This window comes from Nothobranchius furzeri, chromosome 19 (assembly GCF_043380555.1).
Source record: "Nothobranchius furzeri strain GRZ-AD chromosome 19, NfurGRZ-RIMD1, whole genome shotgun sequence".
Classification (NCBI taxonomy): domain Eukaryota; kingdom Metazoa; phylum Chordata; class Actinopteri; order Cyprinodontiformes; family Nothobranchiidae; genus Nothobranchius; species Nothobranchius furzeri.
The window spans coordinates 207,670-277,978 of record NC_091759.1 but is presented as its reverse complement, the minus strand read 5'-3'; the positions used below and the strand labels follow the sequence as shown (position 1 = coordinate 277,978).

Below are 70,309 nucleotides of genomic sequence, written 5' to 3'. Positions count from 1 at the left end.
GGATGTTCAAGCGAACTTTGTGCCAAAAGAGATGAAAGTTGTCCGTTTTATTTCTTTTAAATTAAATTGCTTCATCCCTCGGTTCCACTTTTAGACCACCGAGTATTAAAATGACGAGAACACCAAGTTCAACGTCCAAAGTTCTCTGCCGATAAATGAAGTTATGATTTCCCCTGAGCATCAGCTGGTCCAGCAATAACAATTTCCTTTCATTTCTTTCTAAAGTGTGAAGGTCAGAGATTTAATTGTCAGATCTGTGAGTGATTTGTCGAATCACCCTCCAGTGAGATAAGGAGCTCTCCTCCAGGCGAGCCTCACAGCAGCGACCTTGCTAATAAATCCCACAAGTTCACAAGAGTGACGTTTTTTATTACGAAGAGAAGTTGGCAAGTTTTTTTTTTTTTTAATACTCACCGAAAAAACTGCATTTTGGAGCCCAAATGGTATCGGGGTGAGTCTTGCTAAGGCCACGATTTTGAGTCCACTTCCTCCTTCCACCACTCGTATAACGGCACTGAGCTGGTCACTGTTCCCTACTTTGCTCAGCACCCAGTCACTCAGCAACCTTTTGCACACCAGGTGTGCTACAAACGTACCTATTAAAACTCCCACCATAACCAGTCCCATGCCCAGCACAAAGCCATAGAGATATCCAGCTGCCACGTTGAGAACAATATATCCCCATCCACATGGAAACGACACAATAATCAAACCAACTATGAAAAGCATGGCTCCAACCAGGCTGTCGAGGCTCTCCACCCAGAGCAGGAGGTCCTTGAGGTACTGTCGCACAAGGGCGACCGAGGAGAAGCACACAGCTGTCAGAATGCATGCCAGCAGAGCACTCTTGAAGCAGAAGGTGGTGATACAACAGGGGTGTCTGAACTCTCCGCTGCTGGTGAAGGTCACCCCTCCAGAGTCAGTCATCACCTCAGGGTCCACATCGGACTTCCCCACACCGGCCCCTCTCTCATCAAAGGCGCTGCAGACCAGGATGTCTATTTTGTCACAGTCATCTATAGCTGTCCTCTGCAGCCAGCGGTTCAGATGAATCTGCGTCTTGCCCACTGCATGCTTGACAAGCTTGGTGAACAGCTGCACGGTCGTGACCCCAGACGCTGACATGTTGACCCTCAAATAAGCTCCGGGGACCAGAAGTACGGCTCAGATGACCTGGAGACTGCTGTGATGGTAGATCCTTCCGGACAGATGTCACATCCAGCCCGAAAGGTGCTGATCAGTTCAGGTTCAATGCAGGAAAAGTTTATATTTTCATATGTAGATTTCAGCAGCAGTAGTCAATAAATGTGCTGTTCCGACAGCAAAAGAGACACAAAGATGAACTAAATCGCTTCTTGGCCATTTCATGGGTTATCCAGCGAGGTGGTGTTTATCTTGGGTAAACTAGTTGGGTGATGTACCAGTCCAGTGACTCGGGAGAGCAAGTTTCGCTGTCGTTGTCCCGAACACTCGCCATATTCACAGTTTTCACACTGAGTAAACAGACAGGAAAATCTGCCCGGAGCGGAAAAAGACGAACTGAAGGGACATCAAACGAAGACAATCGTGTTCCCATCTAGCCCAAAACAGTAGCAAAAATCAATGCGAGGCTAACTTCACTGCCGCCGTTTAGCTATTCAGACGTCTCGAGGATAAATACCAGCGCTGGAGCTCTGACACTAAAACCGCACTCATTTGGCCCCCGGCTCGGCTTCTCTCGAATCCCACGAACACGAGCCGTAAAACGGGTGCTTCAACGCAGTTTGTCCCTTCGGTAGTCGCTTGTTTGTCTCTTCGCCGTCCCTCCTTTAGTGCTTGGCGCTGCTGTTGTCGCTTTCATTCGTACCAACTACTGTTTGTGTCCCAGAATGCCAAGTAACCTCAACACACGAGCAGCCCTTTGACGTTTTAAACCAATCAGAGAGCTAAGTTTGTTATCGCGAGAGTTTGCGAGATTTCACTCCAAGTGCTTATTTTTATTTATCACCTTCGATGAGCTCACAGATACTTACAGTAGTACACGTTATTTGTCCTGTACAAACTCTGGTGCGCTACGTTCACCTCAGAAGTCGGAATCAGTAGTAGATTAGTGGCCTCTTACTTTAGCAGCGAAAGCAAATTGGAGTTTTAAATCGCTACCTGCTATCAGAGCTAGCTGTCAATGCTAATGCTAGCGTGTACGAAAACAGGAACAGGTGTAAAATGGGGTTTTATTTGTTTTTATTTCTGTCGTTAGCCACACTGGTTCTACAGCTCTCAATGCTTTTGTAAGATTTCCTACCAAGAAATAAAGTGCAGCGTTCATCGCTGTTGTATAAGGTCATCAAATAGCAGTATTCTTTAGCCACCTCCAGGGGCGCTGTTTTGCCTTGTTTCTAGCACGTGTGTTTTTCTGCACAGTACTCACTGTTGGTCTTCTGGATGGTTTATTCATATATTTATTGACTTAATTAAACAAATATAGATGTATTTGATCAATTTATTGTAGATTTGAATTAAGGAAATTAGATGTATTCACGTGTGGTATTAAACAAGGAGAGCACATATAGTCTATTGGTGTGGACTATTTAGATATTTTTAGATCAGAATTTTTATTTGATCAGGTCTGTAAGTGAAAAATGTATCCTCCAGCAGTCTAAGCCTATAGCAGCATAACTACAGAGATAACGCTGGATAACCCAGCCTTTTTAGATGGAGGCATGTTGGAGGCAGGGCAAGGGAGAGACATCTTTACCAACTGTACACTCCACCTCCCTCTACTCCCCCACTTGTCTAGATCTAGGCTAACATCAGATTTTAACCATAGGCCCTATCAAATAAAAAATTTTTAAGCCTAGTCTTAAAAGTAGACAAGGTGTCTGCCTCACGGACTAAGGCTGGGAGCTGGTTCCACAGGAGAGGAGCCTGATAACTAAACTAAACCTGCAGTCTGAGAGTGAAGTGCTCGGTTAGGAACATATGGAACAATCAGATCACTGATGTATGATGGAGCTTGATTATTAAGAGCTTTATATGTGAGAAGAAGGATCTTAAAATCTATTCTGAATTTAACAGGTAGCCATTGTAGGGAAGCTAAGACAGGAGAGATATGATCTCTCTTTTTAATTATCATCAGAACTCTAGCTGCAGCATTTTGGACAAGCTGAAGACTTTTAACTACATTCTGTGGACTTCCTGAGAGTAATGTATTACAGTAATCCAGTCTTGATGTAATAAATGCATGAACTAGTTTTTCAGCATCACTCCTGGAAAGGATGCTTCTAATCTTAGCAATATTCCGAAGGTGGAAAAAGGAAATTCTACAAACCTGTGTAACCTGGGATTTGAATGACATGTCCTGGTCAAAGATAACACTAAGGTTCCTTACTTTGTTCTCGGAGATTAATGTAATGCCATTCAGGTCAGGTGATTGGCTCAGCAATTTCCTTTTCTGGATTTCTGGTCCAAAGATGAGAACTTCCGTCTTGTCTTGATTTAAATGCAAAAAGTTTAGAGTCATTCAATTTTTTATGTCCTCAAGACAAGCCTGTAATCTACCTAACCGATTTGGTTTATCAGGGTTAATGGATAAATATAACTGAGTATCGTCAGCATAACAGTGAAAGTTTATCCCATGCTGTCTAATGATTTTACCAATTGGGAGCATATATATAGTAAAAAGAATTGGTCCAAGCACTGAACCCTGTGGTACTCAACAAGTAACCCTGGAGTATGAAGAAGATTTTTCATGTACATTTACAAAATGAAATCTGTCAGACAGGTAGGATTTAAACCAGCCTAGCGCTGTTCCTTTGATCCCTACAACTTGTTCAAGCCTTTCTACAAGAACATTGTGATCAACTGTGTCAAAGGCAGCACTGAGATCTAACAAGACTAGAACAGACACAAGATTCTTATCTGAGGCCATGAGAATATCATTTGTAACTCTCACTAATGCAGTTTCAGTGCTGTGATACTCTCTAAAACCAGACTGAAATTACTCAAACAGAGCATTAGAGTTTAAATGCTCACATACTTGGATGGCCACTATTTTCTCCAGGACTTTGGATAAAAATGGAAGGTTAGATATTGGTCTGTAATTCATTTCTGTTTATTTTATTTTACAACGAGACATTTTTATATTAACCCTATCAGACGATGACGTTGGCCTCCCAGTTACTCCACCCACCTTTCTAAGTGGTACAAATGAACGGCAACTGGGAAAATATACAAAATTAACCATGACTCCTTTTCTTTTTAAACCCGGAAATTAAACAACAGCACCCCCTGCTGGAATTAAAGCAACACAAGTTAAAACATTTGCAGCTACAAATAAAAATTCTAGATATAATGTTGATTTTCTTCAGAATGATTGTTGGTCATTTAATTTAACTACCTTTAATTCACACTCATAATCTGGCTGGGGATTATGCCAATATGAAGTTTCATTTATTAGATTAAAGATCTGGGGGACCAGTTTTGTGAACGGCTCAAGATTATGGTTGTTGTTATTGCTATTAAAGCAAACTGACATCCTTGGTCTACACAAACATATTCATGTTACCTGGGTGTTTTTCTCTGTGTGTGTGTAAGCATGCATCTCTGCAATATAGCTCATTATTTAATTCTTGTAAAAGATCGGCGCCAGATCCCTGCTGTCAGGACATGCTTGAAATGCCTACCTATTTAAAAATCGGTCATATTTTAATTATAACATCAACCCCTTTTAAATGAAAGAATCATGACACCCATCCAACATGGAAGGTCAATGATCTCAGTGAAGAAGCTCCTCCATCAGCCTGGATGCTGAATCTGCAGAAGAAACAACTCCATCAGACACAGAAAAAGACGTCTTCAATTTGCTAAATATTTAGATCCCTTTAGGGACTTTATAAATAATGAGGTATTTGTTATTGTCAGACCATAAACTTGTAAACATTCTTTTTTTAAATTAATCTCATTTTTTTCATTCTGTAAAACGATCAAGAGGTGTTAGAAACCCACATGGCAGCATAGATGAGTTTTGCTTTATATGTCCCCTTTAGTAATCAGAATCCTGGTTTTAATTATGATGTTCATGTTGAATGATTGCACCATCGATTTGTAGAAATGCACCAAGCGTTATGTTGTTAGCAAAAGCTGTGGCCATTTTCATCCGCTCATCTGGAGTCGGGTCGCGGGGGCAGTAGCCGACCCGAGAGGCCCAGACTTCCCTCTCTCCAGCCACTTGAGCCAGCTCCTCCGGGGGAATCCCAAGGCGTTCCCTGGCCAGGTGAGAGACATAGTCCCTCCACCGTGTCCTGGGTCTACCTTTAGGTCTCCTCCCGGTTGGACGTGCCCGGAAAACCTCACCAGGGAGGCGTCCAGGAGGCATCCTGACCAGATGCCCGAGCCACCTCATGTCATGTTCTGTGTCCCTTTGGTCCCCGGCCCCATCCGGGTTTCCCTCATTTTCCCCCCAGTCACTTCACTTGATTTTAGTTTTCTATATGTTCAGATTATCTAGTTCAGCGGTTCCCAACCTTTTTCCCAAGGGACCCCGTTTTTTACCAGTAAAATTTTTGACGACCCCCTCCCATTCTCTCTTCCAGTACAAACAGTATTAAGAAATGATAAAATTGTTCAAGCACATTTTAATATGCTTTGATTCAATAGATAACAGTAATAGTAGGCTCCAGTACAGAACAAAGTCATGAACAAAACCAAACAGCTTAATGTGCTTGACAGTTTGTATTACTTTTCTGAACACATTGTTTCTTGTAAACACTGATAAATCAATCATTCCTTTCAATAAACGTTTGACACATAAAAAATACACTGAGCAAAATGTACTTAAATGTGTATATTACTGTTTGTACTAGATTATTTACTGTAAACGCTGTGATTAATCAACCAGTCCTATCTTTAATGAACTTTTGACACTTGAAAATAAAACAGTGAGCTGAGCAAAATGTTCTTAAAAGTGTGTTACTTTTTCTGTACTAATTATTTCCTGTCTTAATATCAGTAAACTTTTCACTCATGAAAAAAATGTGAGCAAAATGTAGGCTGTAAACAAGTAATAAATAAAGTTTTAACCCCTTAAAGTGGAGAGGTCCTGGTGACCCACTGAGAGTCTTTGGCGCCCCCTTGTGGGGGTCGGGACCCCCAGGTTAGGAACCACTGATCTAGTTGGTATCTCCTTTAGTGTGTTGTTTCCTTCCCCATGTAGGTCATTAGTGTTGTGTGGTGGGGTGAGTACTCCTCATCTCTATAACATCTTTGAGCTCTTCATTTCAGGAGAGGGAGCCACTACACAGCGCTGGATGATTAACTACTCATGGTAGTATTTTGGCCACTCGTTCTAGGTTGCTTGGTTTCTAAGTAGATAATTGGCTTGGAGAATTTCTTGGATTGTTCTTGGACTCTTGTGTTGGATTTTTGGACTCAAGTTTTGTATCCTCTCTCCAGGATTACTGGACAATCTTCCCTGACGCTCTGGGTTTGTTGGATATTATCCTCCATCCAAGAAGCAGAACCTTACTGGATTACTCACCTGGAAAGAACCATACCTTCCTGGACTTCACGGTTCGCCTCTCTTCTTATTCCTCTGCCACCCTGCCTGGCTCCCTCTCCTGGACTCACCCCGTCACTCCACCTGCCCTCCTCGACCTCCTCCACCTGCGGAACTTGGACTCTCTCTGGCTCCAACTACTCTGGGTTTATTCCAGGGACACCTTTTGTTAGATTCCTTAAACAAATCATTGTTTTGAACTTTTCCCCCCGTCTTGTGATGATTCTTCATGTCGTGGGTTAAACACATTCCCAGGAACATGACAATTAGTTTACTTATCTTTAGATCTCCTGTGTCTTCTACAGTGTTTAGGTTTATTTTAGTTTAGTAGCTTTTGTTTTACTGGTTTTAGATCTTGTTTTCTCCCCTGCCTGTTTCTGCTCCTCCGCTCAGTTTATTAGTCTCACCTGTGCCCGGTTCCCTTAATCACCCAGCTCCTGTGTAAATAACCCTGTCTTGTCTCTCGGTGTGTTGATGGTCCATTATCAGCGTTGTTCTAGTTGCCTCGTGTGCTTTTGAGTGTTTTTGTCACTCCTCCAAAATAAAGGATTCTTTCTTTTGCAACCGCTCCCGCCTGTGTAGTTCTGGGTTGTTGCATTTTGGGTCTAAGCCTCCAACCCTCAACGTGACACCAACTGGCTCCTCTCGATGTGGAGGAGCAGCGAATCTACTCCGAGCCCCTCCCGAATGGCCGAGCTTCTCACCCTACCTCTAAGGGAGAGCTCAGTCACTCTGCGGAGAAAAGTAATTTCGACCGCTTGTATCTGCAATCTCGTTCTTTCGGTCTCTACCCAAAGCTCGTGACCATAGGTGAGGGTAGGAACTTAAATTGGCCGATAAATCGAGAGCTTCGCCTTCTGACTCAGATCTCTCTTCACCACGACAGACCGGTACCACGCCCGCATCACTGCAGATGTTGTTATTATTATTAGACATCTGTCAATGCAGACATCTGTCAGTGTACCCCAGGGTAGCTGTGGCTACATCGTAGCTCATCACCATCAGTGTGTGAAGGTGTGTGTGAATGGATAAAACACTGTAGTTTAAAGTGCTTTGGAGTCCTTACTCTGAGAGGTGCTATACTAGTGCGGGTCATTTATCATTATTATTAATAATAATACGTTTTCAGGGAATATCAAGAGCTATTCTGGTTTCTAGCTGTGCAGAAAAGATGTAGCATAGAAATCTAGACGGAATGATTTTGCTTTGATGACTTGTAAAGCTGGAAAAGACATCCAGATAAAAAAAACATGTATTTTAAGGAGCATTTCAGACGCTTTTTCAGAACTTTTTTCCCCCTAACCCATAAAACAACATTAGACAGTTTATCTGCTGTTCGTCCTGACATTTCATCTTTAAAATCTCCACAGTTAATGTTATCCTGTAAGCACAGTTATGAGGGTTGGATGTAAAAGAACAAGAACATTTAGTCTGTAAAGTATAATTTATGTAAAAAAACTGGTTTATTTGAGGATAATTTCTTATTAATAATAATAATAATAATAAAAACCAAAGGTATTGGGAATGCCACTCATGTTTGTAGTGATGATGCTAGCAGGAGCGTTCCTCTCAGCCAATCAGCATTCAGAGTGTGAGTGCGGCGTGAACTCCCTCCTCTCTGGATGACGCAAGCATCCCTCTGCGTGTGTGTGTGTGTGTTGACGCCGGCCAGCTGCTACTGGAGAACAGCGCTGATGATGGGAACACAAACACGGACGGTGTGAGGATCCGGTGATGCTGCTGAGGCCGTGAGGCGAGCCGAACCGCGTCGAGCTTCACCTACTCTCCCGCCCTGGATGATTACCTATCCCGATGGGGTGTGGAGGGAGTCGGGCGGACGCAATCATCGTGCCGAGGTACCATGAAAGCTGGACCAGAGAAACCGAGTCGACATGGCTCACGAACACGGACGTGGAGACCCCTGTCTCGGTTTCTAACAGTAGGTTTATATCTGATTTCAGTTGTAGGCCAGATTACACTAAAAATGCTCCAGGGAGCTAAATCCCAACAATGCTCCAGCTGACACAGCAGATTCTCATCCTTTCTCTTTATTTAGATAATGTATTTTTTATTTTTATTTCCTGAACCTCCAAGGTAAAGCCACGGAGGCCGGTCTGAGGGAGAAGAGGATGGTGACTACAGGGACCCAGTGTGGGAAGCAGGCCCTTGCCACCAATGGCTCCAACCACCAGAGGAGACTTAGACGCTCCTTAAGTGAAGTATGATGGCCTTTGTTGATTTATTTTTTAAATATTCTGCCTAGAATTTTTGACCAGTTTCTCCCGTCACTTGTTGTGTAGAGTTAGGCCCACTGTTGTTTATTTTTAAAGAAATGTAACTATGAGAAGTAGAGTTATAAAATAAAAGTCTGAGAACAGCACTGATAGGGAGATCCAGGGCCGGCCCAAGCCTTTTTGGGGCCCTAAACAGCTCTTCTATTGGGGCCCCCCAATACCAACAAGTTAACACCGAATGACTCACCATTCCTAGGCTACACTATAGCCCTTTGTAGAAGACGCACCATGCCTGCAAATGAGCATAATACTGCTGCCACGGTGTGTCTTATGAATGCGCTGTGGCGGCATGACTTTGCAAAAATTTTGCGGCATTCGTGCTGCCACGCTTGGTAGTAACATTGCTGCAACGCCACACTTGTAAATGCATATTGCTTTAGCGCAACAGAAGGAGGTGCCGTTATCACGTGGGGGGTTACTGCTGAGCTCCGACCGCCAACTATATTGAAAATGAAAGTAAACAAGTTACGTACGTTTTGCTATAGTAAACATAATCAGATGAGATCATAAACTGGAGCGATGCTCCATTAGACCTGGAGGTCAGATAACCAAAGACTGCACTGGGAATGTGGAGGACAGACACCTTTAGGGGCGGCTTGTTAAAAAAAAACGTAACGAGTGCTGCTTTGATTGCATGTCTACGGTAAACGAAAGTCCGTGGCAGTGCAGAGACTGCCCCATACTCCCTTTTATACATTCATTGCGTATTTTTGTGAAAAGGACATGACTGCATCACATTACTGCCATGGTCTGACCACTTATAAACAACCTAAAGGTCCCTGATGCCGGCTCGGCGTCGCTGCAAATTGGCAGCATTGTTTGTCTTGCGTATCTTGGGCTAATTCTGAGGAGAGAAGGAGAAGAAAAAACAAAACTAATGAAAAGGAAATGTTTTTTTAAGTTGAAAGTTAGCAGTTTCAGGAATTTGCCAAGGACATTTCTGCCATATGTACCCAACTGTAACCAAGGAATCCATTTATGTTTTTACTGGGCAAACTTCACAAAAGCAAGTTATTTTTTTATTAAATACAATATGCAACAATTTAGCATCGGCCACAGCAGAACTCAAAGATCTTCCTTCAATCCTTCACAATAAAAGTCTTCAGTCCGGTTCACATCGTGCGTTTTTCGGTAGTCGTAAAGGGTATCTTCATGTCATTGTGTGAGCTCTAGAGAGGTGGCGCACTGTACAGCCCAAGATTTCAGTGAGTCAAAATGCACAACATCCCATTAGTAGGACACGCCAGGAAGTGATGTAGATTGCAGACTGGGGTCGTTGATTCGTCATTGCTTGGAGACTGTCAGAGGCCCTGTCCACACGGGGATCTGCCAAAACGTAGATATTTTTCTACGTTTTGGTCTGTCATCCACACGAAAACGGAGTTTTTTCACACGAAAACGGATCTTTTTCAAAACTCCGGCCACAGTGAAGATCTGCGTTTTCTCCATTTTGGGTGTCTGCGTGTGGACAGACAAAACTGGAGTTTTAAGGTCCGCAACGTCACTTTCCGCAACAAAAAATGCTGACATCACGTGTGCGACCTGTGTGTACACTAGCCGACAGCATGGATGCCCTCAGAGCTGCGCTCGCTTTATCAATTGTCCAAGCGCTTTCTGCTTGTTTGTTTTTGCAAGCGGAATTACTGCTCCTTGCGGAAGACCACAGACGAAGGACGAGGTTAAGAACGGGGGAGGTACTGCCGCCTACAGGTCTGGCATGTCCTTAACAACGTATTTATCCGGGTACGTGTGGACAGTTTTTTTTAAACGAGGTGGTGTGGATGCAAGTTTTTGGAGGGACGGATATTCGTTTAAAAAAAAAACCCCGGCTACGTGTGGACTAGGCCAGAGACTAGAGTTGGTTGTGGGAGTGGCGTGCTCAATATGCTGTCGGTAGGCCAGTCACACTGGATGGTCACAAGACTTGTAAATCATGCTCATGTTCATTTTGTCACAACTCTAGAAATATTTGTCTAGGAAGCCCCCAAAAAATATATATATGTGTGTGTATTTTGTATTAATTTCTGGTAAAACTCAATATATTTTATAACTTTTACGTATGTCTAGGACTCTTATTGTGAAGGAATGAAGGAAGTTATTTGCTTTCTGCTGTGGAAGAGGCCAAAAAGCTTAGTAATAATTGCAGTAAGAACCGTCCCTTACGTAGATAATTGGGTAGCAGGAGCTCAACAGGTTGAGTGGGTTGTCCAGTAATCGGAAGGCTGCAGGTTCAATCCCAGCTCTGGACAGAAAATGCTAATGTTGTGTCCTTGGGCAAGACACTTAATCCACCTTGCCTGCTGATGGTGGTCAGAGGGACCGGTGGCTCCTGTGCTCGGCAGTCTTGCCTCTGTCAGTGCGCCTTAGGGCAGCTGTAGCTATTGTAGCTCATCACCATCAGTGTGTGAATGGATGAATGATACACTGTAGTGTAAAGTGCTTTGGAGTCCCCTGACTCTGAAAGGCGCTACACAAGTGCGGGTCATTTATCATCAATAAAAACTGAACAAATATGACAAAGGTAGCTTTTTTGGGATATTATTGAAATAGCCCATTTTTGATTTCTAGATTTAAATGTTTATTTTTTTATTTTATTAAGATTCAACCTAAGTGTGAACACTTGCTTCCCTATAAACCACAGATAACCTCATTTATTCAACATAAAAAGCAAAAATATGAACTTTTACTTGAATGTTAATGAAGCACCAAATTTGATCTTATTTTTGTGTTCATGTTGATATTTATGATATGAAATATATTCACAGCAGAGTACTCGTGACTCCAAAAGGAGGGCATCGAAGGAGGCCAGCTCTCTGTCGAAAGACAGCCAGTCTATCAGCATCAACGCCAGCGCAGATGCTGAACCAGAAAGCGCGTGCGACGAGAGATGAAAGCAGAGCTGAAACGCTGTGAGGAGGGCAGACGACCAGGACTGCAAACACTTCAGCAGAAAAACAGGACGCTAATTTGCAGTATTGCAGACGCCGTTTGCTTGTGACTTTGCAAGAACCCAGCTGTCAGCCGCAGTGGTCGAGCACCCGCTTACATTTCTGTCCAAAGACCTCTGGATGCTGCATTGCTGTTGCATGCGTGAGGAGGAGAGTACAGCTCACACTCGCCGCCATATGCTTCATGCTAAAATAGCGTCGGTCAGGGAATGTGTCGCTGTGTTAAGACGACTTTTAAAAATCATTTAAGGAGAGGAGATCACCCCATAAATGCACACGATAATCACGGTCTGCACATCGGTTGTGTTGTGTGTTGGGGCTTCCTGATGTATTTGCTTTAGTTCTTTGTGCAGTTATACTCTCTTTTTGGTGCTCGTATAAAACCCACTAAGTATGCTGCTTAACTTCAGTCATTGCGGTGAGTATTTTTGATTTAAAAAGCCTAAAGTGCTGTTTAGAAGCTGAGATTTGGATGTCTGAAGCTTAAAGGCTAAAGACTGTCTGCTCCAGCATTTGCAAGTTAAAAACAAACAAACTATACCTGCATGTGCCTACGATTCCTCTTGATTTGAAAACTTTTGATCTATTTTATTACTTTTTTTTTGTCTATAATGTGTTCTACGGTTTTTCCTTTTGCCGTTTTTTGTGTGTGTCATTTTAAGTTTTTATCCAGAATGTAATGTAATATTCTGGAGGCTGACGGTGACTTGCATGTAAAATTTCGTGTCACAGTGACTTGGCCTACGTATTTTTTATTTTTTTTGCCCCATCGTGAACCAAACAAGCCATTTGAAATCAAGTCAAACAAATGAATCACTTCTCAGGAGGTATCAGAGGGATCATCCAACCTATGATCAGCAGATGGCGGTGCTGACCTGCTGCCGGAGGACAAAGACTTCAGAACAAAATGGACAATCTGCTTTTTATATATTCAGTCTGATTTATTTAATGCTGTGTGGTTGCATTTTGGGTTTTTAAGGACCCTTGAAGCATTGAAATGGGTGTGAATCGTGATGGAAAACAACATTTCAAGTTCAATTCAAAGGATCTTCTGTATTTTCTTCCCTTAAATAAAGTTGCCGCTGGCATTTGAGTTGTGAGGCAGAAAACGCCTCTACACGTGTGGTTATTTCTCATCATGATTACAAAGACTTGAAATAGCAGAAAAATGTTGGTGACATAGTTCTCTCATTCTCAAGCGTCCTTGCTTGAATTTTTGTAATATTTACATTTTAATTACAATTACATGCATTTTTTTTGCAAAAAAAATTAAAAAAGGAGAATAATACATCTCAAGAACAGTCAAAACCAGTGCCATTGAAACCAGCAACCCATTTCAGAAAAAAATAAGATTTTTTTGTAAATATTAGATTTTTCCTTTAGCCATTTATACAGTTTTATCCAGGGAAGGATTTAGAAATGCATTGACCTCAGAATGTTTTAGGTGCAGAATGAATCCAGATAATATGGCATGGGGTCCGGATCCCTGGCCATAATCAAATGGGCTAGAATAAACTATTTTGCAAATAAAGTTAAGTGAAGTGATGGGTTAAATGAAATAAATCTGTTATTTTACTCTTCCTTACTTCATATTATTTCCAATAAATATTACCATGTGTTTTAAATATTTTAGATGGAATTTTAAGTGTTTATTACATATGATTTAATTTTGAAAAGCTTTTTATTAACGACCATTTAAATCAACCAATAAATGGTTATTTGCATAACTCTCACACACGCACACACACACACACATTATATATGTGTGTGTGTGTGTGTGTGTGTGTGTGTGTGTGTGTGTGTGTGTTATGCAAGTAATCATTAATTGGTTGATTTAAACCAATAAATTTCTCTATTGTGCTTCAAAGCACAATAAAAATGAACCACAATAAAAATATATAATATAAATAATATTATATATATATATATATATAATGTATATGTATATATATACATATATGTATATGTATATGTATATATATATATATATATATATATATATATATATATATATATATATATATATATATATATATATACAATAAAATGTACGAAAATAAAAATTAATAAAACAAATAGGCACAATATGTCAAAGTTTTTATATGAATACATATAAACTTTGACAGATTGTGCCTATCTGTTTTATTTTTAAATCGTACATTTTATTACATATATATATTTTATTTTATTAATTCATATTCTTTATATTACATATTTATATTGTGGTTTACTTCTGTTGTGCTTTGAAGCACCTTGTGATTTTTTACTTGAAAGACGCTGCACGAAAACTTTTATTTTGTTTTGTAGTGGTGTTGCTCACCGGAAGCTGTTTACGTATTTCCGCTTTGTTCGTCGCGTGAAACCGGCGGACACAAAGGCCACGCGCAGTGATTTATCAGCAGGCTACCTTTCTTGATCCGTTGGTCCTCTCTCCTCCGCTAAACCGAACAGGGCCTCATTGAATGACCGAGACTCCAGCTGTCAGAGCTCGACTATGTAAGCCGGTTACTCCGAAACCTTCACCGACATTTGTAGTTTTTGTTTCCCTTCTTCGTGTTTGGACATTAGGATGGTATAAAAATGGCTAAGCGACCCGGGAATGACGACGGAATGCTGCCGTCGCCGACCATGATCCGGAATTTCTCCACGGATTTGGACGCCGGAGACGCGGACTGCGGCGAGGGAGCTGCCGAGGACGTATCCCTGGAGGAAATTTTAAATCTGTACAGCCAGCCGATTAACGAGGAGCAGGCGTGGGCAGTGTGTTATCAGTGTTGTCGGACTTTGGCGCAAAAACGACGGAAGAGAGGCTTCAAGTCTGCCGGTGCCTCCGCGGCGGAGTATCCGAGGAGGATTGAGGGACCCGAGGATGTGGTGATCAACAGAGACGGGACTGTGAAACTGCACTTTGAAGACACGACAGGTAACTACACCCAAACCAGCTGAGACCCGACAAGCATGTTTCAGTGTGGGTCGAGTAACTGCGCAGCTAAACCACCAGGACTGGATCCCAGCTGGCTGTTAATAATGCCCCTCCTAGGCTAAACCATAGACTGTACATACGGGCTAAACGAGTGGAGCATCTCTACCAAGGCCATATTGTGGCTGCCTCCTTCCAGCATGGTGGGGATTTGTTTACAGGCGCCTGATGCGGTTGTTACTAACACATCAGGTCCCTCTCTTGGGCATCTCCGAGAAGCCCACGGACCCTTTAATGAATGAATGACAGTCGGTGGTCATGTTTACATAACGAATAAGATCCGTACTGCTGGAGAATGGATGATTAAATTTAGCCTAATAAACACCGAGTCACGTGATCAGATCAAAACGCAGAACACCTTGAGTTCAGCATCAAGAGGGAGAAGCTGGCTCCCAGCCAAGGACAGATTAGTCATAAAACCAACAGGGTCCTTTTTTTTTGGGAAGTAAATCTAGAAATTGGTGATGGAAAAGGTTGTTTTTCGCTTTCTTGTTGCAACTTTGGCTACATAGGAACTTTATGGACCATTGCAAACAGCACACATATAAAAATAAAAGAAAAGTTACTTTTGGTGGGTATTTTAGGACCTCTTTGGGTCTCTGGGAAAGATTGTCAGACATCACATTTAATCTAAAAACCCATCAGACTTCTGATTAAACTGAGTCAGCAACAGAGATCTCAGGAAAAACATGCCAGACACAGGACAAGCCCTGTCGAACAAAACAGATTCAAGTCAGATCAAATGGACTCAGGAAAACTGTCCTCAGACTCCGAACATCCTCAGAACTCAGGAAAAATACCGTCAGACAAAACCGCCTTTAGACGAATCGGACTTGGGGAAAAACACGAAAAGACAAAGCACCGTCTGACTAAACAGACTCAGAAGCATTCTGCAGGTGACGCTGTAGTCAGGTGTTTTTAAAAACTATTTAAATTGTTGCATTTGTTACAAACATAGCACAAAGGTCTGTGGAAAACTGTTGCACACCTAAAAAGAGTAAAAGAGTAGCGCCATAATCAAGTCACAGGCAAACTGGTGTCCAAATATGTCATCAACATGCGACAGTGTCGGCATGTAAGATTAGACTCCTAACATTAGTTACCGTTATGTCGGACTGGGCGATATGGCCTAGAATCAATATATTCTGCACGATATTAGAAAAACCTGCGATATTCGATAACAGTGCTTAATATTGCGATATCGATATTACTCACGATAAATGAACAAATACTAAAGTATGCAGTGTTGATGTCGTCTGGCGTGTGACGTCTGCTCTGGGTTCAAAGCAAACAAAAACTAATGCATGAATTCCATTACAACATAACATTTTTATTGCAAAAATATGCAGCTGCACCTGCTACTGTATCAGCAGCAAAACAACAAACTGCATGCATGCAGTTTCTCAGTGACTTTAAAACATCACTTCCACCATAAAACTTTTTCTGACACTCCAAATACAGAAAACATCCCTTACCAGGGTTTTTTGAATAAATAAAATCAGAAAATAAGTTTAAATGTTAAATAATAGTCGGACGGTGGAAGGAATACTTTGAGGAGCTCCTCAATCCCACCAATGCGCATTCCGAGGAGGAACCAGAGCTGGGAGGCCTGGGGATGGACTGTCCGATCTCGGGGGCAGAAGTTGCTGAGGTAGTCAAACAACTACACAGCGGCGGAGCCCCGGGGGCGGATGAGGTTCGTCCTGGGTATCTCAAGGCTATGGATGTTGTAGGGCTGTCATGGTTGACACGTCTCTACAACATTGCGTGGTCATCGGGGGCAGTTCCTAGGGAGTGGCAGACCGGGGTGGTGGTCCCCATCTTTAAGAAGGGTGACCTGAGGGTGTGTTCCAACTATAGGGGGATCACACTCCTCAGCCTCCCTGGAAAGGTCTACTCCAAGGTACTGGAGAGGAGGGTCCGATCGATAGTTGAATCTCAGATAGAGGAGGAGCAATGTGGTTTTCGTCCTGGCCGTGGAACTGTGGACCAGCTCTATACCCTTGCAAGGGTGATGGAGGGGGCATGGGAGTTTGCCCAACCAATCCACATGTGCTTTGTGGATTTGGAGAAGGCTTATGACCGTGTCCCCAGGGGCACCCTGTGGGGGACGCTCCAGGAGTATGGGGTGGGTGGCTTTCTGTTAAGGGCCATTCAGTCCCTTTACCAGAGGAGCGTGAGTTTGGTCCACATAGCCGGTAGTAAGTCGGACCTGTTCCCAGTGAGGGTTGGACTCCGCCAGGGCTGCCCTTTGTCACCGGTTCTGTTCATCACATTTATGGACAGAATTTCTAGACGCAGCCGTGGTGTGGAGTGTGTCGAGTTTGGTGGCAGGAGAATCTCGTCTCTGCTTTTTGCGGATGATGTGGTCCTCCTAGCTTCATCCAGCTCTGACCTTCAGCTCTTGCTGGGTAGGTTCGCGGCCGAATGTGAAGCGGCTGGGATGAGGATCAGCACCTCCAAATCTGAGACCATGGTTCTCGACCGGAAAAGGGTGGCTTGCCACCTCCGGGTGGGGGGAGAGGTCCTACCTCAAGTGGAGGAGTTTAAGTATCTCGGGGTCTTGTTCACGAGTGAGGGTAGGAGGGATCGGGAGATCGACAGGCGGATTGGTTCGGCGTCTGCAGTGATGCGGACGCTGAGCCGATCTGTCGTGGGGAAGAGGGAGCTGAGCCAGAAAGCCAGGCTCTCGATTTACCGGTCGATCTACGTCCCAATCCTCACCTATGGTCATGAGCTTTGGGTAATGACCGAAAGAACGAGATCGCGGATACAAGCGGCCGAAATGAGTTTCCTCCGTAGGGTGGCCGGGCTCAGCCTTAGAGATAGGGTGAGGAGCTCGGACATTCGGGAGGGACTCGGAGTAGAACCGCTGCTCCTCCGGATCGAAAGGAGCCAGTTGAGGTGGTTTGGGCATCTGGTCAGGATGCCTCCTGGACGCCTCCCTGGGGAGGTGTTTCGGGCATGTCCTGCCGGCAGAAGGCCCCCGGGTCGACCCAGGACACGTTGGAGAAGTTACATCTCCAATCTGGTCCAGGAACGCCTTGGGGTCCTGCCGGAGGAGCTGGTGGACAAGGCCGGGGAGAGGACGGCCTGGAGCTCCCTAGTTGGGATGCTGCCCCCGCGACCCGGACCCGGATAAGCGGAGGAAGACGAGACGAATAATAGTTAACATCATTTAAATGCAACAGCAAATTATCTCATTGCTACTGAACATTTTCTCCACTTATGTGGTTATGATATAAGGCTGTTGCTGTAATTGGGAGGTGATCTGTGCTGGGCCAAACTAGGAGAAAATTAAGATTTTCTGAGGGAAAGAGAAAAACAATTGTCTACCTTTCAGAAGAGGAGCTGGCAAAAAACTACATGGAAAATATGTGAAAACGTTTGTTTTTAACCCCAAATTGAACAAGTTTACCTGGATCTTAAAAAGCAGCTCAGATGATGAAACTGCAACTATGATTCTGATAACAAGCTAACTAATTGAACTAGCTCCTCTAAGATAACCGGCTAGCAGAGCTTCTGACTGACAGTATATGTGCAGCAGCAAATCAACTATCCTGATTAACAAGGTTATAAAAGCTCATAAATGAAAAATCACTTTGATGTGTGGGGGAACTTTTCCAGGCCCTCTTTAGCAGGGTGGGACTGGGAGGAGAGTGCTGTAGCCTTTTAGCTGGAGGCTAACCGGAGCCACCATCCGGTGGAACACTAGCGACATGGAGTGAGGTGGGTTGGTTCACCGGCACGTGTCGGAGTCAGCCCGGTTATTATCAGCTGATTAACGACACCGAGCGGACTCACGTTCATGTTTGAAAGCAGCGCTGATTCCAGAAACATCAGCACAAAGTGCGTTCGTTGCTCTGAGCCAGCATGATGAACAAGGGAACGGCGCCGCTAACTCAGTTCGGGTGTTGCTTTCCATCCCAAGGGTCTACGTGGGGGCGGGCGTATTACGTGAACGGACCCATCTGATTGGCCGCATATCCGAAGGGCTACATTTGATTGGTCAAATAATACTTCCACGTAAAAAACAGAGCTGGTTTACAAAAAGGTGATGTATGACACGGATGGAAATGTTTGAACCAAACATTTATCGCCGTTTTTGACGTGCTTTGCGATGGGCCTATCACACGTCCTGTTATCGCGATGTCGATAATTTTTCGATATATTGTGCAGCCCTACAATATATTGAGGATTTCTCCTCGATAATGATAAACGGACGGTAACTACAGGTATGTGTAGAAACAAAAGTTGTCCACTAAATGGGGCTGTCACATGTATTACATTGAGTCAGTTTTACATGACTCAAGGTGGCACAGCTTCTTAAAGGGACATGAATGTTGCCGACCTACACACACCTTTCATTTTTGTATTATCAGATTAATTGACATGGGGAAATTTCACGATAAGTCAAATTTCGATAACAATACATTTTCGATTTATTGCCCAGCCCTACCGTTATGTAAAGTAGACAGCCTAACTATGACTTCATATCGCACATTATAGCAAAAGTACAAGACGTAATTAAACTTCCTGTGGTGTTGTCATAAACCTGAATCTTGCGTTCTGCCACTTTGATGACATATTTTGACCTAAGTTTGTCCGTGACGGGAAAACGGCGCCACCTAAGGAATGCTTCTTTTTGAATCTGTTTTGTCCGACAGCGTTTCGTCTGGTGACGTTTTGTCTGATGCCGTTTCGTCTCGTGGCGTTTCGTCTTGTGGCGTTTCGTCTGGTGGTGTTTCGTCCCATGGAGTTTTGTCTGGTGACGTTTTGTCTGATGCCGTTTCATCTCGTGGCGTTTCGTCTCGTGGCGTTTCGTCTCGTGGCGTTTTGTCTGGTGGCGTTTTGTCTGGTGGCGTTTTGCCTGGTGGCGTTTCGTCTTGTGGCGTTTCGTCTTGTGGCGTTTTGTCTGGTGGCGTTTTGTCTGATGGCGTTTTGTCTTGTGGCGCTTTTCCTGAAACCCTTTTTCAGATGTAGTTAAGTCAGCAGTCTGATGTGTTTTTAAACGAAACCAGTTGCTTTTTGTCTTTGTGGACCCAAGGATCTCCTAAGATGGACACCGTACACAAGCCAAAGATCAGCTTTTCAAATGTACAGACCCAAAACCCTTAAAGTTCCATTTTATGTACCTTTTTTCAACACTCCCTTCTCAGAGCAGCAGCAGGTGTGTTAGCAAGGGCGCACACTGCATCAAAGGCCTTGTGGCATTTAACTGCATTCCAGTTATACGCAAGAGATAATGTTGGGTGTGCAAGGAGAAAGGAGGCATGTCTTTCAGCAGAGCTTGAGGCACAGAGGTGTTGTCCCATCTCATCGTTTTTAGATCACGGTTGGTGTGTGTGACTCTTGCAGAATAAACAGATTCAGTGAGTGCTGCCCAGCAGCTTTTTTGCACCTTCAAAAATAGAACAGAAGGTGACGACTGAATGCACAGACTGTAAAAATCAAAGTGCAAATAAGTTTGGAGATTAAGTGGAGAGTATTTTGGGTGAGCGGCTGACGGGGTATGTTGGAACAGCTTGGGCCCTGTCCCGATTCTTATTAGACTCGGTGATGAGAAAGATGTGAGGCCTATTAAGCCGCCAGTAGTACAGCAGCTGCTGTAAGAGGTTTCTAATTCACCAGAAAACCATCGCTTATGCAACCTTTCTGTGGCCTACACACAAGTCAGTGACTAGATGGTGAGATCTGGCAAGTCCTCTGAAAAACAAATCCTGAGCTTAAACATCACAACTGATATTATTTGGTATTAAAGCCACAGACTGCAGCTGTGATCAACTACCAAGCTGCGAAAGGAATGAAGGAAGCGTTTATTTTGGTGACGCACATTTGGTTGAGAGCCAGTGAGTCAGACTTTGCTAATTTAATCTGAGAAAATCACTAGCTGTGTGGCTATTTGTCTCAGACTCAGCAGCTGTACTCGCATGCCCAAAAAATATTATTGATGTTAAACAAAGTTCTGCTGTAAATGGCATGCAGTCAGTGATTTTTAACCCAAAATGGTCTATTTAGAGTAACCAATGGTCAAATTATGCAAACTTTATTATTTTGTTAACAATACAAAAAGCTAATTGAAATAATCAGAGCAGTAATCATGAATAAATAAGTGAGTTTCTTTATTTATTGACTCTTTAATTAGAGTTATGTTCATCTTAAACACCTTCAGGGGATGTGTAGCCTGGGCTGCCTCTCAGTCTGGGTTTATTTTACTAGTGGTGTGTTTTTGGAGGCCTGAAGCAGTTCAGACTCCGTACTGACGCTGCAGAGAAAACGGGATCGTATGTCAACTTGCTGGATTTACATGCAGTATTCCTGCTTTTGGGCACTTCCTGTGTGGCACTGCTCCATTTTCATTCCCGACACATTCATTAAATAACAGTGTGGCCAGTAGTTCACATGAATAATCCAAAGGGCGTGTCTGGATAACAGTTTGTTCCAGGTAATAAAATGATCTTTCACATTGCCTGAGTGTAACGCTTCGCCTTTGCTTTTTCATTACAGATAAATATAAATCCTCCTGCACGTCTCTAGAGGTGAGTTCCCATTGGCCTCCTCAATCATTCAGGTTGGCACAGTGTGCAGGCTCCTGTTGATTTAATGCTTACAACACATTTTAATGCTAATTGAGAGCAGAAACGGACGACTTTGCACCTTTTCTTGTTGCTTTACCTCAAACATGATCACCACAACCACGTGAGAGCTACACGAGGCTTGTGTCTGTCTGATCAAGAAAGGTATGCTTTGTAATGGGAGATGCCTCCCAGGGGTTTTTATGTGTACATAGACTCATTACACACAGTTCTCTGTCAACAGAAGCTTCGAGACAACCCTTCCTGTTCGTCTTGTTGGTCATGTGACCCCTTGCATGTTCAGCATCTTTTTTTTTTTTTTACATTAAAATTCCGTCAATCAGCTGACAGTCAATGTGGATGACATCTCCCAGCTAACACTACTTTCCATGACTACGTTTAGGCTGTTTCTTAGCTGGCTGAAGCCAGTTGCCCCTTACGTTGTTGGTTTGGTTTTTGCTGTGTTGCACGAGCAGGGTGTGTTTGTTTTTGTTGGTTCTTTCTTGGAAATGACATCTTGCACAAGGACTATTTTAATCCAGCTAACTGTCTGACAAAGTTAATCTTGTGGTTGAAACTTGCGGTGACACCTGCCTGCAGAAAATAATTAGTTTTTATTTGCATTTAGCCAGCAACATGTGTAATAATCTTCAATGTAACACAGTTGGACATGATTGTTTAGGTCAATGTTGCTGCTGATCAGGTCATTTACTACCTTTTAATATGTTGAAGCACCTCTTACTATCAGAGCAAAGTCGCTGCTTGTTTTTATTTATTGATGCCGTGATTTCTAGATAAGTAATCAAAATCTTGGAGGAGCCCACTGGTGTGTAAAATGTGGATTTGAAACTAGGGATGTCCCGATACTTTTTCACTTCCGATACGATACCGACATTGCAGCCTTCAGTGTTGACCAATACTGATATCAATCTGATACAATATCAGCACAAATCATACATGCTTTTACCTGTTTCGTAGTGTGGAATGTGTGAAAAGCTTGATCAAGTGATATTACTCAATCAGAGAACATGAGCCAATAACAGTAAATATGAATAAAATGAAAAAAAAAATTGTAACCATTGGTTGCAAAACTGTCAACCCAAACGGACCGCTTATATCGGAGATTTTTGATGTCGTCCGATTAAAAACCTCAGTCAATAACACGTTTCGGACTGTAATCAACCACTGGACCATCAGGTTGTTGGACTAAAGCCGGGCGGACACTGTGCGACTTTTTCACTCGTAGCACTCAGCTTCAGCTCAAACTGTACGACTTCCTCGCAGAGCAGATCTCACGAGTCATGCGCTCACACTGCACGACCCAGTTCTCGGATGCGACCTGACTGCTCACACTGTACGTCTGGTAGCAACACGTCAGACCTAAAACAATATGCTTAAAATATCAGTTTTTACTCAACACGTCAGACTTTTTTGTCTTGTCTTGCCTGTTGTCCTTCGGGAGTGCTGCAGGAGGACACACAGGGATTTATGGGGGTTGACTGAGGAAAACGAAATAAAGAAAGTAAATCGGTGTTTTGTGATCAGTTTAATTTGACATGAACACGACAAACACGCTTTCTTGACAATCCTTGTCACTGTGTGTAAAAAAAAAAACGTTTAGAAATAAAAACAAACGTGTGTTATTAGGGAAATAGAGTGTGAGCGGTGTTGATGCATGATTGTGCATGCGCCATGAGCGGTTCTGGTACTTTTTGGGTTGCAGCCGCTCTCTGTGCCGCTTCAACCCTCACGAGGAACGAGCAAAATATCAAACACTCCAGAAGTCCGTGCGAGCTCACGATTGTTGATCGGTAGCAGGTCACGTGGTGTTAATCGCCTCTCGTAACCCCCTGTACACTACACGACGCTCAGCGCAAAACTCGCCCCGATCTTGTGGATTCTCGCACGAGTGGAAAATCGGCTCAAAAAAGTGAAAAAGTCGCACAGTGCACGCCCGGCTTAACCGAGCCGCTGCATTTCCCTGGGTCTAGGGATGACCCGATACAACTTTTTTCACTTCCGATACGATACCGATATTGCTGCCTTCTTTGACCAATACCGTTATCAGTCCGATCAAATCAAATCAACTTTATTTATATAGCACTTTTCATACAAAAAATGCAACTCAAAGTGCTTTACAGATTAAAATGGCCCCATAGATCCCATACTCCCATCCCAGCCCCCCTCCCCAAGTATAAAACAATTAAAAATTATAGTTCCCCTCCCGCACCCAACTTCCAAAGTGGACATACAATCACCCGCACACTTGTCCATGCACACGCACACACACACGCACGCACGCACGCACACACACACACACTCGTGAACACCAGAGGAAACAATAGGCTGAGTTCAGATGGGTCAGGTAATGAACGACACATCATCAGCGGAGCCATCTGCCCTGGCAGCAACAGATCCATGGCAGCAGCCAAGACACCGGCCCATGACGCCCAGTGGCGTAGGGCAGAAACCCCCACCAGTGCCCGGGCAGTACCCGAGGAGCGCCCCGGCCGCCGCCGCCCCTGACCACCGGCCCCAAGGCAGAGGGCTCCGCAGAGGAAACACTGGAGGATTTAAGATATATAACATATAAAATAATAAAAGCTAATAATGATAAAAAGTAACTGATAAAAAGTGATTATAAAGATAGTAAAAGAAAACATAAGCATGTAAAAACACTAAGATGTAGGTAAAATGATAAAAATAATAAAAGAGATAAATATGTATTTATAGATAAATAGTGATCAGTTAAAAGCTAAGCTAAAAAGGTGGGTCTTGAGCCTATTCTTAAAAGCCTGGACGTTCCCTTCGGACCTGAGGTCCTCCGGCAGCCCGTTCCAAAGACGAGGGCCGTAATACTTGAAGGACGCCTCGCCGTGGGTGTGAGTCTTCACTTTAGGGATAACTAGGAGACGGCTGCCAGAGGAGCGCAGAGACCGCAAGGGTTTATACAGTAAAAGCAGTTCTGAAAGATAAGAAGGCCCAAGACCATTAAGACACTTAAAAACCATTAAAAGAACCTTAAAATCAATCCTGAAACATACGGGGAGCCAGTGCAGTGATTTTAAAACCGGAGTGATGTGCTCCCGCCTCCTGGTCTTCATCAGGACACGTGCTGCTGAGTTTTGTAAAAGTTGTAAACCTGAGATGATATCAGCACAAATCATACATACTTTTACTCATTTCATAGTGTGGAATGTACAAAAGGCTGATCAAGTGATATCACTTAAACAGAAAACTAAAGACAGTATATAAAACTGACCAATTTTTTTTTTTTTTTTTTTTACCTTTGGTTGCATAAATGTGAACAGCTAAGGTTAGGGACATAAGGGAAAAAACACAATATTGTTCACTGATTATCTGCTACAAGTTGAGTATCTAAAGTTTCAATTTCACACAATGAGAAAATCCTCATGCAATGTTTTGTGATCCTGCTCCAAATGCACGATGAGGTTGGACATATTCCCAGTTCTGTTCCACCATGGAAAACCTGGGCATGACAAGTGTTGCACTGAGCCAAACTGTCTTTTTCGGACTTTAACGAAAAATACAGCCACATGGTCAACATTGTTCCTTGCTACTTTGCTAGCACACACTGTTCTGATCACGTGGACTTTGCGTGCTGGATCTGGGCGCTGATGGAAAGAATTGCTGGAATGGAACTAAAAGCGGAACGTACGGCTAATATCAGAGATTTTTGATGCAGTGCGATATAATCTGATGCAGTGGTTTTGGGCTGATACCCGTTATCAATATCGGAACGGGACATCCCTACCTGGGTCCCCCTTTCAATACACGCTCACATATTTAGCAACGGAACACCACTGGTGTGAGAGGTTCTCAGCTCAATAATATCAGAGAAGGAGAAACAGCCGGCTGCTACCACTTCAACTTTAGGAAAAAATACCAGAGTCCCAAAAAGAAATACGCCATTTGAAGTCACAGACAACAAACAATGTTTGGACCTAGAAAACTGTGACAGGTGTTTTAGCGCTATCTCGTTTCCTCCGGCATCGCGGGTTTCCGGTTCTGGCAGAAGCATCTCAGGGAGGGTACCCGAGGAGAGGGGTGAGTGCTCTGTGACCCTGTTTGCGTTCAAAATCTAGCCTGTTAGCAGATTCATCATAACAGCTTTAAATGTGAGTAAGTCTGACTGACCTTGAGCTCATTGCCTGGCAGCTGTAGCATCCACAAAATAATTCATAAGGAATTTAAGGAGAATAAAAATGCACGCATTTAATTTTTTACAGGCTTACACTACCCTGGCAAGTCACGCTAACATGTACGTAAACGTATATTCTGGCCATGATCCATAGACAGATCTGAGTCATAGAGGCAGAATCTATGGTTGTCTTTCCAACTGTCTCCAAATGCAGTGGGACAGCACTAGAACCAATCAGAGGAGCAAACATTGTGATGGTTTGATCGCTATGGAAATCGGTCAACAAGGCAGTCTGCCATACGCCATCGAGAAGTAGAAGAAGTAGTTGTATCTGTTCGTGTCTCAAAGAAAATCCCAAGTCTAAATCGTCCAAAGTTGATGCCAAAGCCGTTTGAAACAAATGCCAAGTCGCTGCCATCGTTGCAGTTTTGCGTCGTTGTAAATGTCTCTCTACAAACGGAGTGCTGTGATTGGCTGGGCTTAAAACCGTTGGGGCAATGGTAGAACTTCTGAGGGTACAATGAAGCGTGGCTACACCAGATTTTTCTACGATTGGCCTAGATTTCTATTCTAGGCTTACACAGCTTAGTTTGCTAACTCCAAACCACTCAGTGGGAAACAGCCAGGAGCGTTATTATTACAAGTGAAAATCTGGGACGAAGTCGCAGGCCAAACTTAATATTTTTTGAAAAAGTGACGGCAAATTTGCACATTTTCATCGACATGTATGCAATTTTGAAACTTTTAATTTGGAAACAAACTTATTTTTGCATTAAGACTGAATGTGGAATAACCAAATTACACACGAGCAAGTCAGTTTGAAATTAAACTCATCAGCGGTATTCATTACTTGTGGTATAATCAGCATTTTTAAAATCAATTCAGGATTTATGTTTTCTTGTTTATTCATTTTTCTTATTTTTTATTCTCCTTTTTTTCTCCTGTAATATGTGTCATCGCTGCTGTGACGTCTAGCTTTCCCCACTGAGGAACAATAAAGGGATTTTCTATTCTATTCATCTATCTGCAGCCTTTCCACTTCCTGTTTACTGTAGGTTAAATCTTTTCTCACGTGCCAACAACAAAATAAAAATATCATTTTATCTTAAATGAAAATGCAACATCTCACCTGTTAACTTTCATGTTTTGTAGCAGAAAACGAGCATAAAACCAACATATTTAAAGCTCAGTTTGCTCCACTGGTTTACTGTGATGCTCACCTGTTCCAGCCAGATACCTGCATCATGGGGTTGATCTGAGCTGAGGAGGAGACTCCTGTTGTTTTGTTCATCTTCATCATAATAATGACAACATTAGATGACAACAGCTGCTCACATAGGGGAGCAGCTGGACCACATTGTTGTGTGTCAGGGAGGAAAAATAAAAACTACAGCAGCCACAGAGTCATGCTGATTTGAGCGTGTCGCTGCTCGCTGGAGTTAAATCAGCTCTGCCTGGAAGTTGGCTGAAAAACTTTCTCTTTCAGTCGTGAACACATTACTGAGCGGTTAAAATCTCCGTTTCTGGGATTCAACACCGGCAAATAGCTGAGTAAACTCGGCGCTGAGTGAGAGAGGTGTTTAGTTTGTCCGAGACAGTGGAGCTGCAGACACCGGTATCGGTACAGGATCGGCTCGGGGTCCTTCGACTGCCGATGACGTCAAAGTAGTTGATTGGCTGAACATGAAGCTTACGGAAGTGACGTTATCACGTTATGATTTTGATTGGTCAGAACAAATTTGCGGTCGTAGTCTTAGCGGTTGTAGTCCTGTAGTCCAAAAATCAACACTTTTTGGAGAAAATATGTTTGAATTTCCAAAGTAAATGTAAAATATAAGCAAATGATAAACGGTGACCCTCAAAAGCTCTTGATGTTGATGAAATGGGGCAAAATAAAATATAAGAACTTTATTGAAAGACACCAAGCAATAATTTGAGTCAAAAAATATATTTAGATAACAACTAAGGAAATAAACAGACGAACTCCACATTAATACAAACAGATGTGGCTTCACATATAAGAACTGTTGTATTTTTTGTCAGTCTGATGTTGGTTTTATGCAGTTTCACATTCTTTACAAAACAAAGATAATATGGCGTTTTATTAACAAATTACAATTATAAAGAAAACATTCAGGTGTTAACAAACAAGAATTTATTAACAAAACTGCTGATGCCTTTCCAAAACGTGTGTGTGTGAAAGCCGAGTAGATTTGCAGTCATGTGACGTCATCAGCAGTCGAAGGACCCCGAGCCGATCCTGTGCCGACACCGGCAGCAGACGCTGGAAAAAACACAAAGGAGGGGGCGCTTCGGCTCCGTGCAAACGCAGCAAAGCATCATGGGAGTTGTAGTTGTAGCTGTAAAATCGGCCAGCGGGTCAGTTTTGGTATATTTTTGATATTTATCTCGTGGGCCACATAGAAGTGCTCCGCGGGCCTTGTGTCTGACACACTTGATCTAACCTATTACACACCTCTACCCAAGGTATTACCTTCTTTAACGACATATAGCTGTGCTGTCGCCGTTGGACACCCCGTGACCCTCATGTTCCAGCCTTGTTTGTTAGTCAGCTCCTGCTGAAAGTGACTCAGCTTTCCAGTCAGCTCGTGTGTGAACCGATTCACTGGCTTGTTCAGGACTCCTCTGCTGTTTACTGAAGCTAAAGCTGGTCACAAGGCCTCTATGTTGGCGTAATAACAGTAATAACCGTATGCTTAACCGTGCAACTTCACAGGACAAGCTAACTCTAACCAAGACGACTCAGTCGAGGCCTTGTGAAGTTAGAGTTTATAAGGACATAAAATTCACTTTTTCTTTCAGAAGCGTAATGCATTGAAGATATTTTACTGCTTGTTGGGTCGGGGTTGAGTGACGTGTCTGGCTCCCTCTACCAGCTGTGACCTCCGTCACTCTTTTCAGCTCTGAGGTGTCACGGCACATTTTAAGAAGAAGAATCCGATTTTTATCTAGCTTTTCTGTCATGATTGTAAGAAATGTAATGTTTATTTTAAAATTTGGTTGGTGCATTTGAAGTTTAAGTAGTTCTGTGCAACCGTCCTCTTTATTTTAGTGTTCCTGAACAATGAATGTTTCATCCTGACTAGGGATGTAAGAAAATATCGATATGGCAATATATCGTGATATTTTTCCAGCAATATTTTATCGATTTTCAAAAGCCGTGTATCTAATTCTTGAAAGAATTTACATGCAAACGTGTGTATTTTCTTTTCGTTTTGTGCAATTCCATCGCTACCCGCTAGTTGGCAGCAGTGTGCAACGGGTTTTGTTTCCACCATTGAAACGTGAATCCCTCCATCATGGTTCAGATACCTCGTGTTAAACACGTTACGTATCAATTTGGACTGTTTATTGAACATTCTTACAATAAATTCTGTAAAAAAAAATTGCTTGTAACGTCTGACTGAATGTATCGCAATATATCGTGATCGTATCGCCAGAATTTCAAAAATACACATCCCTGATCCTGACTGACTTTATTTGCACTGAAGAAGTCCATCTGCATCTCCTTTTCTGGCCCAGTCAGGCCCGAGGCAGTGTCTGAGGGTAAATTAATCGTAAATGTAGTTCTAGATGTTTTGAATCAGCTGCTGGAGAGTCATGTGGGAAGACTCAGAAACAAGACGTCTTGTAATTCTTTTCTGCCGGTGACTTGTTCATTCTTTTGGGAGAATGTTCTTTGCACATGTATTAACTTCTGTGTAAAGCACCGCTGATGGGTTGTGATGACAACATAAAAGGTCCACGTGTTTTCACGCCTCAGCAGTTTTCTGTTTGACGTCACAAATGTCTGAAAGCTCCGGACTCCTGAAAGAGCAGCGTCGTGTTCCCTCCCCGTTAGGACTATCGCTGCGATGCTGCAGTTCAGAGGAGGCCGAGCGTCCGCTCCTGCAGTGGAAGCCCTCCAAGCTGCAGTTATGTAAGCGTCTGTGTCGGGACGGCTTTGCTCTGCCACTGCAGCAAATGCTCCAAGGCTGCTCAGCTGGCAGTTTAGTGAACTCGGACGAACCTGTTCTAGAAAGGATGTAGAAAAAGAGCTGCACCTTTCTTCTTCTGCCCCACTGTACAGACTCAACTGTGTGAGCTGGGCTTCGTTGTCACGCCTTTTAAAATGCCAGAGTAAAGCAGAGCTAGCATGTAGAACATGCATTCAGAATCCCATTCCACCAACCTCCAATCAGTCAACCCCCTGCAGCGAGGCCCAACGAGGCATCACGCTGAAACTGGGTGCAAACGCAGCGGAAACTAGGGATGCACCGATGGATCGGCATTTGATCGTAATCGGCCGATAGCGCCCCTATCGGTTTTGATCGGAATTTTCAAAATAGATCAAAGCAGACCGATCAGGTAGGGTTGTCACGGTAACCAGTGTAGCGGTAAAACCTGGTAAAAAAAAGAGTTGACAATAATAATAACCGTCTTGTTTTTAAAAAAACTATATTATCTCGGTGGATTACCGTGGCTGCGGTGTAGGCGCGGTGACCCTTACCAGCCACCGTATCATCTGCTGAAGTTGCCGGCGGCACATGCGCGCTTTGTTGTTTACAACCAAAACCTTCTTGAAGCTAAAGCTGAAATAATGGCCAAAGGAGGAGACGGCAGCGCTCAGGACATTTATTATCCCTCAAAGAAGACCAAGTGGGAAGTACGGGCATTTTTTAGATATTTGAAGAATGCCGAGGACAGTTGATAGAAGACGGCTATCCTGTTTGCAGCACGTGCAGAAAAAGTGTCTGTGAAAGGCAGCAACACTTCAAATCTCATGACACATCTGCGTGGCCATCACCCACAACTCTACAGTCAACGCAAGGCAAGCTAACGTTAGCGTTTTAGCTAAAATGCGTGATCCGAGGATTTGGGTTGAGGGAGAATGCAACGAGTCGCTATATAAAGCAGCCGCAGCGCCGCTACCTGCATATAAACCGTGTCGCGGACACCCCCATGTTGAAATGACGCTATGCATTACGGGGCTCCCAGGGGCAGATAAGAGTTGGTCTCTCTCCGAGAATAATTATGAATTTAACAATGATTACTGCCTGATGACATTTTCCCAAATCTACAAAGCTCACTGGAAGGACACAAACCGAGGATGATATTTTCCTGATATAGGGATTATTACTCAAGTAAGGGTAAAAAAGTATCTGATTAGAAGGCTACTTGAGTACTGAGTATCATCTGATCTAATATATTTAAAATGATGACATCAAACAGACATAAAATAAGAAGTTATGGGCAAATATTGGTATTTTAAAGACTAAAGGGAAAAAATTTAAACAAATTAACACATTTTAGGCAAAATTTAGACACAGACTGAGGACAACATTTCCTGACGTACAGGGTTTATTTAATTGTGTGAAAATGTAGCACGTTTAAAAAAAATACCGCGATAATACCAAAAACCGTTTTAATTTTGGTCACAATAACCGTGAGGTTAAATTTTCACACCGTGACAACCCTAATACAGACCATTTTAGATTAGGTTACACTTCCTTTATTCCCAGATTATGTAGTTTGTAGCACTCGTTATAACGTTGTAGAAAATTTCTGGCCAATCCACGTGATCGGTATCGGTGATCAGCATTCTTTGATATCGGTATCGGTGATCGGCAGCAAAAAAACCTGATCGGTGCATCCCTAGCTGAAACATTAACAAATTCATTTAGTACATATTTCTGACCCAGAATTGTTATTTACAGAAGTTGGTTAAATAAAGCAAAATAACTTCAGCTTCTTTACGTTTACACATTCGTGAGCAGACTTTGGTTCGAAGTCTGATGGGAAGTCTGCGCGTGTGTTCCCTCGATAAACGGAGGCCATTCATGAACAGAAAAACTGTTATTGGGGGGAGAAGAAGAACATGAGGAACTTTCCCTGCATGACATCACCGCTTCTTCCCATGACACAACGTGGTTCTTGTCTGAGGGACGCTGCGCTGCGTTCTGAGTCAACAGAGGACGATTCTGAGTCTAGCTCGGGGTAAATAAACTCAGAAATTTGGGGGAACTCTTCTACCACCTCAGGCCTGAGGCCGGGCAATACCGTGACTCATCCTGCTAAGACGCCTTTTCCTGTGATACCTGTAGTTGACTAAGACCTCATGGATGTAAACAAGTCTTTTTTCAACAACAGGAGGAGGATCATCAGCTGGTCTGTTTGGCCTTTTTCCTCCACTGATTATCTGCATACTTGTTTCCTCTCCCCCCTCCTCCCTCTGCCTCGCCTTCTTGTCTCATTCCTCTTGAGTCACAAGTCTTCTAGTCAGGAGCATATAATAGGAAAACTGTGCTGTTTTTCTCTTTTACTGATCCATGGGATGACATCCCTTCCTCATTCCCTTTGATTAGTTACGCCATATAATGAGGAAACGTCACGACCCATGATGTTTTAACTGTTACTAACTAAAACGGAATGATCTGAATGTGTGTTTTAATGACTGCTTCCATTAATCCTGTTAGAATTTGTATTCGATGTGACTTCAGTTGGAAACACGAACTTCCCCCAAACCTGCACTTTTCCATCATTGACCGATGAATAAACCCTCTTCATTTTTTTTTGGTTCGCCACTCCCATCATCCCTCTGCTCTCTACACTGCAGATGGATTATAAAGTTACATAATCAAGCAGCAAGGAATAGGATATTTGTTTTAGGCCTGGAACAGGATCATCAGCTGCTCTCGCTTAAGGCACCTGAGATGATAACAGCCCAACGAGCCGATTGACACTCAGAAACAAACAGAAAAAACACAGGTACCATGTACCACATTTAGCTTTTATTTCTTTTTCCCATATTCTCTTTTATATGTGTAGGCTTATTTTTTTTTACGTTTGAGTAGCATTGACTCTATAAGTTAATCAGTTGTAAATTTATAAAAGAACTAGTTTATTTTAAATTAATCGAGTGACCCCCTGTCAAGGAGGCCCATGGTGCCGTACACAGTGCAGAGATGCATAAAACATTAAAAGCAAACATTATGGTCAAATAAAAGCATAAAACAATAACTGAAAAGCAATAAAACCAAAAAGCAATCAGACAACACAATAAAACATGAATAAAACAAGCAAATGGATCTAAATTAAACTTACGTCTGGCTTTAAATATAGAGGCGTGGACTGTTTTATGGTTCCAGAGCAGAGGACCGATAACTGAAAAAGCATGACTTGCGTTTTGACTGTGGAACCTCCAACAGGTCACTCGGAACCGAGTGTGGAGGTCTTGCAGGGATGTAACGGGTCACAAGTGAGACTAAATCTGGTTGTGCTGATTTTAGAGGAATTTTTGAGGATTTATATTTATGTATTTAGCAGACACTTTTGTCCAAAGCGACTTACAAGTGATAATCGGCATGTTGCCCTTGAGGCTAACAACAACAATAACAACAACTTGACATCAATCATGGAGAGGAGGGAACAAGGAGTGGACAGTAGAGGGGGGACGGGTGCAGGGAGGGTGTTAGTTTAGAAAATGCTCTCTGAAGAGCAGGGTCTTCAGGAGTTTCTTGAAAATTGAAAAGGAAGCTCCTGTTCTGGTAGTGCTTGGAAGGTCATTCCACATTTGTGGAACAATGCATGAGAAGAGTTTGGATTGTCCTGAGCGTGGTGTAGGCACTGCTAGCCGACGATCCTGTGATGACCGGAGCGGCCGGGCCAAGACGTAAGCCTTTGCAAGAGGATTCAGGTAGATGGGAGCCGTACCATCTCTGACTTTGTATGCTAGTGTTAGCTATTTGAATTTGATGCGTGCTGCTAGCTGTAGCCAGTGGAGCTCAATGAACAGAGGCGTGACGTGTGCTCTTTTTGGCTGATTGAAGACCAGACGCACCGCTGCGTTCTGGACCATTTGAAGAGGTCTCACAGTACAGGCTGGAAGACCAGTTAGAAGGGCATTGCAGTAATCGAGGCGGGAGATGACAGTAGATTGCACCAGGAGCTGGGTGGCATGTTGTGTTAGGTATGGTCTGATCTTTCGTATGTTATACAGCGCAAGGCGGCATGAACGAGCAACAGAGGCAACATGATCTTTAAAGGTCAGGTGTTCATCAATCTCAACACCCAGATTTTGAACTGCCTTTGAAGGAGCCAGAGATAGGAAGTCATTTTGGATTGAAATATTATTCTGTATGGATGGTTTTGCTGGGATGACAAGTAGTTCAGTTTTAGAGAGGTTGAGTTGGAGATGGTGGGATTTCATCCATTTTGATATGTCAGAGAGACAGTTTGATATTCGTGCAGAGACAGTGTGGTCGTCCGGTGGAAATGACAGATAGAGCTGGGTGTCGTCTGCATAGCAGTGGTAGGAGAAGCCATGTGATTGAATGATCTCACCCAGTGAGGTGGTGTATATGGCAAAGAGAAGAGGTCCTAGTACAGAGCCCTGGGGGACTCCTGTGGCAAGATGGTGCAAGGTAGAGGATTGTCCAAGCCAAGATACACTGAATGATTGTTCTGTGAGGTACGATTCAAACCAGGCATGTGCTTTCTCTGTGATGCCCGTGCTAGAGTGTGGACAAAAGGAAGCCATGGTTGACGGTGTCAAATGCAGCCGATAAGTCGAGCAGGATAAGCACTGAGGATTTGCCTGTCGCTCTAGCTTCTTTTAAGGATTCAGTCACTGCTAACAGAGCAGTTTCAGTGGAGTGGCCCTTTTTGAACCCAGATTGGTAAGGGTCAAGCAGACAGTTTTGTGAGAGGTATTCTGTGATCTGCTTGAAAGCCACCCTTTCAATGATTTTGGACAGAAAAGGGAGGAGAGAGATAGGTTGGTAGTTCTCCACATGATTTGAAGGAAGAGATGTTTTTTTTTTTTTTAGCAGCGGTTTAACCTGAGCATGCTTGAGAGAGGTGGGAAATGTACCGGATGTCAGTGAAGCGTTGATCACATGTGTGACTGCTGTGGCTACTGTAGGAGCAATAGCTTGGAGCAGCTTAGTTGGAATGGGGTCGAGTGGGCATGTAGTAGGGCGGCTGCACGTGAGAAGCTTGGACACACAGAAAGCAGAATGAGACCTTTCACTGGTAGCCAGTCCAGAGTATCCAGCAGCGGAGTAACATGCTCCCACCGTCGTGCTCCGTAGATGAACCTAACTTCATTCATCAATGACTTTTTTTTTCTCCAACTCTCTGAACATAAAACCGGTCAGCTTACTTTACTAAAATGTCCGTAGAGGTAGTGAAACTACAGACTGGAGGATTAACACCGTAAAGCCTTTTTAATCACAATTGTATTTGCCCCCTAGAACAATCTAAAAACAAGATCACTTGAACCTCTTGGTTAGTTTTGTGTCTATTTTAGCTTTGGTGAAGGTAATGCTCAGTCAGCGCCCTGCGGTTCACTCCCAGTCCTGGCAGGTGCCCACTTCAGCTCTTTGGGCTCCTCCCGATTTGAACAAAGTGCTTCTGGTGATGCAGACCTGCACCGCCTAATTAAGTGGCCACACACTCATCATAAAGCTGTTTCAAACGTATGTTTTAATTTTATGAAGTTGATGTTTTTAAAGCTTGTTTGCAGTCTGTTTGGGTGGGAAATGGTTGAAGAGAAGGACAGCTTTTACCAGATTGTGTCTTGTTGTACTCTGAGTCATTTAGATCCATTTAAATAGGCTGCAGACAGATGGGTCACATCGTCCTGATGAATGTGAGGAAGCAGCAAGGAAGTGAGTGTGATCATCACGCTGTTGGGAGGCACGCGGCGGCCTGGAATCACACGTGGTTCGATGACACTTGTCTGTTTGAATGTACTTGTTTGTTGTCCATATTTGACCCTGTAGACAAACTTTCCCATGAGGGTGTGGATTGTGCTCCGAGCAGAAAGGGAGGAGCGTAGAGCTGAGTGTAATGTGTTTGTTTTACTTAACAGTTAATAACATTCATGACTCTAGCCAGATGTGCAGTTTACCTTAAATTTCAAAGCAAACTGAACATCAAGAGTTTTGGCTCAATATGCAAAAGTAGCACAAAGCAGAATTTTCATATTTTAGTCCAATCACTATAAACGTTTCTGTACACAAGTTTCATCTCACGCAACATCTCCTGCAGGTCATCGACTCACTGGGCATCATGATCTACAAAGCTCTGGATTTTGGCCTCAAAGACAACGAAGAGCGGGAGCTAAGCCCCCCGCTGGAGCGTCTGATTGACATGATGACCAACATGGAGGAAACGAAGAGCGACCCTTGTCCTGATGAGGGCTACGAAGCCACAGAGGAAGAAGAGGAGGAGGAGGAAGAGGATCGCGAGGAAAACGGGGAGGAAGAAGAGCTAGCCTTCGTTACGTCTGCCAGCCCAATCAGCAGGATTCAGAGCTACAGAGACATCATTGCGGTAGGTCTTACTTTTGACAAATTGACTTTTTACAAGTTTAGTAGGAACGTAAGAAAAATGTTGATGCACTGAAATATCGCAATTTTTAATGTTATGATACTGAATTGATATTTAATGTTTGAATATAAAATCTCAACAAAAAAAAGATACACTGCTTTTAAAGTGACAATGTGTTTTTCCTGGCTATAGGGGGCAGTACATACCTGAGTCATTCCAATCAATCAGTAGATTTGTGTTTGAGTACGACCTTACCAACGGATGGCCATTAGGGTCAAAAAACCCGGGAGCGCAACTTTCGAATGAGTACTTCGTCAGATTATCAACCTCCAGCAAAATGACAAACATCAGACTCCCTTTCATCACCGGCAACGAGCGAAGAGCTTCATGTATAAAACAACAACGTTCATGAATGGCGAACATCTTGTAACTGCTTGTTACAAATCTGTAAATGCATTTAGTCTTCACGGGATCCCGTCGAAGGAAGCGTGGCCTCTGATATGGCGTCGCTCAGACTCACACCCACTCCCATGTACTTGGACCCGATTTTCATGGTTAAATGTCACAAAGCCGCCAATATTTTCTAACAACTTAGATGGATATTTCCAGAGATTAATGATACAAACTACATTGTCTCATTAACTGGGCTGCATGGTGGGGCAGTGGTTAGCACTGCTGCCTCGCAGCACGAAGGTTGCAGGTTCAAAACTCTGCTGCAGCCTTTCTGTGTGGAGTTGCGTGTTCTCCCCATGCAAGCGTGGGTTTCCTCCGGGTAATCCGGTTTCCCCCACAGATCACAACATGCCCTATAGGTTATAAATTGTAAGTCGCTTTGGATAAAAGCGTCTGCCAAATAAATAAACAAACAAACATCAACATTAACTATTTTATATGTGGTGTCATTCTAACTCGGGCCACTAGATGGCTGCAGTTTTACCGCCTTAAATCTGATGGAACAAGATCTCGGCCGCCATGAGTCGTTTAATTAAATTCAGTCTCAAAATTGCAAATCTCATCTATCAACCCGTGATGGATTGAAGCCAGTTACAATTAAACAAATGTGTTTAAAATAAAGCTTCTTTTGTTAGCTTTTAAGATGATTTTATTTATTTCTGATCACGTTTGTGGAGAAAACGGTGCAGCAACACATAATTAACACCCAAACTGCCGACACATTCCCAACAGCCTCAAAGCCGTCTCCGAGGATCTTGTGGAACAGAAATGTAGGTTTTGTTTTGTTTGGAGGTGAGACAAAACGACAAAAGGGATTTTCTAGAAGCTTAAATCAGGTTTGCTGTTTGCTTCAGTGAAACGTGGACTTCTTGTATGAATGTTTCCATCTTTTATTGTCGTCCCATTTTCGTGTTTGTCATGACTTCTTAAATGTTTTCATTATTTCCAACAAAAGGCTTGATGTCTTCATTTATTTCTACTGAAGAATTTGTTAACCCAACTAAAAACATTGTTTTAAATGCTTTTTCACAAAATCGGACATATGTTATGGTATGATTATAAAACTATAAATGTAATTAATCAATCAAGCAAAGATACTTTATTAACCCCAGAGGGAAATTAGAGTTTCAGTACACACAATTCAGAGATCAGACATACATGGGGAAGACACATGACAAGAATTGGTGACTGTGGTCATTCGCAACCCTGAGTCACGCTACCTTATTCGAGATAAGGGGGTTACATGAGGATTGGTTCAGGTGGAGGGAAAAAAAGGCACTTCAGAGTTACCCTCCACCGGGAGGGCAGCTTTGCTCAGCAAAAAACACCTCAAACATATATGCAACAGAGTTCAGACAACACAAGCGTCCACTAGGTGGGGTGGTGGGTTGGGACTATCCCCACTTCAGTTCCTGCAGCCACGATAAGAGGCGCATGTCACCTCAGTGTGGATGGGGGGAGGAGCATTGAGGGTTGGAGGGTTGCAGTGACTCTGGAACATTTCAGCGGCCTTCCCGCAGTCCCGCCCAGGCTGGGAAAGGAGACAGAGTTGAGTTGCCATAGCGACGGCACATTCCACATGTCTTCTGAGGGGGGAGTTTTCGTTGGAGCCTTGCAGGCTCAAGGGCGCCAGATTCCGATTAGAAATTGTTTTGGGGCCAGACAGAGATAATTTCCTCTCTCTGTCTTACAGTTTGTTGGTCCTCAACCTCTCAAAATCCCAATAATGGACATTAAACTATCCCAATCCGTGCCGATTCGTCCACTCTCTCCTTGATGGCATCCATCTTTTGTGCCAATGAATGAATCTCGGCCAAAGTTCCAAGCTTACGATTCGTCTCGACAATTATGTGAGTCTGTGAATTCACAGCGTGATGCAAACCATCTCTGAGCTCAGGGATCAGGCCAATAGTCCTCGACCGCTCGTTAATTTTCCGGTAAGCCAGGTAGCCTCCAAGGCCAATGAGCAGGAAACCTGACACCAACACCACGAATATCCACACGTCTTCAGAGTCCTCCACAGACAGCTGAGATAAACAAATCAAGTTCCACTGTTTCCAGGAGTCCATAAAGTGTCCAACTGGGTCTGTTCCGGAGGGGCATCCGGGAGCCCCTTCTCCCATTCTCCTCGTTGAAAAAATTCTATCAATCGTGTTGAGTGACCAGCTGTCGAGATCCATTTTAGTGATTTCAGTTTCCAGAAAAAATGCAAAAGCAGCTGTGCACTCAGCACACAGAGACAGACAAAGGGCCTTGAGGATAAGATATGAAGGAGAGGAGGAAAAAAGCATCTGCACCCTCCAAGAGCCGGAAGATTGAAAGAGACAACGTGTAGTTTTTACAGTTGATCTCTGGAGCTATTTATTGAAATGTTGTTGAAAAGGAATTAAATGATGCCCAGTTGTTGAAAATTATCAGCGGCTTCATAACATATAACCCAGGGTTTTCCCCAGCGTTTTATAAGCTTGGCGGCCCGCCAGCCAGGCTAAGCATCATGCCCCGCCCCCTCCCCGACACTACCGTATCCGCTGGCATGAATGGCGCAACGAAACTAGAGCCCTCCATCAGCTGACACTGGTGAGAAACATCAGCGGAACGTGTGCACCTACCCCAGTCGTGTGTCGTCGTCCCCCCCCCCCCCCGGTCGGCCGAAGCCGCCAGGCTTAACTCATTTTCTGGAGGGACGCCCTGATATAACCATACAAATAGGTCTCTGGGCAACGCTGTTAGATGCAGTGTTTCCTTCTATGGGAGCCTGTGAGGACAAAATGCACGTACTGTTTTGTATCAACAGTTACAAATCCTTCACCCGTCATAAACATTGTTGTTTTACACATTTACCTCCTTACTCGTTATCAGGGATGGAAGGAGTCTGATGTGCTTGGCATTTTGCTGGAGGTTGTGCTTCCAGGGATTTTTGACCCTAATGACCATCCGTTGGTACGGTCTTACTCTGAACACAAAAATACAGCTGGCTTGCAATGATTTCTGTATGTACTGGCCCCTTTCACCAGGGAAAATGCACATAATCACTTAAAATAAAATAAAATATAAAATCCCAACAGGGAGGCTAGAAAAGTCTATAGTAATCCCACGTGATTTGTTTTCAATGGCTGTTGCACAAAAACGGGCATAGTTGCCCACGCTGTGTTGACTCCTGTTGGGTTTGGATAGTGAAGAGACCCACCCAATATGGTGGCGACGCTGTTATGCTCTCCAGCAACAGTGTCTACATGTTCATGTCTGTTGGTACACGCAGTAAATAAGTTTTATTGCCCCCATTCTTTAGAAGTTTCAGGTGAAATGTTCTACCAGAATGTTTTTCTACAGATAATTATTTTTAGCACAAACAGCAGTAAAGACTTTCACTTCTCCGGCATCCTCTCCTTGTAAAAGCTTAATGTGCTGAGTCAGCCCAGCCAAGCCCATTAGACAAACATGAAGGTATGCCCTTCGTCTGGTTCCTCCATTACTCTTTTATTATCATTACAATCAGCAGCAAGGGCAGGACCAGCAGGTTCACTGGGCTGGAATTCCTCTTTTCTAGTTTCGTGTTTTTTAGAAGTCCTGTCGGCATGGCCTGAAGGACGGGAGCGTTGCTCAGTGTGACTAAAAGAGTTTATTAGGCTGAAACGCCTCAGTTATTAGATTAGTGATGTTAACAAATCATTTTTTATTTTAACCTTCCCACTGTCTTCATGGGTGACCCCATGGGTCCACTTGGCAGGCACGTGGACCTCAAGGGATAAACCATCAATCCTGCTCAATGGTCAACTTTCCTCGTGGGGTCACCCATGAAGACAGTGGGAGGGTTAAATAAAAAAATTTGGGTCAAATACAGGTTTTATCAAACAATATTTGCTGTTTATTTCTAGCATAAATTCTAACCTATTAACGTTGTTTCTTCTGGCTTGTTGCCTATAGCGACCAGTGCGTTTTAATATTCTGATTAGAGCCTCGGTCATAAAATGTGCTGATCGACAAAAAAGCAAAATTTTAACGAGGCTTATGCAAGTTTTATTTTTTTTTTTTTTTTACATGTTTAAGAACCGGATAACAAAAAAAACTGTTCAACTTCTCAGAATGTTCTAAAAAAAACTATAAATGCAGATTGAAGATCTGTAGTTGATAAAATAGCAAGTATAAGATCATGTTATTTTGAAACAGAGCAAATAAAAAAATCAAGTTAAATGGCAATTTTAAATATATTATTTACAAACAAATAACTTAAAGCTGCTTTCCGGAGTTTTCCTCTTTCAGAAATCAGGTATGATTTGTCAGATATCCGTAAAAGTGATTATCTTATCATGTACTGTGATATAATACAAGCAATACGTCTTTTTTTTTTTTTTTTTGCTAAACACGCCCCGTGCCCGGCAGAGCTCCGTGCAATAGGAAACTGAGTGCCGACCAGAACTAACCAATAGCGTTAGACTACCGCTTACCTGCTTCAAATTTAAGGAATAGCTAGGCTGATGCAGAGTTGATGAACTTTTCACGGACAAAAAAGTCTCTAAAATATAAATATATGAGAACACATGACATCAGAATAATACTCGTAAAACGGCGTGTTTTAGCTCTGTTTGTCGGCTACAGAAGCACGTTTTTAAACAGAAACGTGAAGTCGCCATCTTAAAAAAACAGAGGAACAGCATTTTTGTGTGATACGCTTGTCAGCCACTAGATGGTGCCATCGGATAAGAGAAATACTCTGGAAGGAAGCTTTAATTGCGACTGAAGAGACTTGATAAAAATCAAAATGGCCAAATGCTTCAAAAACCTGGGAAAACTGCAGCAAGAAGAGGAATTATTTAAACAAGAAGAGCATTTAAGGCAAAGTCCAACTCTGGATTAGAAACAAAACTATTCATATTTCTTCCTTTTTTTTTCTTTCTTTTTTTCTTTTTTTGCTCCCATAGATTTGTTCTTCCCACCTGCCCAGCCCGCTGGACGCTCCGAACCATTACCAAGCCGTATGCCGGGCTCTCTACGCCGAGACCAGGGAGCTGCGGACTTTCCTGGAGAAGATTAAAAGTGCCAAAGAGGTAAAACAAACTTTTGGATTATAAATCGAAGAGTGTAACAACTTTTAGCCAAATGACAAATAAAACTAAAGTTCTTGTTTATGCTCCTGAAGTGGGAGAGTTTTCAGCATGAATCCTAGAACAGAACAGAAAATCCCTTTATTTTCCATCAGTGGTGAAATAAACGGTGAAACCTGCAGACTCACCGAACAGAGAAACAAACAGAAAAGTACCAAACTCTTGTTTTACTTTGACTTTACTGTAAAGAAACGAGACGATTTAGAAAAACAGACTTTTTATGATAACAGAAACAAACTGAAGCTCAAACATGAAAAATGTTTATGTAAAAATTCCAATAAACAAATAAAAATGTTCTTTTAATCCAAAATCTACCTCAGACTAATGATTCTGGATGTTATTTTAGGAGCTTTTAGACTAAATGAATCAAGCTTTTAAAAATATACATGAAAGGACATTTCTGTCCTGCTCCTGTTGCCCTGATTGAATCAAAGTTGAGATGATGCAGTTGGAGCTCCCCAGCAATAGCAGCAGGGAAAATTCCTGCAAATGTCTTGTGTAATAGATGTTTACAGAATCCAGTGTAACCATATTAAACCAGTTTAAGAAGCTTAAAGAGCAAGTCACCCCCAAATCAACTTTTTTTCTGATAAACTATATAAATGTGTGTCTAATCGTGCTGCAGACACGTGTAGTCAGTAGTTTTACACTTTAGTGCATTTTATTCAGTTCAATTCAATTCATTTCAAAAATACTTTATTAATCCCAGAGGGAAATTGATTGCTGTAGTAGCTCAGAATAATAATAATAATTCAAGTCGTCAACGAGTTGTTGTATATTACAATGGCTGTTGGCAGGAAGGATCTCCAGTAGCGGTCAGTGTTGCAGCAAAACTGAAGAAGCCTCTGACTGAAGACACTCTTCCGTTGTCGGACAGTCTTGTGAAGAGAATGCTCAGGGTTGTCCATCATTTTCTTGATTCTCTGGAGAATACTTCTTTGAATTATCTCCTCCAGCGGTTCCGATACTGCCGAAACTCTGGCTGAGTCCTTGAAAGGGCTTGGAGTTCCTCCATCTTGTTGGCCAGTGATCTCACATTGCCCATTATGATCGATGGAAGAGATGGTTTGAATTTCCTCTTTCTCTGTCTCCGTTTTGCTCCCACTCTGCATCCACGCTTGCATTGTAGCTCATTTGGGATTTGTGGCTTCAGTTGAGGTATTATTTCAGCCTTTCCAATGTTAATCAGCTGCTCCCGATTGTAAACCAGCTTGTTGCCATGGTTACGCATCATAACAAATGCTCAAAAAGTGAAAAAAGCTAAGAAATAGCAATAAAAATCCTCCAAGCTTCACAGCACTAGAAACTGAAAAGATAAGTGTCCAAAAAAAAAAATACAGTTTTTCTTGAGAAACTAGAAGACAAAATGCCCAAGAAAAGGCTAAACTTACATATAGTCAACAGAACAACTCCAACATGCAGCCACCCAGAGCAGCGCAGTTCCGGACAAAGTTAGTTAAAATTGTAATTTTCCTTTTTCCTTTTAATTTGCCTAAAGTGTTGTGCCGTTGTCAGGTAAAAACTGCACTGCAGTTGAATTTAAATCTGCCATCGCTATTGGCTAAGAGGTACCCTAGAATGTTAGCTGGTACCATATGATGTCACAATGTCGTTGCGAGCCTGTGTGTGTGTGTGTATTTGTTAGTGGCTCCGCCCTCTCGGTCTGCTAAGCAACAGCATTTGTTGCATTTTTCAAACAGGAAGTGGGAGTGGCGTAATAGTCTGGTAGGGGGTGACTTGCTCTTTAAAGGGAGGTTTTGGACGACTAGGATGTCACACATGCTTGATAATTAGGTTCTTTCAGTAACTTGTTTTTGTTTACACCATCTTGTTCTCTTGGATTCCTGTCTTTTCCTGTCTGGAAATAAGAGATCTCTGTGGAATTCAGGGAACAGTGGTGGAACGTGCATTTGGGAGAATCTGTAGTTTTGTTTATGGAAATGGAGTTTCAGCTGTAAACATGGGTGCCTGCAGCACTGAGCATAACAACTGACTTTAAACAACCAGATTAAGCTGAGTTACATTCTTGATTAGCGACCTACTTATCCTGAATCATCGGGCAGCGGGATGGTTTACTCGCATGCTTTGCCGTGCGTCAATCCACACCGCGGGAGTCTCGGTCACAGAGCGGATTCTCCGCTGGACTCGCAAAACCACGAAATCTCTCGAGACTTCAAAGGTCATGGTTTGTTTATGTCATCCATCATTAAACCAATAAGAAGGAGATCACGTTTAATGTCATATGTGATGTTGTTCCTCTCCACTGCCAGGACTAAAGCCATGAAAAACACACCGTTGCACTTCTGGAACGAAACAATCCATCAGGTAACACGTATGGATGTAATCTACACGGATATGAAACCGCGTCACTGCAATAGTCTTTTATTTTGAAAATTACCAGACGTTTTACACTGAAAGCATGTGATTTCCTGTCTAGCCCTATGTTGGCTTCGAAAAGTGACTTGAGGCAAAAATGGAACCGAACCTTCTCTTTAGCGCCAGCCTGAAATGTTCGGCTCAACCCCGTAGTAACGGTTTCTGTTTGAAGCAGCGACGCCACGCTGCCGTTCCTCGCCGCTGATGCCTCCAGAGTGGATTAAGGGTCAAACTTATCAACCCAAGCTGCTCCTAACCGTAGAGACATAAAATAAAACCCAGAACAGCGAGGAATCAGGAGGCAAAAAACAGATTTATTGAACATAAATGAATTTAGAGCATTAGTTTTATATTCAGTATTCTTTTATTTTTTTATTCTGTCGACCAGAACCTTCGGAGAATGGAAGGTGAGACTCACGGAGACCCCGTCAAAGACCTCAATGAGCTGGAGAACGCTGATTGGGTGAGATTATAGACGCTCTGCAGCTCTAGATTAACTTAGTCGCACGTCTTCAACCCTTTATTGTTTTTTTTCCCACACAGGCTCGCTTCTGGGTACAGGTGATGAGAGATCTACGAAATGGTGTGAAGTTAAAGAAGGTCCAGGAGCGCCAGTACAACCCGCTGCCCATCGAGTACCAGCTCACGCCGTACGAGATGCTAATGGATGACATCCGCTCCAAACGCTACAAGCTGAGAAAAGTCATGGTGTGCTAACGCTAAAATCGTCCTTCCTTCTTTGTAACGGAGAAATCTCACGGAACTCCTAATGGTCGTTGTTCTTGCAGGTGAACGGAGACATCCCCCCACGGTTAAAGAAAAGTGCACATGAGATTATTCTGGAGTTCATCAGGTCACGACCTCCTCTGAACCCTGCAAGTAGCACCCAACCATTTCAGTTCGGCAGATATTTGGTGCGACATCGTTAAACGTATTCGAGGCTCATCCGTGTTGCTCTTGTGACAGGTGGCGGCCCGTAAACTTAAACCCCACCCCCAGCGCCCTCAGAGCCTCCACGAGAGGCTGCTGGAGGACATCAAGACCGAGCGGAAGCTGCGGCCGGTTTCTCCTGATTTGATTCGCAGGCACCGCCTTGGTGAGGATCAGCACCACAGAGATGCAGTCTGACGTATTCACGCTTTTGTCTTTTTACTCATTCGAACGTTTCCTAGCTAACGAGCGTTAGCTTAAAGGAGTTTAGCAGCCCGGTGGAGTTAGAGTAGCTCAGATTGAGCCGTTTAAGGAAAGTAAACGAGACAGGAACTTACTAAACTGGTAGTTTGTTACTCAAGTACGCCAAAGATGATTTTAAAAAACGAATTTCTTGTATTTATTTACTACATAACAGTCTTTGTAGATCAAACACGAGTTGGTTGAGTTTATCTGAACTTTTACAGGGAGGCTGATCAATCTGACCTTTTCTTTTTCTCTCCACAAATCCGGGTGTTTCTGTCAGTCATGCGACCACTAAGCATGTCTTACAGTTTTGACTCATCAGGTAAAGTTCATGTGTCCTCGTTGGAACGTGTGTGTCATTCCAGCGCTAGCTGCTGCTCGTCCCCGATTCAAACACCCGAGTCCATCGTTGTCGTGTCTCTTAGAGGTTGTTGTGATAGGAACACCGGGAACACTTGGGTCAACACAGTGCAACCTTTTGTTACATTTGTCTGTTTAGCTTTTACCTTTCGGAGGTTGGGGTGTTTTTTTTTTTTTTTTTTTTTTTTAGCATCTGGGATTAGAAATCCCTGCTCTGCCTGATCAGAATAATCCTGAGAAGTGACACAACGCTGCCCTCAGGAACAGATAGGGGTGGGTACCGAATTCTGTACTTTTTAAGGTACCGACCGAGCACCGATGCACATCATTTCAAACGGTGCCTCGTTTCGGTACCCGTCCTTCACAACGAGAACTTGCCAAGACAGCTGCGCATGTGCAAGAGTGTTTTGTCATCGGTCGCTGCGAGCGAGTTGTAAACAGAGCAGCATGGTAGAAAGAACGCACGCTAACGCTTGGGTCCACTTCACTAAATGTGATGGGTAACTGGGTGATGATGAAACCAGCAACAACGATCTAAGTGAGACATCCTCATCTTAATCTGCTCTGGTAGGTAAATAAAATGTTTAAGATAACGTTAGCTTGATTTGTTAGCTTCCGTTCCGCTAATGGTGCGTTCGCTTTCTCCTCGGAACTCCGAATTTCCGACTAGAAGAACATGAACGCGCTCTAAAGTTTGGCTGCACTTTACTAAATGCGACGGGTGATTGGGTGAAGATGAAACCAGTGACAACGATCTAAGTGTGAGGCATCATCGTTTTAATCTGCTCCAGCAGCTAAATAAACTGTTTAAGATAACGTTAGCTTGATATGTTAGCTTCCATTGCCACCGTTGTTGTCAGCTAATGGTGCGTTCGCTTTCTCCTCGGAAATTCTAACTTCCCAGTAGGAAAAATCAAATAAAAAAGTACGGCAAAAGGAATGAAGATACACAGTAAATTTAGTTCACAGTAAAGATGTTTGCTTCAGTTTAATTATCAGCTTATGAAACTACAAGGACGATGTTAAAATACAAACAGTTGTATGTTATTTATCGTGATATTTATCAAATATTGTTATATATTGAGAAAAATATATATTTAATTATAAAAGAGAATTAAAATAATAAACACTCAAAAGTATCGAAAATTGGTACCGTTAAGTACCGGTATCGATTCCTAGGTGCCGGGAATTAGTACCGGATCGATTCAAATGTCAAAGGTACCCATCCCTAGAGATGAGTCGAGCTGTGGCGTCAACCTTCTGAACGTAAACACGAGATGTTTTTGCACTGTGGGTGTGCTCATTGTCTTCCTCTGATTCTGCAGCTCTCCCCCTCACTGACCCCTCCCCGTTGTGCTTTCAGCTGCACACCACTTGTTTATTTTTGAATGTAGAGCACCACAACAGCATCAAATCCTCTGGTGATTCTAGGAATTAGGATCGTTTGTGCCTAGGCTCAAGCTCGTTTTGATTGGTCTACAGGTGCAGGGAAGAGCATCAGCACGCCTCAGGATTTGTTCCGAAGTCCCGGTAAATAGATTTTAATCAACTTGTAACAGATTCCTGTATTTAATCAGAGTGGATTTGGATAAACATTTTAGTATTTTTACAACCAGCTGACTCTCCAGATGCTCAGAGGAAGCTGACAGGAAGCACCCAGTCTCTGGCCGGGAGCTCCACGGGAACCGCTCAAGGAGTTCAGCCTCAGATCCAAAGGAAGAGGCTCCTGAAGGCGCCCGCGCTGGCCGAGCTGGACAGCTCCGAATCAGATGTAAAAATCTCCAAAATGAGCCTCTTCACCACCCATTATTTCTGTTATGTTCATGGCATGTATTTTAATTTGTGGTTGGTAGGAGGAGACCACACAGAGCAGCTCCAGTAAATCCACGTCCTTCGTAGAAGACGCGTCTCCCGAACCTGTCGTTGCAAAGAAAGGTAGAAACAAACCCGCGGTCGCTCGTCCTGGCTGTTTTCAACATTCATTTGATGAATTTGTCATGCTTTTGTCTGAAACCTCCAGTTCCTCCGAAGCTCCCTCCGGTCTCTGCCCCCCCTCAGCCTGAGACGCATCAGCAGCTACAGAGGAGACGCTGTGAGAAGGTGGGCTCCACCGCCGTCTGCCCGTTCCTGCCGCTGTCCAGACAGAGCGCCAAGTCTCTGGTGAGTTCTGACCTTTCACCAGTAAAACAGCTAATGAAGCACCTTAGTGTGAAAACAGAGAAAGTAGTTCAAGTCTGAAAGGAGCTTTAAAAAATGAAGGAATTGATGTATTTGTACTTATATGTAGGGATATGTATGTACTAGGGCTGCTCGACTATGGCAAAAACAATAATCACGATTATGGTGACTGAAATTGAGATCTTGATTATTTAGGATGATTTTTCAATTTATGTTGATTTTATTTGTTTTTCTTCAGTCATAAAATTGCTCAGGGCACAATCAGGACAAAAAGAAATAAGAAACAAGATGATCACTGAAATAACTCCTGATTTCCAGTATAAAAAGACCAATATACTTATAGCTCATAGTCTATGACCCAAGGGCTATAGACCTTGGTTTAACTCATTTAAGTCTAACCAGTACAGACCCAAATACCAATATCTTGCAAATACTGACAGCAAGAATTATACAGTCGCATTTATAACAAATAAATGCAAATAAATTGATGTTCACAAAATGTTGCGTAACATTTATTTAGTCGTGTCAAGGTGCTGTTGGAGAGTGCACTAGCACCGTGTCCTCAGAGAGGTTAGTTATTAGTTATCAGCGTGAGGAACTTATTTCTACCTTATTTATAAACTATTTATTTACAGGTCCATCAGTTAATGTAATAATTGTCCCAACCACAGCTGCACCCCCCACCCCCCAACCCGGTCTCACAGCAATCGGGCAAGCTGCACGTGTGTTTAGCACGCCGCACGCGCACATTTAGCTGTTTTTAGCGGCTCAGGAGTCCGCAGGTGCGGTGTGTGTGTCACTCACTCTGGTTAATCCAACAGGGAGCCGGCTCCGAGAGCTGTTTCTTTAGCGACTGACACATCACTACATCATTCCCTTTCCTAATGTCCTGAAGAACGGTCCGGAGTGCAGGCGGAGTGTTTAGCTAACCTGCAGGAAATGTCGACGACAGTTATCCAGAAAGTAGCTAAGGGTTACCAGAGATGTTTCTGAGGTGTTCGCTAGGAACTTTTAGGATTAAAAAGTCAAGAAGGGGGTCTGAAAAGCTGCTAGAAATAGCCTCAAAGTCGCCAAGTTGGCAACACTGTGGGAGGAGCGCTTCATTTGCAACTCAGGGCAGCGCAAGTGGGAGGAGCAAATAATCGGTTAGTTTTGTTTTTATAATCGTTCAAAACTCAGATCGTAATTGTGATTAAAATTCGATTAATTGAGCAGCCCTAGTATGTACCGTATTTTCCGGACTATAAGTCGCACTTTTTTCATAGTCTGGCTGGTCCTGCGACTTATATACCAAATTATGTATACCGCGCTGCTGCGGGCCGGCTCTGGTCCAGGTTTCAGCTCCTCTGCCCCACTGGGAGGGTTTGAAACCGCCATCCTCTGCTGGAGACCGTGACGCGCTGCTGCGCCCTGGTTGTTTATTCTCTTATTGTTACCGGTACTTGTCTTGCAATGTGAAACGTTTGGTCTCAGATTTTGTAAGAAAAATAATAAAATTTCCCCTCAAAATGCGAGTTATATTTGTTTTTTTATTCTTCATTATACATTTTATGGCTGGTGCGACTTACACTCCGGAAAATACGGTAGTATGTAGCAACCTTCCCAAGGAAGTAAAAGATTCAAAAGTCATTCTGAAAATTTAAACGAAGAGTTTTTGTTTTTTGTTGGAAAATCAGATCAGGAAGTCGATGAAAACAAATCCGTTTACGTTTAAAGTAGAAATGTAACGACGCAGCTTTTATTTTGTAAAAATGGACATTTTCTTCTCTTTGCTCCTTTTTCTCAAGTGTTTAACGTTCTTTTTCCCTTTTGAATGAAACAAATCCGTCGATATAAAAGCAGGTGAAGATGTTAAACCTGGCAGGATTCTGACATTTTTACTGCAGTGAATAAATTTGATATTCAGTGTTTTTAATGCATTTTTTACTTGTGTTGAACATCATCAACGGGAAGTTGAACGTCTTTATATGATTGTGTTTAATCTGGTTTGTGTTTTTACATCAACCTGCAGCAGACTGGGAACCCCAGTGGCAAGGTAACTGGGCCAGTTTGTTTGTTTACGTCACCATAAAGACAATAAAACACGTGGGACACATGTTGGGAGGTGTGTGTGGTGTGTGTGTGTGGTGTGTGTGCTTTCTACTAAATGAATCCTCTTTCCTTTGAAGCGTCGCTTGTTAAAACAATAATAACATTTCCAGCAACACTTAAACTAATGTAATAATGTTCCTCTGAGGCGTATCGACCCCTGAACGGTTGTGTTTTGTGTCTGGACTCTTAAGTTTCGCCGTCAGGGCCTCTTTAACAACAAGAGGACTGTAAGTGATTGCGTAACGGAGTCTGACGCTGGGATGTTCGGAGTTGCTTAATGAATTTTGTTGGTCATGTTTCATGTGATCAGATGGTTTCTGTCTCTTCATGAATGTCCCGTTCTGTCTTTCTGCCGGTCAGGTGGGAGCATCCGGTGGTGGTCAGGGCACGGAGCGTTACTGTTAGGGGGAGGGGCTTCGTGTTTTACAGGAACAGCAGCGTGTGTGTGTGTGTGTGTGTGAGAGAATGTCATCATTCCACCTCGTTGCATGTTTTAGTTTTTCGACGGTGTGGAAAAAGGTGCAAGGTGTTTCACTTTTAGACGGTTTCGTCTCTGCGCCTACCTGGATCAGGTATTCCCTCTGATCTTTGTTTCCTGCAGGAGGAGTTCAGTTTTCCAAAGGAGTGTTTGGCGCTGACGGTGGAGGAGGTGATGCACATCAGGCAGGTTCTGGTCAAGGCGGAGCTGGAGAAGTTTCAGCAGTACAAAGATGTCTACTCCGCTCTGAAGAAAGGAAAAGTAAGAGCTCACGTCATTTATGGCCTTTTGAAGGAGTTTCATCTCTTCTGCAGGCTGTTGATGCAGACCGACACCTTTTAACATTTTTCTTCTATTTTCATCTTTATAAATCTTTTAAAAATCACCAGAAAAAAAGTTTGCATTTTTTTAAACTCGTTTCCTGATCAGAGAAGCCCCTGGCTGCCAGCGTTTGGACTATAAGGAAGTCTGACAGCCAAAACATGTATAGAAATAATAAATGTCTTCTTCATACATTCTCCTGCAACGCCCTGGTCCTGTAGAATGAGCCCTGGCATTTTTACTGTGATTTCCTGTTTTTCTGTAAAATCACAGAAAAAGAGAGATGCTCGGGTCGAGCAGGCTGCTTCATGCGCGTTCACGCTCAGGCATAGCCCGTAGCATTTGCTATCCGTAGCTTTAGCAGCAGAGAAAGAGGCAGTGCCACTTTGTCGCTGTTCCTAACGCCTAGTGACAAAGCTAGCTACATTTCTGAGGACCCTTAGCTACGTTCTTCTAGATATTTCCTGCAAATTAGCAACAAAATAGCCATTTTAGCTCCGAACCGTTCTTTGGTTTGACGTTGTTTCAGCTGTCATCAAGGATATAAATGTTACAGATACTATGAATGTTACAAGGTGAGCTACACTCTAGTAAGATGTCTGACTCTTGTGCAGAAGTCCAGGGTTTGATTCTGGATGTGAACATAGTTAATTTAGAGTTTCTTTTTTACATTAATGGTATATTTTTTTACAGTAAGATGCCCAAATTTTCATTTGAAAATCGCCGAACGGCATTGAATTCACAGATAAAAAAGATGTGGGTTCAGCTTTCATTTTGGAACAATTTTTCAAGCAAGGGAAGGGAATGATCTGAGCATGCAGGAGCACTGACCCATCATAAACCTTTGTCGGCTGTGCTGAAGAGAAAGGTACAGAACCAAATTATTTAATTAGCTACGCGTTCTCCTGTCTTCTGTCCTCCGGGCCACACACACACACACACACACAGACACACACACAGACACACTGCACGTTCGGCCGGCCGACGACAAAGTGCAGCTGCAGAGACAGAGGCACATTATTTTTATTAATTTGCTGTGTTCTTCTGTCCTCCGGGCCCCACACACACACACACACACACACACACACACACACACACACACACACACACACACAGGACTGTCTCAGCTGTTATTTTCGTTAAGGAGTGTGCACGTACAGCATGCGCGCCTCGTGCACGAGCCTACTATTGAAGCTGTCGTTACGTTTTTGGCCTGAGGGGGCAAACGCAAGCATAAAAATTCAAAAGTCCCTTTAAAGAGCAAGTCACCCCCAAATCGACTTTGTTTTCTGATAAACTATTTAAGTGTGTGTCTAATCATGCTGCAGACACGTGTAGTCAATAGTTTTGCACTTTAGTGCATTTTAGCTAACGTTTTAATTTTCTGCCTAAAACTGTCAGTGTTGTGCCGATGTCAGGTAAAAACTCTGCACTGCATTTGAATTTAAATCTGCCATCGCTATTGGCTAAGAGGTACCCTAGAACGTTAGCTGGTACCATATGATGTCACAATGTCGTTGTGAGCCTGTGTGTGTGTGTATTTGTTAGCGGCTCCGCCCTCTCGGTCTGCAAAGCAACAGCATTTGTTGCATTTTTCAAACAGGAAGTGGGAGTGGAGTAATACTCTGGTAGGGGGTGACTTGCTCTTTAAAGAGCCACAGAACATTCTGCTCTACGTAAACGCCAAACTACCAAAACAAAGAGTAGACTCACTTCAAGCATCAGGAAGAATCTGCTTCCTGATCATGTGACGTGTGACGTACGTGAATGAAGGTCAGCTGTAGATCTGTGATGTTTGTTGTCACAGTGCGAGGGCTCGTTCCGATACCCGCCCAGTAAAAAAAAAGCGGTTGGATTTTAAATCAGCTCTTGCTGGGTAGGTTCATGGCTGAGGGTGAAGCGGCTGGGATGAGGATCAGCACCTCCAAATCTGAGACCATGGTTCTCGACCGGGAAAGGGTGGTTTGCCAACTCCGGGTCGGGGGTGAGGTCCTACCTCAAGTGGAGGAGTTTAAGTATCTCGGGGTCTTGTTCACGAGTGAGGGTAGGAGGGATCGGGAGATCGACAGGCGGATAGGTTCGGCGTCTGCAGTGATGCGGACGCTGAGCCGATCTGTCGTGGTGAAGAGGGAGCTGAGCCAGAAAGCCAGGCTCTCGATTTACCGGTCGATCTACGTCCCAACCCTCACCTATGGTCATGAGCTTTGGGTAATGACCGAAAGAACGAGATCGCGGATACAAGCGGCCGGAATGAGTTTCCTCCTTAGGGTGGCCGGGCTCAGCCTTAGAGATGGGGTGATGAGCTTGGACATTCGGGAGGGACTCGGAGTAGAACCGCTGCTCCTCCGGATCAAAAGGAGCCAGTTGAGGTGGTTTGGGCATCTGGTCAGGATGCCTCCTGGACGCCTCCCTGGGGAGGTCCTGCCGGCCAGAGGCCCCCGGGTCGACCCAGGACACGTTGGAGAGGTTACATCTCCAATCTGGTCCGGGAATGCCTTGGGGTCCTGCCGGAGGAGCTGGTGGAGGTGGCCGGGGAGAGGACGGTCTGGAGCTCCCTAGTTGGGATGCTGCCCCCACGACCCGGACCTGGATAAGCGGAGGAAGACGACGACGACTTTAGTCGTCAGTGACAGTAAACGAGTTAATAAGAAAAGACCCAGAAGAATTCCTCACACGGCCCCCGCCTCGCTTCACACATTCAGATTTGTCACCTTAATGTTTGTTTCTGATCCGTTTTGTTTTAGATTTGTTTCTGCTGTCGAAACAAAAAGTTCTCCCTCTTCACCTGGTCCTACGTCTGCCAGTTCTGCAAAAGGTAAACTCAAGTAGAAAATAAGAATCCTGGCATTTTTACCTGCTCTGTGAACTCACCGTCACCAACTACACTCTGGTGTCTGTAATAAGAACATTTCTATGTTTTCATGTTAAGAGTTATAGCTTATTGCTCCGTGAGATGAGTCGGTATCTGAATAAGTCCTGTTTCTGATCTGTTCCAGGCCGGTGTGCGCCCAGTGTTCCAGAAAGGTAGAGGGCTGCTCCGTACTTCAGAACATTCTGATGAATGATCCCACTCGTGCTGAGCTTTGCTATTTCTGTCTTAAACCTCAGATGCGCCTGCCGTCTAAGCCCTACGCCACTCTGCCCATCTACTCTCTGGGCCTCAGCACCGCATCGAAGGAGAGTTCTGATGGGAGTTGTGCTCCGGCTGAGTCGGAGAAGCATCCCTCTGGATCCGGATACGGCAGACACAGCCTACGCAGAAGGTCCCCCCGCGCTCTGGTGTGACGGAACTAAAGTGTGTATCTAAGCAAGGTCGTGACGGCTTGTCTCGTGTCTTTAGGTTGTCCAGGAACAGCAGCAAAGACGCGCCGTCACAGGATGAGCTGGAGCTGCCCAAGGAGCTGACGGAGGACTGGGTCACCATGGAGGTCTGCGTCGACTGCAAAAAGTTCATCACGGATACGGTCACCTCCAGCAGACGCAGCCTGTCCGTGGCCTCCAAGAGAGCTCGCATCAACCGCAAAACCCAATCCTTCTACATGTCGTCGTCCCGGTCGATCAACTTCATGCCCTCGGAGGGCCCCATCAGTGAGGTGTAACCCCGCCCCCTCGCTCCAAGGCTTTATGCACTTTGGTGAACGCCTCTCCCGCGCCTCAAACCCAGACGGTTTTTCCTCTCAGGAAAGGTTTCTGCGTTTTTCCCCAACGTGTAAAGAACAAAGAACAATGCTTTTCTTGTCGGCGGCGGCAACAGTTTGTGGAGCGTGTGATTTAAAAAAAAAAGCTGCTGAGGTCACCATCGTGGAGCGACGCAGAAAGCTACAGGTGGCTGCAATATCATGTAAATGTTGCAAAGGCCCAATCGATGTAAGCTAGCAACAACTGCTCCAGTTCCTGTTTACGTTTTGAACTCAGGAAGATCAATCAAGTGTGTTTTGACAGAAATGCACTCTGCTGGGGTTGAGCCCCTCCCCCTCGCCTCCCCTTGCCTCCCCCTGCCTCCCCGATCCTTCCAGCAACATTTATGCCAAATGTTTATCATCTCAGCCGGCTCAGATCCACTTTACCATTATCTCACTGAAATGACAGGCGGTTTAAAGGTGGTCTAGTATTTATTTCCAGGGTGGGTTTTTAGTTTTGAACTCGAATGCGCGGTCCGTTCTGTGCCTGGTGCCAAATTGTAACGTGTTTTTTCTGAACGCCTTTTTAGTTGCAGACCTACTGTAAATAGATGTGATCAAACGGCTCCTCTGGTCTCTTAAGTGGAGCAGCAGCAACACGTGAAGGGTTTGTACATGCTGTATAGTCTTTAATTGTTCCAAATTTAATATAAAAACCAGAAGAAATAGCCAGGCTTTAGATTTCTGCCTCCAGGCACTTTATTTAAAAGCTTCAGTTATTTTAGTCTGATCAGATTTCTGTTGTAGTTTATAACGGTGTTAACATTCCCCTCAAAATCACACATTGCACTTTTATTGGGCCGATTCCTTCTTTGTCTTAAATCATAATAATAATGATGATGGGTATAATTCAAATGTTTGATTTGGTGCCATTTTCCAGAGTCTTACGAATGAAAATGTGTTTTATTGGTTGTTTCAACGTCAATAACGGCTTAAAACACCCAACAGTTGAATGTTTTAGAGTAGAACTGTTTTTATTTATGATTTTAGAATGTTTTTACCCTACACACACACACACACACACACACACACACACACACACTGATACATACCAGCCTAACCAGCCTGGTCAATAACGACGTTCCAATGAAACAGTCCAGCCCGGTTTTATTTAAAACTTCTATAACGAATGTGTGCATGCATCTACTTGTTTTTATTAAAAAACTATAATAAAGATATCATCATTATTCGGTTTTGACTTGTTTATTAGTGCATTAAAAGTTCCACAAAATAATTTCATATATTTGCGAGACGTTCCCAGACAGCAGGGGGAGACAGAGGCAATAAAACCGACACCTGCTGGCTCGCTGGTGCACGCGACACACACAAATGTAACCTGAATTATTACTGAAAAACCGAAGGACCAAGAAAATAAATCAAAAACTGTTAGGAAATAAAAGCAAAAACAGCAAAAGATCTTAAGAGATACTTTCATTAAAAATGAAATGATGCTTTAAAAGTGATTCAGTGGGATATCCCAAATACAAGTTAGATTATTCCTTCTTACAGATGTCTATTTTAATCTGCTGATGAAGTTCCTCCTTGACCTGCTGCCCCATCAGCTAAACACGGTGGTGGTAGTGTGATGTTCTGGGGCTGCTTTAGGACCTGGACAGCTTGCTGGAACTAAAAAGTCTCTAGCAGGAAACCCTGAAGAAGAATGTTGGACCTTTGTTTCTCACCTGGACGCTGCTGGAAACCCCTCCAATACAGCTGAATTAAAACAGTTCTGCAACTATTGAGGCAGTGACGTCAGTAGTTGTACTTTCTCAGGTTATATTTGAATACTAAACTATAATAAATCTAGGAAAAGCTTTTTATTAGTGCCAATTGATCTGGTCTGGTCCTGTAATCTCTCCTTTCACTGGCTAGTAACAGCCACTGAAAATAACCTGCATGGTCACAGCCTCCAGGAAGGGTGACCCTCACACTGGTTTCTATTGGCGGGCGGCGAACAAACACACGGTCATTAAATGTCCTGAACAGGCTGTGTATTTAGCAGCAGCTCAGCGCTGCTGATCCTAAACGCTGCTCCAGGATGACTCAGTCAGGCACGAGGAATCCTTCGGGTCAGCCTCTGTCTCCGGTGCCTGCTCTGGGATCAGTTTGAACAGCTATTAAACAGATTTCGTTCCGGTTTAGGTCAGGAAGAATTCAGGCTTCGTGGGGTCAAACCCGCGCTAACGGACATGGATTAAAAGGGAAATCTGACTCTAAATTTACATCCATGTATACGTACGCCATCCAAACGGTGATTCTCTCAGGGAGGCCGCCGGTAACCGGATACCGGGCTCAAAAGGATGCAAGCTGTCGGGTCAAGGGGTCGCGCGTCAGTCACGTTAAAACGGCACATTCAGTCCTTTCTCAAAACATCACACACAAGATGAATAAAATGCACCTCAGCGTTAAGGTGAGAGTAAATGAGTCCCATCGGAGTCGTGTATTCATGCCTATCATTAAAGCAGCAATCCAGAGTTTCTCCCTTTTCAGGAGCTATGTTTGATTTTTTTTTAGAAATCTGTAAAGATTAAAGTCTTACTCTGTACTGAGATAAAATGTTGGCAATATGTCATTTTCTTTTGCTAAGCCCACCCCCCAGTCCATAAAGCACCACACAATTGGAATTGAGCGTAGGCCAACAGCTTTAGACATCTGCTATAGCTGCCGATCACAGAGTGAGCATGCGCTTGCAAAAGTAGCTAGACCGATGCAGAGTTGGTGATTTATATATAAAAATCAAAACATGAGAATATTTGTTAATTGATGTGTTTGAGGTGTTGCTTCCAGCTGCAATCACTGAATTAGAGGGGCTTAAAGAGACAGTGTGTATTCTTCCTGAGCAATTGGGGGCGGTATATACCTAAATTGTAGCAAGCAAGCAGTATTTTTGTGTTGGAGTAAGACCTTACCAACGGATGCCTATTAGGGTCAAAGCCCTGGGGAGGGCAAGCTTTAGCAAAAAAAAAAAAATAATAATAATAATGAAAAAAAACAAGCACATCAGACTCCCTTTCTTCACTGGCAACAAGGGTAAATTTGTAAAACAACGTTTAAGAATGACGAAACTTTTGTAACCATTTGTTACAAATCAGCAAATCCATTTTGTCCTCGCGGGCTCCTGTAGAAGGAAACATGGCATCTAATATGGCGTTGCCCAGAGTTTTAGGGTGTTTCTCAATGTCAATGCGATGTCTTGCGAGGCCAGGCGTTAAAGAAAATGATTAAATGGAACAGACTTGCATTACGTGACCGCGGCTTCCACAACGGTCACGTCACGTCATGTGACATAGCAGATAACGTTATATTTTATGCGTATAAGTTTCAATATATATATAACGAAACTTTTACTTTTAGTTTCAGCTAGCTAAACGGCTAACAAACGGAGAACACACGCCTTGGTAGAACATGAACATTGGAACATGACTCAGCGGTTCCTGATGATGTATCTCCTAGGCAACTGGGGCGGGGCCAAGACATCAAGGCAAGGTTCCTTGGCATTGAGAAATACCATTAGACCTGCTGCCAAGTATTTTAGACACGATTTTTATGGTTATGTGTTACGAAGCCGCTAATATTTTTCAACAACATTTTGATGGATATTTCCAGAAATGGTAAAAACTACTCGTCGTCTCTTTAAGGTGCAATGCATTTTTCTGCCTCTAGATTGTATTCTCTGAGAATAAAACTCCAGATTTCTGCTTTCAGGTATGGAAGTGTAGAAGCAAAGGTGTTTTTCTGGAAAGTTTTTGCCATTTGCTTGGAATACTCTTCACATACCGATGGCGACCAATAAATTACATGATTTGTCAAATTATGTTAATCGCCTCTGAAGCATGCAATCCTGGAAAAACCTCATCCAATCCTTTTGAACGTTCAGTTCTTAATGATTGGATCAGGGTCCATCCATCAAACCGCCCTTCACTCTTTGCTGCTTGGCTTGGAGCAGCTGGACAGGAAGCGAAGCCAGAGTTGGGCTGTCTGGTGTAAAGGATGGAATTTTATGTTCTGCTTGCAAATTTCATTAAGGCATGTTTCATGTGTTTTGTTGTGTCTAGAGCTGTTCTTGTTGGGAAATTTTTAGTTGACGGAGCTGCCAGAGCCGTGCGTTCAACGCATGTGTATGTGTGGTGAGCTGGCCGAGAGGAGAAAGTGAGTCTGAGGAGGTTTGTAATGGATTCTGGAAGTTCTGACCTGCTTTTCCCAGGGTTTTCCTGAGTGTTACAGAGCTGCTGGTATTTTCACGTTAAAAAAAACCAAGAAAATATAAAACTACTTTGTTTTTCACCATTAAAACAGCACACTATATTAGCTAGCATACTAAATTGTTATACAGTTACATAGATGCATCACGTTAGGAAGTATGGCAGAAAAGGTGCCAACTGCGGTTCGAAAACGTAAAAATGAACTCTTAGGATCAAGCGTTGCGCGTTCCTGCATTCTGGAGCATACGGCTTAGGAGTAAGCCTGGAGAAAGGAGGTTGGACCTTTAAACCGTGTATTTTCATACAGTATCTTGCTTTAACGGCAAGAAAAACATCTCATATTCCACCTTTCAGAAAAAAGCCCATAAATTGGGAGTAGACTCACAGGTTACGTCTTCACTAAGCAGGTCACCACAGCATCCCCGAGGTCCTGTCGTTCTTTGAAAGCAGAATTGTCACATGTCATCACATCAACATACAGTGGCTGAGAGGACTTTCTCGTCTCCTGGCAACATCTGCATGCAAAAAGTTAAATCAAATTACTCTTATCCGCAACCTCTTTAGTTCAGTAATTGAACGCTGCAAGAGTAGGTGTCCACATGGTTTGGTTTTGGTTTAGTTTAGTTTTATTTTTTGTTTCTGCAGACTGCAGGTTTTGTGTTTGGTGACAGCTCTTCTCACAGTGAGCACAAGTGGGTCACAGAGGAATGTAATATTTCCAATCTATGGAGTGCAAATCTATGGAAGTCTCACCAGAAAATCACTTTTTTAGACAATGAATACATGACATTGAATTTTTATTCTGTGAAATGACGTATATGAATGTTTGTAAATACACCAGCAAGAACGTCATCCATGAAAATTTAACAACAGGATGTCAGCTGCGAAAATTCAGCATCAGAAATTCAACAACCGAGATGACCTGGTGACTCGAGCCTAAGTGATCGTGATTGTCACATGATTGAGTCGACACCTCACTGGTGATCATGGAAGCTTAATTTTATTGGCTAGAAACCACTCGACTGGGTCAAGTGACGATTACGCTGGTAATGACGTCACACCCGAGTTAACAGGTTACCGTGGTCAGAAACGTCGGGATTCCAATGTGTCGACGCTGTTGATAACTATTGTTTTGTCAGCTTTCTATGAAAAAAGATGACTACTTAAAGAGCAAGTCACCCCCAAATAAACTTTTTTTTTGCTGATAAACTAAATAAACGAGTGTCTAATCGTGCTGCAGACACGTGTCGTCAATAATTTGGCACTTCAGTGCATCTTAGTTAAAATTTAAATATTCTGCCTAAAACTGTCAGTGTTGTGCCGTTGTCAGGTAAAATCTCTGCATCGCATTTGAATTTAAATCTGCCACCGCTATTGGCTAAGAGGTATGCTATGATGTAAACTGGTACATTATGATGTCACAATGCTGTCGTGAGCCTGTGTGTGAGTGTGTATTTGTTAGCAGCTCCGCCCTCTCGGTCTGCCAGGCAACAGCATTTATTGCATTTTTCAAACATGAAGTGGGAGTGGAGTTAGACTCTGGTAGGGGTTGACTTGCTTAACGTGCAAGTCACTCCAAATCAACATTTTTTTGCTGATAAACTATATAAATGAGTGTCTGATCATGTTGTAGACAAATGTAGTCAATAATTCTGCATTTTAGTGCATCTTAGTTAAAATTTAAATATTCTGCCTAAAACTGTCAGCGATGCACCGTCGTCAGGTAAAAACTCAGCACTGCATTTGAATTTAAATCTGCCATCGCTATTGGCTAAGAGGCACACTATGATGCTAGATGGTACATTATGATGTCACAATGTCGTGAGTGTGTGTATTTGTTAGCGGCTCCACCCTTTTGGTTTGCTAGGCAACAGCATGTGTTGCATTTTTCAAACGGGCAGTGGGAGTTGAGTGAGAATCTGGTAGGGGGTGACTTGCTCTTTAAAGAGCAAGTCACCCCCTACCAGAGTATTACTCCACTTCCACTTCCTGTTTGAAAAATGCAATAAATTCTGTTGCCTAGCAGACCGAGAGGACGGAGCCGCTAACAAATACACACACACAGGCTCACAATGACATTGTGACATCATATGGTACCAGCTAACGTTCTAGGGTACCTCTTAGCCAATAACGATGGCAGATTTAAATTCAAATGCGATGCAGAGATTTTACCTGACGACGGTGCATCGCTGACAGTTTTAGGCAGAATATTTAAATTTTAACTAAGATGCACTAAAGTGCAAAACTATTGACTACACGTGTCTGCAGCACGATTAGACACACATTTATATAGTTTATCAGAAAAAAAAGTTGATTTGGGGGTGACTTGCTCTTTAACACATCTGTAGCTCATCTGCAGCTTAGAGTTGCATGTTTTAAATGCACACTGATACGTGTGTCTGGTTAAAATAAACATGTTTCAACCAAAACTATGGTGCTGATACAGAAAACTGCCATTTGGATGTTCAGGGTACTTTACGACTGAGAGGTCTGACGTTGGGGCGTTTCAGGTGACTTTTCAGAATGTCTGAGTTGCGAGGAATCGAACGCAGCACGACTTTGGCTTGGATCGCCAGAAAGTCACTTCATTTTCTTGCTGTTGAAATTCTGATGTTAACTTTTTTCAAGATGAAATTTTGTAGCTGAAAGGATGACATTTTTACTGGTGTGTTTTAATTCAAATCATTTCAAATACATAATTTTACAGAATAAATATTCCATGTCTGGAAAAGTCATAATCTGGTGAGACCGTATTTCATCCATGCAAATCAACAAGTGCCACTTTTACAAGGCAGGAGATCTCAGACACAGTTTACTCGGTGTTCAAGTACAGCTGCCACTTTGTCTGGGGAGTTAAAACTTTAACGTTTAGCATCAAATGGGATAAAACATCAGTGCGAAGAGCTTTTCTTCATGATGAACGAGCCTGAACAGCCTCCGTCATCTCAAAGCTCTCAAGGCCGTGCCGCAGTTGCACCTTTTTACAGGCTTCCCTTGATTCAGATGAAGTCAGCGTAGCCAAACATCCCACTGAGACTGAGCTGGCTGCCGGCCTGAAGTGGTGAACCACTGATAAAGGTAGATAAAGCAAAGCCCCCAGGTTCTGGTCATGGTGGATTGGGTCGGTTGGAGACACAGACGAGCGGCAGAGAGCCGTGGTCGAACAGTTTGTAGGGCAGAGAACCTTTTGAAGTCCAAACGTCCGTTTTTGGGTCGTAGCACTCGAAGCAGTCCGAGTCCTCGATGACGTCGTGGCCATTCAGGATGCGTCCCCCGGTGACGTAGAGCTTGTTGTTGATCACGGTGGCGCTGTGGTGCATCCTCCGCTCCTTGAGATTCTCACACTTGATAAATTTGTTGGCTTTGGTGTCGTAGGCAATCATTCTCCTGGTGTAGCCTGAAAATCAGATTTCTTTTATTAACTCTCTCTCTCTCTTCTAAAACTCCTCCTTGCTCATAAACACACATCATCTCCGTGTATTTCATTGTTTTTATTTTTATTTACGTCATGATGATCAGATAATCCCACCCCACATGCCCGGCTTAGATCGTCTGATCCTAAATGTAAGGAAAGCCAAGTTGAGCTGAGCCTTACGATGCTTTGAAGACACACACACACACACACACACACACACACACACACACACACACACACACACACACACACACGGGTAACATATCTTTGTAATAAACCTTTTTCTTTTAGATTGAGCCAAACTCAGACACGATGTGGCAAAATGGCCTCTAGAGAAAAAAATTTGTCTAAAATTGTCCCTGATAAACAATTATATAAACTAACACAGAACTGGATTGTTTGAGCTAAAATTTTATTGTGAATGTTCATAAAAACACTTAAAAACACTTAAAAGAGGAATAAGAGATTTTTTTTTGCCATTGAAGCTACTTTTTAAATATTCAAAAGTCAATGGTTCAACCCCTTTTTTATCAGGCTTCCCCCTACTCCGCACCCCCTGAATACAGCAATGCTCAGTGCACGTTCCTGAGGTCTCTGTTTTACGCTTTTAACGTAATTGTATAACAGTTTAGTATGCTAGATAATATAGTGTGGTGCTTTTATCGCAAAAACGACACCGCTGCCAAGGCTACTGACCAATGGCTCTACCAGCTGACAGAGGCTGCTCTAACTGACAACAGGTTCGTCACCTAAGCGTTTCCCAACAAGAACAGAACCATACTCTATACAGAGCATGTAAAACAACTCCATCCATCCATCCATACATCAATTTTTGGCCACTTAGTTGGGCTCGGTTTGTAGGGGCTGTGGCCTAGGCAGAGAGGCCCAGACTTCCCTCTCCCCAGCCACTTGGGCCAGCTCCTCTGGGGGAATCCTAAGGTGTTCCTGGCCAGCCGTGAGACATAGTCCGTCCAGCATGTCCTGGGTCTTTCTTTAGGACTTCTAGATTGGACGTGCCCAGAAAACATCAGGCTTCCAGGAGGCATCCTAACCACCTGAGCCACCTCAACTGGCTTCTCTCGAAGTGGAGGAGCAGCGGGTCTACTCTGAGCCCCTCCCGGATGACCGAGCTTCTCACCAAGGGAGAGCCCAGCCAACCTTTGGAGAAAACTCATTTCGGCCGCCTGTATCAGGAAAGCCTCTCATACCCTAAAGGGCATATCAGGCTCATTTTAAGGGCCCCACCAGTTTGCTGCTCAATATTATCAGAGAAGGAGAAACAGCCGGCTGCTACCACTTCAACTTTAGGACAAACTACCAGAGTCCCAAAGAGAAAAACGCCATTTGAAGTCACAGACAACAAAAGATGTTTGGACCTAGAAATCAGAAACTGGTGTTTAGCGCTTTATTGTTTCCTCTGGCAATGCGGGTTTCCAGTTCCGACGACCGTGGATGATACCGAGTGGAGGGGTGAGTGTTCTGTGACTGTGTTTGCATTCAACAACCTGTCTTGATAGCAGATTTGCCAACGCAGCTTTAGTAAAGCGCTTTAACAAGCCAAAATTCTTCATTTGACCTTTTCTCTTCAGGAAGCTACTCATGATTTGCTTCCTTTAGCGCTTTCCAAACTAGCTATGTGTCGTAAAGTAACTAAAAGGAGCTTTGATAGAAAATAGGAGTAAAAGTGACTTCTCGTAGTCTAGCGTTACAACGTTGTGATATTTAGGTCAGTTAATTACATTAAAGACACTAACTGCAGGTGGCGTCACTAGAAACAGGAAGTTCTCTGACTGGGGTCATCCTCATGGCTCTGCACATCTCTAAGAAACAAAACAATCTCTTGCAAAATTGCTGAAGTTCAAAAACAAGCAATAAAGCTTTCTCGCGCTTCAGTGCGACCTCTATTGTTTAGTTTACTGGCTATCTTGGTAGCCATGCCTTTCGCTTCTGTGAGAGGGCAACGTCCTGCTTCCGGAGACTCTGCTCCCTTTGACTGAAACCGCGTAACTGCTGCTAACACAGACACCAGTTGTGGTCCAAGTAGAGTACCGCCCTCACCTCCGACAATGTAGATCTTGTCCTCTATGACTGCAGCTGGAGCACAAACGTTTTTCACCGTTCTCGTCTCCAGCCTGGACCACAGGTTCCGAGAGATGTGATACACCTGCATCACGCGGCAAGCATCAGAGATCCTGTTGGATGATTCATTGACGGATGTTTTTTTACACGCGCGCGCTTTACCTGAATGAGCCTGACTGGGTTCTGCATGGCGTCCTCCCCTCCAAAAACATAGATCCTCTGGTCGCTTGCTGCAACAGCTGGATGAAGCACAGCTGTGGGCATCGGTGCCACGGCCTCCCACTGATTGAACATGCTGTTGTACCTCTCGACTGACTGAGAGATTTGCTTGTCCACCCCGATTCCTCCTAACACAAAGATGAAGTGCAGATAAGACACACTTTGGTGGGCGAACCGAGGCTCCAGCATGGGCTCGGCGGTCCTCCACTGGTTGGTTTTCAGGGACAGCGTGTAAACCGTGGCGCTGACCGAGCTGTCGCCCGAAGCCATGCAGAGGCTGAGGCCTCCGAGCACGTACAGGATGCTGTGGATGCACACATACGCAGCTTTGTAGAGGCGCAGAGGAAGCTTGGCCAACCATTGCCAACGATGAGTCCGCTCATCGTACAGCAAGGCTTCTCTGGAGGTCTGCTCGTTGTTTTTGCGTCCCCCAACTACCACCAGTGTTTCTCTGCATGTGTAACGTCTCGGTGTGGTCCAGAGGGGCTTCAGTTCATGGCTGCACTTGGTGCTGGCTGTGAGCATGAGGCGGCGGACCGAGTCGATGATCTCAGTGCAGAGGGTGGAGGACTGCACCAGGGGGTCGTTGGCAATAAACTGGAAGAGGTAGGTTGGATGGATGTAGCGCAGACGCACTTTCTTGAAGAGGTCGTGGATGGCTCCTCGTCTGGAGAAGGGGTCGTGGTGGATCCATGCCAGGAGGGTCTCAAACACTTGCTCCTCCTCGGCACAGAGACGATCGTCCTCCAGGTAGCACATCAGCTCAGGCTGCGACAGCTCGCAGAAGTCCTCTGTGGCAGCGACATCGGAGAAACACCTCACCGCCAGCTCCTTGGCCTTCTCCTTCAGACTTTCACAGTGAAGGATCTCAGAGAGCCGGATCATGCTCAGACAGTTCTCTGGACTCAGCTGCCCCTGGAGGAACGTGGAGCAGGCCTCAAAGAGACCTCCATAGTGAAGCATGGACGCTGCCTGCATGAGAGGCAGGACAATCTCCATGGTGATAGTGATGCAGCCTGTGTACACGTAGTCCACAATGCCGGTGAGCACATTTGAAGAGATGCCCTTCAGGTTCACGCGGGCCTGGGTGCTTTCCAGGAAGTTGTTGCAGAACATGGCGCGGAAGTAGGGGCTGCTGGACACCAGGATGTTCCTGTGGCAGGGGATCTCCTGGTGCTCGGTGCAGAGCAGAACGTCCGTCAGGATGCGCTCCTGTCGAAGGATGTTGAGCTGGATGAGGAGGTGGCAGGGAAGCTCCGAGTCTTTAAAAGAGAAAACATCCCGTCGTCTAACGGCCATCTGCAAACGGACCATAATGAATTAGTCTCGTATTCCAAGTGTTTGTTTTATGTGGTTTATTGGAAAGCCGTTCATTTCTGCCTCCTCCGGAGCAGCTGGCCTAATGACGGGATTCACTGACTTTCTGTTTTCTATTTTAAACTCCCTCTAAATGATCCTGACGCATCCATCCGCCACCAGGCCACATCTGTCATCAGGCTGCTCGTCACTGCGGACATTAAAAGACCGTGTCAACAGACCATCTGAATCTGTCCCTCCGGACCCTCTTCTCCCTCACAAATCCTCTTGCTATTTTTGACGTGTTGTGCATCTTTTCCCCCCTCCTGCTTTCATCTTCCTCCTCTCTCACGCCAAAGTCTTCCCTGTGGGGGGGAAGTGGATCCAGCACGAATTTCCTCGGACCGTTAGGAACATCTCTGCTTAGAACACAGATTCGCCCCCCACTTACAAGGCCGACGCCTGCCTGACATACTTAGACAGCTAATTGTTATTGTGTATTATTAAATGTGAGTGACGTTTCCCAGCAGGTGTGTTTCACTCAGAGCGCTGATGGAGAGACGGAACTTACAGTGGTGTGAAAAACTATTTGCCCCCTTCCTGATTTCTTATTTTTTTGCATGTTTGTCTCACAAAATGTTTCTGATCATCAAACACATTTAAGCATTAGTCAAAGATAACACAAGTAAACACAAAATGCAGTTTTGAAATGATGTTTTTTATTATTTAGGGAGAGAAAAACATCCAAACCTACATTGCCCTGTGTGAAAAAGTAATTGCCCCCTGAACCTAATAACTGGTTGGGCCTCCCTTAGCAGCAATAACTGCAATCAAGTGTTTGTGATAACTTGCTACGAGTCTTTTAGAGCGCTCTGGAGGAATTGGCCTGCTCATCTTTGCAGAATTGTTTTAATTCAGCTTTATTTGAGGGTTTTCTAGCATGAACCGCCTTTTTAAGGTCATGCCATAGCATCTCAATAGGATTCAGGTCAGAACTTTGACTAGGCCACTCCAAAGTCTTCATTTTGTTGTTCTTCAGCCATTCAGAGGTGGATTTGCTGGTGTGTTTTGGGTCGTTGTCCTGCTGCAGCAGCCAAGATGGCTTCAGCTTTAGTTGACGAACAGATGGCCGGACATTCTCCTTCAGGATGTTTGGGTAGACGGTAGAATTCATGGTTCCATTTATCACAGCAAGCCTTCCAGTTCCTGAAGCAGCAAAACAACCCCAGACCATCACACTACCACCACCATATTTTACTGCTGGTATGATGTTCTTTGTCTAAAATGCTGCGTTACTTCTACGCCAGATGTAACGGGACATTTGTCTTCCAAACAGTTCAACTGTTGTCTCATCAGTCCACAAGGGATTTCCCCAAAAGTCTTGGCAATCATCGAGATGTTTCTTAGCAAAACTAAGACGAGTCCTAATGTTCTTTTTGCTTAACAGTGGTTTGTGTCTTGGAAATCTGCCATGCAGGCCGTTTTTGCCCAGTCTCTTTCTTACGGTGGAGTCGTGAACACTGACCTTAATTGAGGCAAGTGAGGCCTGCAGTTCTTTAGAAGTTGTCCTGGGGTCTCGTGACCTCTCGGATAAGTTGTCTCTGCGCTCTTGGGGTAATTTTGGTCGTCCGCCCACTCCTGGGAAGGTTCCCCACTGTTCCATGTTGTTGCCATTTGTGGATAACGGCTCTCACTGTGGTTCGCTGGAGTCCCAAAGCTTTAGAAATGGCTCTATAGCCTTTACCAGACTGATAGATCTCAATTACTTTTGTTCTCATTTGTTCTTGAATTTCTTTGGATCTTGGCATGATGTCCAGCTTCTGAGGTGCTTTTGGTCTACTTCTCTGTGTCAGGCAGCTCATATTTCAGGGATTTCTTGATTGAAACTGGTGTGGCAGTAATCGGGCCTGGGCGTGGCTACAAAAATTGAACTCAGGTGTGAAACACCACAGTTGGGTTATTTTTTAACAAGGGGGGCAATTACTTTTTCACACAGGGCAATGTAGGTTTGGATGTTTTTCTCTCCCTAAATAATAAAAACCCTCATTTCAAAACTGCATTTTGTGTTTACTTGTGTTATCTTTGACTAACGTTTAAATGTGTTTGATGATCAGAAACATTTTGTGAGACAAACATGCAAAAAAATAAGAAATCAGGAAGGGGGCAAATAGTTTTTCACACCAGCGTATACGCTGGTGTGAAAAACTATTTGCCCCCTTCCTGATTTCTTATTTTTTTGCATGTTTGTCTCACAAAATATAACCAATATAACCAAAACATAGGAAAATGAAATAAGCTAGCAGTAATGTGAATAGATGAGATGTATTAAGTTGTTAGTGGGTTAGCAAACATCAGAAAACTGACACTAATAACAGAACATTCCTCTCATTCTTAAAGCGAACAAGAAAACTTATAAATATTAATAAAACAATAAACGGTCAACATAAGCAGGTATTAGTTTTGCAAATGCGTTAAAAAATGAATTAAGGGTGAAATCATGACTTTGAGGCAAATTTCTCAAGTTTCTGAACCATCGACAAAACTTGCTTACCTTCTGATCTCTGAGTATCAAAATTTTTCCACAATAAAGGATCAGCTGATGAGAAAAAAGTTTTAAAATGAAAAGGACTGAAGGAATTATCCAGGCAGACGTCAGAGCAGAAGTATGACAAAGAGAAGTGACATGGTTTTCCAGTTAGGCGCTGCGGAGATTGCCATGAGGCCACTGTGTACATTCCTTCATCTAAGAATAGTACGCTGGCCCGTCGCGACTCCACCGGGCCTCTCATGTGACACGGAGCTCTTTGGCGCTTCCAGGGTCCAGTCGAGGGAGCATTGCAGCCCCAGGAAGAAGAGCCTGAATCAGCTATTGTGCATGCCCACCCAGGCTGGTGCTCAGTCAGAACATCCCTGAGCTGGTACCCTTTGCTCCGTCTTATAGAGTTTGTTTGAGCCTGTCCTCCCCATCCTTTATACTGGCTGAAACTTCAGGTGGAGGCAAATATAGGTGGGTGCTGATTGATGGTGCTGAAGGGGCGTGTTGATCAGGATAAACAGCTTTAAGAACTAGATTTCATCATGGTGTGGAGGTGCGGAAATCCTCTGTGTCCCATCTTTTCGGATGCATCTCCCTGTCATGCTGCCAGTGGCGTCCCCAGATCATTTTGAAAGGGGTGGCCAGAGAAAGCTTTGGGGGTGGCACCCCCCTTTGGACCATGTGGCAACTCTGGGAGAGTTTGTTGTGACGTATTGCATGCTCCTTTATTAAAAACAACACTCTCACCTCAAATTTGAAGAACACGTTTTTTATCTTCAGAAAGTCATTGCAAACAGTTCTTCGGAATGTTATTTTAAGATTTATTGTAGAATTTAAGAACACTTTATTTAATTCACCTCATCTTCACAAAAAGTTTCACAAAACTATAGATTTAAAGAGCTAGACACTAGAGCCCTGCACAGGCCTAAAATCTGAGCCCGTGTCCGGCACGGCCCGAGGGGGTGGAGCCCCAGCCCGACCCGGTCCGAAAAGGTTTTCAGGATTCTCTGGCCCGACCCGAGCCCGACTTTTTTTTAACCAGCTAAATGAAAACAAAGTGCGTCAATCCTGACCAATGTGTTAAAAGGTGTGCAGCTGAAGTTAAGGAGATTGGCTTGGAGCGCATTGCAGAACCAGAGCGCATGCGGGAAGGTTCCTCCCACTGAAGCGAGTGTTTTCCAAACCCTGTCTCTCAGAGAGACTTGTCACTTAGAAAATGTTCCCTGATTATGAAACTTTGGCTGAATAGCGCTTGTTCCTGTCGCCAATGTGGCGACACATCCAGGAGCCGTCTGAGGAGAATCCCAGAATCTCACATCTTCAGCTCAGAAAGCGCCTATGATTACGCACAAGCGTGATGCGTCTACCCGGTCTCACAGTAAGACCGGGTTGGACCTGTTCAGGTTTACGCAGACAATCTTTACATTTAGAATTGGCTTACAGATGTAAAATTAATGCAGTAAAATATAAAGCATTTTATTTAAATATCCATTCATTATTTTACAAGCACAGAGAGCCGCATCAGATGGATGGAAGAGCCGCAGGTTGCCAACCCCTGGTATAGCCTATAAAATGACATTTTTTCTCCAGGACCAGAGAGGAAGCAAACTCAATACAACTCTTTTATTGTGAGGTAATAATTTCTCCAAGTTTTGCGGTTGCGGGCGGGAGTGTAACATACACGTTGCATTTGCAGGCGGTAATGGTCAGAAATTCAGCGGGAGCGGGATGAAGAAAACAGTCCCACGCTGGGCTCTACTGCTGCGTTTCAGTCAGGGGTCAGCAATCCGCGGCTCTGGAGCCGCATGCGGCTCTTCCATCCATCTGATGCGGCTCTCTGTGCTTGTAAAATAATGAATGGATATTTAAATAAAATGCTTTATATTTTACTGCATTCATTTTACATCTGTATGCCAATCCTAAATGTAAAGATTGTCTGCGTAAACCTGAACAGGTCCAGCCTGGTCTTACTGTGAGACCGGGTTGACGCGTCACGCTTGTGCGTAATCATAGGCGCTTCCTGAGCTGGAGGATGTGAGATTCTGGGCTTCTCCTCAGACGGCTCCTGGATGCGTTGCCAAATTGGAGACAGGAACAAGCACTATTCAGCCAAAGTTTCTTAATCAGGGAACATTTTCTAAGTGAGAAGTCTCTCTGAAAGACAGGGTTTGGAAAACGCTCGCTTCAGTCAGAGGAATCTTCCCGCATGCGCTCTGGTTCTGCAACGCGCTCCAAGCCCCTCTCCACTTCTTCAGCTCGCTGTGGACCTTATGTAGTACACGCTGACAGTGAGCTGCACTGAGCAGTGTCCAGCTCAGATGTTCAGATGGGAATCTTTTCTTGTGTCCGAGGTGATTACACAGTCATTGGCCCGAAGCCCGGTCGAGCCGGGCCGACCCGAGGGCCTAGGGCCTCAGTGCAGGGCTCTACTAGTCACCCCTACCAGATTCTTACTCAACTCCCACTTCCTGTTTGAAAAATGCAACAAATGCTGTTGCCTAGCAGACCGAGAGGTCGGAGC

The 70,309-nt window shown here is 43.7% G+C and overlaps 5 protein-coding genes across 9 annotated transcripts in view; 3 read left to right on the top strand and 2 right to left on the bottom strand.

The window, feature by feature from the left end:
* Positions 1-1,305, bottom strand: part of acot13 (acyl-CoA thioesterase 13) — a 34,139-nt gene extending 32,834 nt beyond the window's left edge. For both annotated transcript variants that reach the window (XM_070547367.1, XM_015973804.3), the window contains exon 1: positions 415-1,305. In XM_070547367.1, coding sequence (XP_070403468.1) covers positions 415-1,125 — 711 coding nt within the window. In that variant the 5' untranslated portion in view covers positions 1,126-1,305. The remainder of the gene's footprint in view (positions 1-414) is intronic.
* The window catches only part of tdp2b (tyrosyl-DNA phosphodiesterase 2b), a 38,577-nt gene extending 31,477 nt beyond the window's left edge, over positions 1-7,100 (top strand). The window contains exon 4 of the mRNA XM_070547371.1: positions 6,430-7,100. Coding sequence (XP_070403472.1) covers positions 6,430-6,775 — 346 coding nt within the window. The 3' untranslated portion in view covers positions 6,776-7,100. The remainder of the gene's footprint in view (positions 1-6,429) is intronic.
* A 1,052-nt stretch (positions 7,101-8,152) lies between these two features.
* Positions 8,153-12,867, top strand: si:ch211-215i13.3 (brain and acute leukemia cytoplasmic protein). 2 transcript variants are annotated; one of them, XM_054745180.2, is made up of 3 exons: positions 8,153-8,471; positions 8,627-8,751; positions 11,595-12,867. In XM_054745180.2, exons 1-3 carry the CDS (start codon positions 8,345-8,347, stop codon positions 11,715-11,717), a joined length of 375 nt encoding a protein of 124 aa, XP_054601155.1. In that variant the 5' UTR covers positions 8,153-8,344; the 3' UTR covers positions 11,718-12,867. The 2 variants fall into 2 exon arrangements, with proteins under 2 accessions (XP_054601155.1, XP_015829291.1); XM_015973805.3 differs by having other exon boundaries at positions 8,159-8,471; positions 11,592-12,867.
* Positions 12,868-14,142: 1,275 nt separating this feature from the next.
* spire1a (spire-type actin nucleation factor 1a) lies at positions 14,143-54,178 on the top strand. Of its 2 annotated transcripts, none has more exons than XM_070547362.1 (18): positions 14,143-14,697; positions 21,262-21,293; positions 35,545-35,829; positions 41,199-41,324; positions 44,146-44,220; positions 44,301-44,465; positions 44,546-44,630; positions 44,722-44,853; positions 46,776-46,823; positions 46,910-47,064; positions 47,147-47,228; positions 47,314-47,453; positions 49,486-49,506; positions 50,164-50,301; positions 53,106-53,176; positions 53,358-53,385; positions 53,470-53,624; positions 53,702-54,178. In XM_070547362.1, exons 1-18 carry the CDS (start codon positions 14,355-14,357, stop codon positions 53,958-53,960), a joined length of 2,340 nt encoding a protein of 779 aa, XP_070403463.1. In that variant the 5' UTR covers positions 14,143-14,354; the 3' UTR covers positions 53,961-54,178. The 2 variants fall into 2 exon arrangements, with proteins under 2 accessions (XP_070403463.1, XP_015829293.3); XM_015973807.3 differs by having other exon boundaries at positions 44,546-44,632; positions 44,724-44,853; positions 49,483-49,506.
* Positions 54,179-61,128: 6,950 nt separating this feature from the next.
* On the bottom strand, positions 61,129-67,925 carry klhl38a (kelch-like family member 38a). Of its 2 annotated transcripts, XM_015973810.3 has the most exons (4): positions 67,804-67,925; positions 63,900-65,255; positions 63,717-63,822; positions 61,129-61,640 (listed from the first exon to the last, which is right to left on the bottom strand). In XM_015973810.3, the coding sequence occupies exons 2-4, from the start codon at positions 65,253-65,255 to the stop codon at positions 61,351-61,353; spliced, it is 1,752 nt and encodes a 583-aa protein (XP_015829296.2). In that variant the 5' UTR covers positions 67,804-67,925; the 3' UTR covers positions 61,129-61,350. The 2 variants fall into 2 exon arrangements, with proteins under 2 accessions (XP_015829296.2, XP_070403462.1); XM_070547361.1 differs by lacking the exon at positions 67,804-67,925 and having other exon boundaries at positions 63,900-65,356.
* Positions 67,926-70,309: the final 2,384 nt, after the last annotated feature.

Coding starts and splice junctions, on each gene's coding strand:
- si:ch211-215i13.3 (XM_015973805.3), top strand. CDS start 8,345: ATGGGGTGTGGAGGGAGTCGGGCGGACGCAATCATCGTGCCGAGGTAC. Junction 8,472..8,626: donor CCCTGTCTCGGTTTCTAACA/GTAGGTTTATAT, acceptor TGAACCTCCAAG/GTAAAGCCACGGAGGCCGGT. Junction 8,752..11,591: donor TTAGACGCTCCTTAAGTGAA/GTATGATGGCCT, acceptor ATATATTCACAG/CAGAGTACTCGTGACTCCAA.
- spire1a (XM_015973807.3), top strand. CDS start 14,355: ATGGCTAAGCGACCCGGGAATGACGACGGAATGCTGCCGTCGCCGACC. Junction 41,325..44,145: donor AGATTAAAAGTGCCAAAGAG/GTAAAACAAACT, acceptor TCTGTCGACCAG/AACCTTCGGAGAATGGAAGG. Junction 47,065..47,146: donor TGGACAGCTCCGAATCAGAT/GTAAAAATCTCC, acceptor TGTGGTTGGTAG/GAGGAGACCACACAGAGCAG.
- klhl38a (XM_070547361.1), bottom strand. CDS start 65,270: ATGGTCCGTTTGCAGATGGCCGTTAGACGACGGGATGTTTTCTCTTTT. Junction 63,823..63,899: donor ACCCAGTCAGGCTCATTCAG/GTAAAGCGCGCG, acceptor CGCGTGATGCAG/GTGTATCACATCTCTCGGAA. Junction 61,641..63,716: donor CAAGATCTACATTGTCGGAG/GTGAGGGCGGTA, acceptor TCTGATTTTCAG/GCTACACCAGGAGAATGATT.